This window comes from Sitophilus oryzae, unplaced genomic scaffold, assembly GCF_002938485.1.
Source record: "Sitophilus oryzae breed Bouriz unplaced genomic scaffold, Soryzae_2.0 scaffold_1058_pilon_pilon, whole genome shotgun sequence".
Lineage (NCBI taxonomy): Eukaryota > Metazoa > Arthropoda > Insecta > Coleoptera > Curculionidae > Sitophilus > Sitophilus oryzae.
The window spans coordinates 359,116-431,204 of NW_022145680.1; the positions used below are offsets into that span (position 1 = coordinate 359,116).

Here is a 72,089-nt window from a genome sequence, read left to right on the forward strand (position 1 = left end):
AACATCGTAGAAACAGAATATGGTCCACAAGAACTTGAAGAGCAAGCAGGGTTTAGAGCTGGTCGATCGTGCATAGATCATATCCATATAGTCTAATCCAACTTAATGAAAAGAACGTGGCAAGGAATAGAGAGCCTCATCTGCTTTTTGTTGACCTTTCAAAAGCATATGATACAGTGCCAATCCAAAAACTGTGGCAAGTGCTGGAGAACTCTTCAATTAACAATACAGCGATCAAAGCCATCAAACAGCTATACCACCAAGCATGACCAAGTAGCAGTGGCCCAAGATAGGGAAGATCTTGAATTCATAGCGAGGAAACTTTTTAAAGAATACGCAGAGTGGGGATTAACTGTTAACTGCAGTAAAACTAAATACAGGGTGGTCCGAACTGTATTCCGGAAACTTCGGCAGCATATTCTGCAGATAAAAATAAGTAAAAAAGTTCGTATAAATGTATGTACTAAAATGCTTAGTTTCAGAGATACAGGGTGTAGAAGTTTCATTTTTATTTCGATTTTTTCCAAATAATTTCTGAAGTAACGTCAATATTTGGATGAAAATTGGTGGATGGGTGTTTTTTGACACGACAAATTTGATTTCCATGTCAATATGACTCCTACTTGTAGAGGGCGCCACCTACATATTTTTAACTGTTTTGAAGAGTAATAACTTTTCGTACGTACCTGTATAAAACAACTGAGTAAAAAAATAAGCATTTACAACGTTTTTTACGTAAAAAATGTCTCTTAGTAAAAATGGCTACGAGTAATGGTTCTCGAGATATTTCAAATCGAAATTATCAAACCTGTCATCTTTGTCATAAATTATGCATGTTGAATAAATAGTTATTAGGCTGAAATCATAAATTTGAAATGTTTTTGTGCTAAAAGTTCTTTATCATCATTTTTTCTCAGAAAAATTTAAGTTTAATTAAAAAAAATAAAAATTTCCCAAATTTATCATTTCAGTCAAATATCTGTCTACTCAACATGCCTATTTTTTGTCAATAATGACATGTATTGACTATTTCCATTCTAAATATCTTGAGAACGGTTGTTTGTAGCGACTTTTACCAAGGGACATTTTTTACGTAAAAAATCACAGAAATTTATATTTTTTCACTCAGTAGTTTTATACAGGTAAGGACGAAAAGTTATTACTCTCCATAACAGTTAAAACACATGTAGATGGCGCCCTGTACAAATAGGAGTCATATTGACATCAAAATCAAATTTGTCATGTCAAAAAACTCCCAGACACCAATTTTCATCCAAATGCTGAGGTTGCTTCAGAAATTATTTGGAAAAAATCGAAATAAAAATGAAACTTCTACACCCTGTATCTTCGAAACTAAACATTTTAGGGCATACATTTATACGAAGTTTTTTACTTATTTTTATCTGCAGAATATGCTGCCGAAGTTTCCGGAATACAGTTCGGACCACCCTGTATATGTGTATCGGTGGAGAGGGAACGGATTTGGAAGTGGACGACAGTTGCATAGTACAATATTGTTCAGCTTATACCTACATCGGAACAAAGATTAGCCAAAGTGGACGAACTGAAGAAGAAATATTGGAGCGAATAATTAAAGGAAAAAGAGTTATAGGATGCCTAAACTCACTATTATGGTCAACAAACATCTCTATAGAAAGAAAACACCTTTTATACAATGCAATATTTAAACGTGTTGTATTGTATGGATGTGAAACGTGGCAAATAAATAAAACTTTAGAGCGTAAACTACTGGCTCTTGAAATGGATTTTTGGCGAAGATCTGCCGGAAAGTCAAGAATAGAACGAATCGGGAACTCAGTGACAATCAGTTACGACAAAAAATGTAATGATATATGGACTGAAAGATGATGAAGGTGCAGGTGATCAAACTAAACTAGGAGTTGATCTTAGCAATACAAGAGGTTTAATTCTCAAAGCTTGCCCTGAATTACCGTTGCAAAACATTAAAATCTTCCGGATTGGACAAGAATACCCCACAAAAAAAACTATCAAAGTAGTTATGGAGTTGTTATTGTTGTTCGCCGTTCTCGAGACATCTCTCATTTAGTTCTGACCGTACTCCAAAAAAATGAACGAATATAAAACACTGAAAGCAGAATGCCGGAGGACGGTGAAACAAATTTAATGATAAGATACTTTAATGGAGCACCTAAAGTTATTACCCATAATTTAAGCTAACGAGCCAGTCTTACCGTGAAGCCTGTTCATCAACATACCCATCAAAGTTAACCTGCTATTTTCAAAATATAAGAGGACTGAAAATACAAAAATGCATGACTTTTTTATAGCTAGTCAATACAGTGATTACGATATGATAAGCTTAACTGATACCTGGTTATGCGAGAGTGTAAGCAATTCAGAAATGTTCACAAATAATTATATAGTTTTTCGAAGCGCTCGACAGTTCGATAATATGGCCGTGTTACCCGGGGGCATTTTTCCGTTTCCTATAGGGCTAGCACAACCGATTGTGTTAATCACTTAGAAAACGAACTCGAGACCTGGAAATCCGTTCACTAAGTGGTTAACGCAACCAATGCACATGATATTATTATAATGTATCATAATATTATTATTATAACAGGTGGACCTACATAGGTGTTAAATTTAAATTAATAATGATGTAATTTTTTTTCGATTTGCTATATAAGTTGTTTAACATTTTATAGGCTAATATTGGCCAGGCAGTTATTGGCAACACTGCTATAAGCCATCAGGTGATTGATATGCTAATCTGTTGATTTCGCTTAAATAGAGTGTTGTGGGTAGTGTGTTGTATTTTTATTACATTTGTGTTATCAGAATGGAAGGTATTATAAAGCAGTTCGATGATAAATGTCGAATTATAAGATCTGATATGAAAGATGAAGACGAATACGACGTATTAGTTAGAACAGAGGTATCTAACTTAGACTGCCACAACTAATGCAATGTCTCGAATGGATTACAAAATTTTCTGCTATAACTAACACTTAATGGATTGTTTGCCAAAATTATAAAAATTTGCAGAGACTGGAATTTAAAGAAAAGATTTTGTTTGTCAACACAGCAGTAAAATTAAAAAAGGAAACAAGATAGTGTGCGTACCTGAAATCTAAAATGTCCCGCTAAATTTTATTGATATTTAAGGTAAAGAAATCTAACAAATACACGAAATGCAGAGACCCGCTATGGGAGAAAAATCTAAATACAATAATAGAGGTAAGTCGTCAACTAACTCAATATTTTGAGTTTTAAACTATTTGTTCAGCTGTAAAAAATATAAGGCCTGGGAGACGAACATCAATCGCCCGCCGTAAGAAAAGAGAACATGCAGGCACAAGAACAATTCAAGCGGATAGACCAGCTAAATTGGAAATATCTAAGAAGGTCAATAAGAAGAGTATATTATCTCTATGTGTATTATCTTTTTTCCTTTTTTCTCTGTACTTGAATGAAATTATTATGTTTTTCATTTTGGGGGTAATATTTTTGTAAATTTATTTATTTAATTAATTGTTAAACCGCTTCTAACCACTTGAATCGCTTTCATAAAAATATATTTTTTATTGGTGATTATTAACACAATTCGTTTACCGACACAACCGAATTTTAACACAAATAACACCTTGAATCTCAGATTACCTTGGAAAAAAAATAGAACTACCTAAATAGAAAAAGAGATTATTAGTCTTGTTCGCCAATTTTCGATGTAATACTCAACGAGAATACAAGCGTCTGCGGACAGGAATGGAGCAGCCATGAGTGGGGGAGTATTTGACATTTGCATCTAGCGGCAAATTTAATGTACACTAACACATCACAACTAACCAATGAATTAACACCCTCCAAATAACCACGCTAACCAACCCGCCAACTAACTAAACCAATCCAACCAAAAAGAGTGAAATCAATGCAATCAAATCATGCTACCTATAATCAAAAAAAAATATAAAAAAGTTTTGGTCCGGCGTGAAATTTGAACCACGGACTATTCGCTCACGAAGCGATGGCCTCAGTGACGGAGCCACAGGTGCTCTTGCGAAACTGCCTATATCTAGACGTTACTTTCCGCCGTGAAGTCTACATCTGCAATGTCGCGCGATGGGATTGTACATCTTGAAAGAAAGAAATTTTGAAAACAAATCATCGCAACCAAAACGAAACTCAAGTCAGTTCAGTAACCCATAGCCTCAAAGATTTCCCGCATACGTAACGAAATGTCAGAATAACCCCAACTCATGGTTGCTCCATTCCTGTCCGCAGACGCTTTAACCTTCATAAACCCGAGCGGGGTATTAAATAAATATAATAAAAAATAATGAATTCTTGGGGATATTTTCTAAAATATTTTTTTTACATAATTTCCTTCGAGCTATGTTTCTTAAATATATATCTAAATTGGTATACAAAATGTTGAATAAATTGCTTTTTATTGTACATAATTATAGAGTTTTATTGCTTGGGGTCCAGCTGCACCCCGCTCGGTATGTAATGACAGATATAAATTTTGTCTACGTTAAAAACCAACCGGTTGTACAAATAAACCCCAAATTGTTCAAACGACGCGCAATAGGCAAAGTAGGAAACAAACCGGAGAAAGGGCAAGGATAAAGGGTAGTGATGGACCTGGTAAACCATTTATCTTCAGGATATGGAATAACTACTGATAACTTTTTTACCAGTATTGAGTTAGCTAATAAGCTTTTAGATAAAACCCTTACCTTGTGTGGTACACTGCGTAAAAATAGACCTTATATTCCAAAAGAACTACTCCCAGCAAGATATAAGAAGGACTTTTCAAGCATGTTTGCTTTTATGGAAAATAAAACCTTAGTTTCCTACGTACCAAACAAAAATGCGGCAGTTATTCTTTTATCTACAGAAGATAACGATGACAAAATAAGTGGAGAAACAACTGATTACAAACCAAACATAATCTTTCATTACAATAAAACAAAGGGTGCAGTGGACACAACAGATAAATTAGCAAAAGAATTCACGACACAAGGAAAAACTAATCGGTGGCCGATGGCAATATTTTTTCATCTGCTGAACATTAGTGGCATCAACGCCTATAAACTTTGGATGTTGAAAAATCCAGATTGGAAAAAAATCGCTTGGATAGGAGAAGAATGTTTTTGTTGGAGTTGGGCCAAGAATTAATTAGAAAAAATATAATTCGTAGATACCAAAATGACAAGTTACATTCCAATATAAAACAATCCATGTTAACTATTTTGCCAGAATTAAACGTAAGGGACGAACAACCTGTTCCCGTTATTGGCAGAAAGCAGCGATGCAGCAGAAGTAAAGACAGAAAATTTCGAAAGTTTTGTATTCGGTGCAATCAGTTCGTGTGTGCAGAACATTCAAAAAATATAACAGTTTGCAATAAGTGTGATAATTAAATAATTATTTCAAGTCACCAAATCGCTTGTTCATTTTTTCATTATTTTTGTTTTTATTATTCCCAATCATTTCATTTACTTTTTTTTCAAAATGTACCTATTAACTCATTAATCAACACTGACAACTTTTTTGTGTAAAAATATATTTTTTTTTTAAAGTAGAATGTGTTTTATTTTTAATATAACATAAAAAAAATGATAATAAGCCAAAAAAATGTTGGGGTACATTTGGACCCCACTCGGTATTTAATGTAAGTTTTTGACCACGGGTTTATGAAGGTTAAACGAGAATCTGTTCCACTGGTACCGGAAGATTTCACCATCCAGCTCTAAGTCCCTAAGTGTAAGGACTAACATAACTAAGGACTAACATGCTGACGAGATTAGTCAGCAAAACATAAAATAAACGAGAAAAAACCTGCATATAACTAACTATCGTAAAGCAAATTCTCCACAATTATATGATTTATTATATAACTATACGTGTAAATGTCTATACCTCTATGGCGGATTCATCTCTCCAAAAAAGTCCTATGGGTATTTCGCCACTGTAAGAAAATCTAGTAAATAAAATACAGCCTTTTCAGATGGAGAGGAGAGTCCGCGACGGACCGTCCGTCGTATTTTTTCAAGATAGCCGTCGGACGAAATCATTCGGACGGAGCATATTACCGGTTGTGATTTTTCTTCTTTTTCTTCCACCAATTGGGGTAGAAAAACTGATGAAGACCATATTGCATATAAGTTGCTGATCTATTTTATGGATATATTTTATATAAAAACTTCGTTATTTCAAATGCAACACCCTGTAATTTTTTAAATAAATTGAATCAGATTCAAATGCTCTTTCAAACTATATTAGGGTTTCCTATACCTGTCTAGCTCAGATTTTGAATAAAAATCGATTTTTAAATAAAATTGCAATCAAGATGGCTGGTGTCACCATGGCAAATTTCTAGTGACAGTTAGTAACTATTTTCAGTTTCGACATTAGTTTATGGACATTACTATTTATGATTTATAACAGTTTACTTAAATTTACCTACAATAGTTTAATAAGTAAGTATTCATTATTTTGTCAAGAAAAATAGCATCTGCTGGCGGAACGAATAGATAAGTTACTAGTGATATTACTTTGTGAAGAACTTTGCTTTTTGGCCCCAAGGGCTTATGCTCAAAGATATCCAAATAGGAATCTTCCTGATAAGCGTTTCTTTGAAAAATTACTTGTCCTATTTCGCAGGGCTGGTAGTGTGGTTTATAAAAAACCTATTAGGTAGAAACCTGTCGTTGGAAGTGAATAAAATGAATTTGCCGTAATTGGCAATTTTATAGAAAATTCATATATCTACAAGTAATATTAAAATAATTCAAAGAACTACTTCTTCGTTTTTCTTGATAGAATAATATACACATATTTAATAAATATTATTTATTAAACTATTTTAGGTAAATTAAATAAAAGTAAACTGGTATAAATTTAAATCCATAAACTAATTTCGATTTTGAAAATACCTACCAACTGTCACTAGAAACTTGCCATGACAACACTAGTCATCTTGATTACAATTTTATTGAAAATTCGCTTTTTATTCAAAATTTGAGCCGGATAGGTATAGGAAACCCTAATATAGTTTGAAAGAGCATTTATATCTGCTTCGACTTATTCAAAAAAAAAAACACATAGTGTGTTGCATTTAAAATAACGAAGTTTTTATGTAAAATAAATATTTAAAATAGACCAGCAATTTTTGATAGCCCTGTATACATTTAAGGAAGTAATAACATTTTTCTGTAAAGTTTATTTCTCTACTGGAGTAGTTTTTAAACTCAGCACAAGAACTAATTCTGAAACGTAATGTACAGGGTGTTAATAATCTATTCTATTGTAGCATGTAAATGTAAATATCTTTAAATATCTCAAAAACCAAAGATTTTAAACATATTTAACCCTTATAATAAATGTCTTATTTTATTCCCAAGAATCCAAAAATGAAATAAAATACCGGGTGTTCCATAAGAAAAAATATAACTTTGGTATGAATATTAGTTCTGAAACACCCTGTACATTTCAAAATAATTATAAATTGTGCACATTACCTCCCCACATATGCCCATAAATATTTTGTTTCTACATCTTTCCGTTTTCGCATAATCAATAGAGGCGAATGAGGTGCGCCACCCTGTATATCATACTACACCATATTACATACCGTGCTGGCAACTCTTACTTTTGGGTCGGTATTTACATGTGTGGAAGTAAATCGCGTAGGGATCCTAGTAAGTCGGAGTGAGAGAAATGCGACGGTGTGCTGTTGCGGCGTTGCTGGTACGCATTTAAGCAAAATGTACCATTATTTAGTCCATAATGTGATTTTCCCTGCTCTCATTGGTCGAGACTAAACGCTAGTTGTACGGTACATTTTGCCACGTTAGCGTGAGGCATTCCAAACGCAGGTACATGTTGCTAAAATTTACTAAAACGTAGTGTATTATGCCTGAGATCGAATGGCATAAACCTTTTCAATTGCCCTGAGAATAATAAAAAAAATTGACGAGTTGATATGACAACTTCGCCAAAAACACGCCGCCGTTATACGCTTCTCTCAAGTAGTTTTCATTAGACAGACGTTGCTTTTGTGTGTTTGAATAAACTTTAGCATTTTTAATCGATATCTACCATGACATCTGAAGGTTTGACGTATATTTTACCGGATCAATTTCGATATAGTGTAAAAGAAGATTTGGTTTAAGGTAGCATTATTTATGCTAAACTAAAAACAGCAGAAGATTGCGACGTATGGATTTCAGAATTTTCGCGACTAAATTCAGTTGCCTGGATTGTACGGCGAACTTTTACTTTGTTCTTTCCGTATTGGACAGGGTGTATTGAGGTGGCTTTGGGACAAAAATCACGCAGTTTCCAAAGAAGATCGACCATTGTTATACAGGGTGGCGCACCTCATTCGCCTCGGTTGATTAAACGGAAAGATGTAGAATCAAAATTTTTTATTGGTATATGTAGAGAAACAATGTGCATAATTTAAAATTATTTTGAAATGTACAGGATGTGTTAGAACTAAGATCCATACCAAAGTTATATTTTTTCTTATGGAACACCCGGTATTTTATTTCATTTTTCGATTCTTGACCATAAAATAAGTCATTTATTATAAGGGTTTAATATGTTTAGATGCTTTGGTTTTTGAGATATTTAAAGATATTTAAATATGCATGCTCTAATAAAAAAGTTTGTCAACACCCTGTACATTACTTTTCAGAGTTTATTCTTGTGGTGACTTTGAAGCCAGAGAAATTAACTTTACTAAAACAATGTATTGCTTTCTTAAATGTATACAGGGGTATCAAAAATTGCTGGTCTATTTTAAATATTTATTTTAAATAAAAACTTCGTTATTTCTATGTATGACGCAATTTTTGATACCCCTGTATACATTTAAGGTAGCAATCAAATTTTTAGTAAGGTTTATTTCTCTGGCTTGAAAGTCAGCACAAAAATTAATTCTGAAAAGTAATGTACGTTGGTGTTGACAAACTTTTTTATCATAGCATGCATATATAAATATCTCTAAATATCTCAAAAGCCAAAGCATTTAAACATATTAAACCCTTATAATAAATGCCTTATTTTATGTTCAAAAATCCAAAAATTAAATAATAAAATACCTGGTATTCCATAAGAAAAAATATAACTTTGGTATGGATCTTAGTTCTAACACACCTTGTACATTTCAAAATAATTTTAAATTATGTACATTGCCTTCCCACATATACCTGTCTGTGTTACAGAGACGCCACGAGACACGGAAATCAAACAAACAATTTTTCAGAAGTGTCAGATTAATATTTTTATAAAATAGGCGTTTTCTTAACATTTCACGCTGGTTCTAAAAAGACGATCAAATATTAAATAGGATAATTCTGTGGTCATTCCTAAAAATCAAATATTTTAATAATGGCGTTTATAACATGTTAGTGTAATCTGCATTGTCCTTAAAACATTTGCATGATGCTGGAAAGAATATGGCAGAACGTACCACGTTTTTGTCACAGTTGGCAAAACGCACCAGCAGCGTTTAGTCTCAACCAATGAGAGCAGGGAAAATCACATTATGGACAATTTGGAATGGAACATTTTGCTTAAATACTGCCGGTACGCCTTTCCCTATCAAGTAAAGTAAAATCACGATCGCAAACCGCTTATTTTTAAAATACTTTTTTTTCGAAAAGATAACTAGATAAAATCATTAGACATGTTTCTGAGCATCTGAAATGGAATTAAAGGATATCGTTAGGGTGTCATTTTTTAGAGTGTACAAGAAAACGTCAGCAACCGCGATAATTTAAAAACTCAACTTTTTAACACATAAGACACCATAACTCAAGAACCACTTTAGATATTGAAACTTTTTTTTATTTTGAAGGTCGGATCTTTTACAATATGTTTACATATGAAAAATTCGATAAGGCTGTTTTTTTTTCATTCAAAAATTGTAAAGAACCCATCCATTTACTTTTAGAGCATAGCAATTTTCAGCAATCGTGTAATTTTAACGTACGTAAGATTTTCACATACTATCCACGAAGAAAATGGAACAGAAATATTAAACAAGCTTTTGAAAAAACTACAATCAATTATTTCTAATAGATTTCGAGATATCGATTTTCGAATTCAGAGGTCTAATAGCGCGACCACTGTCGAACACCAACTCAATTCCACTTATGTTTACCAAAAATGCAAGTGTTTCTAGCTTGCACTTAAAAATTTTCAAGCTATAGGGAAAATTACAACGACTCGTTGATAAATAAACAAATAAAATATCACGAGACTTAATTATATCGTGAAGCTGAACGCATGATTCTTTTCCCTAGAACTTTAAGTACTGACAGAGGTACTGGTTGGGTCGACCCGGTCGACCGGTCAACTGCAACAAATCTGCTATATCCCTTCCCCGTTTCTTAGCAATGTGCACAGTTTCTCGGTTTATTTCATACGTTTGGCAACGTGTTTACTGTTCTCTCTTTGTTCAGTACATTATAAAAGCATTGTACTCTTCTTACATACCGAAATCTCGACCCAAGACTAACCTTTGTCAGTCCTTAGTATATGCAAGTGACTTAAATTACTCTCTAAAAGACTAAATTTACTTACTGGATATATAAAACTCATAATAATGTATGAGAATATTCTGGTAGCGACCAAATATATCATCATGCCTACTTCAGTCCAAATTAAATGTTAAATGAACGCTAGCCGGCAAATAGATGGATATTTTAAATGGGCGTACCAGATTAGTGCACTACTATTGTCTCCTACTAAAAAGATAAAAAAGTATATTAATTATAATAGTTTATCTTAGAACCAAAACGCACTCGGCGGTTTATGGGCGGCGCACAGTGGGACCGATTGCCATTTTTGCGGCCAGAACCTTATAAAACAGAAGTTGCTTTTTCAAAAAGTTTTGATGACCATAGAATAAACAGAAAAGACCTAATATTATATTATGCACAGAAAAAAATTTTGGATTCAGATCTGTAACCAGTGAAGGGCAGTAATGTCGAAGGTTTAGTTCAGCCGTGTATAATAATTGCAATTTGTAGGGCCAGAATAATAAGTAAAATTTCTTGGTTAATTTTTAAATACAATTAATTTTTTGCGTTTTTTATACAAGTACAATACTACTTGACTATTTCTAGCTATATATTGAAAAAAAAAATTTCACCGATGCATACTAAATTAATTAATAAATTAGTATAATATAAAAAATAAAATATGCTATTTAACCTTGAGTTTTGTTGAGTGCCCAAAGTTGCCCAATTTACTGGCTGATGTTTTTTGAAAGATTGGACATTACCCCTCATGTATTTGTTACCATCTTGCGCAACTTTGCGCAACTTTAAAAAAAATATTTTTGAATGTAAGTATATCCCTGGTATTTTGAGTAATAGATACTATAGGTCTTTATGATTTATTTAGATTAAGTTCGTGTAATTTTAATAAAATCTCATACTCATGAATCGCCTGTAATCAAGCACATAGCTAGGGGGTCCAAGTATCCTAGACCCTTCAGTCCCACCCCACCTCAAATCTACAAATTTTGTGGGTTTTAACTGAATTAATGCTTAGATCGAGGCTTAGATAATATACAATGTCCCCACTCCTTTTTTATCTTTTTAATGGAACAACATGGAGATTTGAAGTAAGGCAATATGTTTAAAAATATTACGTTTTAGTCTAAATATGACAGTTTAAAATTTCAAGATGGCGGCTTAACTTATTAAAATATCCGCACGTAAATTGAAACAATGATATGTACTGAAATAATGAACCGATTTTAAAAATTTAAGCATTTAAACATATTATTTTTAAACACATTACATTACGCTAAATTTCAAATCTTTTAGTTGCTCCAATCCAAAAATAGAAGGAGAAAAAAAAATCCGGCACCCAAAACCACCCTACCCCCGAAATGGATATTAAAATTTTTGGAACCCCCTCATCATCCGAAATTAATTTTTAGATGCTTGCCTGTAATAGGTACTTGAAAAATCTAGCCCATACTTTCTTGATTACGTGCCGACTACTCATTTTAAGTAAAGTAGGCTGTGAGCGTATAATTAGTAAAACAAAGGATATTGTTATGACGGCAATTTTAGCATATTGGTCTATGTAATACTGTCAAAATGATTACAAGGCGACACAGTTTTGATCTTTTATACTCACAAACGATCAAAATTTCACAAATTGGAATAATTGATACAAATTTGTATGTATAGAAGTAGCAAAATTACTATCTTTAGCAGATGATAAAACTTAAGATGATAAAAAGTATAATAAGTCTGTCATATGAGAATGTGCAAATTTAAGAAGAAATTGGATCAAATGTCACCGAATCAGAGCAAGATTTTTCAAGGTTCACGGAAAATCTCTTAATAAAGTGGTTATTGAACCTTCTGTTGGACATCCATCAGTTAAAAAAGGTGAGTTTTGAAATCATTTTTTTAGTCAAACTGAAGATAGTTTTTGAATATTTGGTCAATTCCTAGCATTCCAAACCAAACCAACTCGAAAGAAAAATCTCTTTAGAGATGCCTGTATTAAAGGAAAGTTGAATTTTAGCCATACTTGAATTCTGTAATGTTAAAAACTAGATAACGTTGACTGACCCTTTAACAAGACTCACGTTTGAATCCTCGTGAAAGTATCGTATTTGTGAATTCTAGAATTTATCATAATTTTTTTTTAATATTATGTTGTTATAATTTTTTTATTCAATAAAATTGGGCAAACGTTCGCCCGTTCTGTAAAAAAGGACTTGTTTACATACTGTCGACCCGGGCGGGGTTATCACAATGGACAGTAGATAGTTTAGTGCGGTGGTGAAAATTTATATCTAGTGTAATTAAAAAAATCTTATACAGGTTGTTTTTAGAACACATATATACAGGGTGGGCCACTGAAAACTTACAATGGCTATAATTCTTAAACCAAAAAAGATATCAAAAATATAAAAAATACCGTTTTTAAAATATCAAGGGGGAATATATATGACGTATTTTTTGAACCACCCCGACCTACCCCTTAGGCGGCAACCCTACTCACTTGAAAATCTTAAATAGCAACACCCCATATGTGGCACCTTTTTGGAATGCACAGTAGGGAACGCAAAGTTTACCGGCAGCCAGACGGGCTGCATGCTGTTCTACAGTGCATAGTAAAAGAAAAATGAAAGAGCCAGACGTCCTAAGATACTTGTTTTTCCGACGTTGCTACCTCTCTTACTAATAGAAACGAAAATCTTTACCTAATTGATATTTTTTATCTCTAAAATCTGAGTTTCAAATCACTTACAATTGTTTAAAATATATTGTTTTTTTTCTCTTCAAAGGACTTTGGCAATTAGGTAGTTTATTCTGAATATTACACATTACATTTTCAGTTTTTATAACCCATTTCTAGGAAAGACAAATTATGAATTAGTTTATCTACATTTGCTTTGTTTTATGTCATCAAGGCCAAAATATGTTATTTAAAAAAATCCAACAATGATATTTATCAAACTGTCAAAATTAGCACGTGAGTAAAATTCAATTCTATTGTCCAATCAAAAATGCATCAACATGGCAGAAAAAATTGAAATTTAGTTTTCAAGAAAATTCCAGTTTATTGAAGAAAATTTTTCAAAATAGAAGAAAAACCAAGAAATTTTATTTTATCTATATGTTGAAAAGATATTACTCATTTTTAGCCGATATATTCATTAAATTTCATTTATTTCAATTTCTAACGTTGGTAATTATTTTACTACATAACAACCGTTATTTTTTTATTGATTCGCATATTTATATTCATGTAATAAAAGCTTTAACATATTTGTCTCGGTAGATTACAAATACCCGTGGATTGTGGCGTAAAAAAATAGTTTTTGATCATTTTGTAGCGATCGACTGAAGCTCCATACTCACTATTCGCTGATGCGGTTTGTCAGTACTTCGATTTAGTGCGCCTATGCGTCAATGCGATGATTTGTACTCCGATAAAGCGGAATGTCGGTTTTTAGGCGAACCATCAAAAGAAATATCACACAAAGACAATGGAAGAATTTCCAAAGCAACTAACGAATCGTATCAACAAACCACATCATACTCACTCACTACACGTGCATGGGCGCATCAAAGCGACACATGAGCGCATAATATGGGACTTGAAAGTGTTTTAATATCAAACATGCCTCAATACTTTATATATACTTATATACTTAATATATACTTTTATACAGGGTGTTCTAGAAATAACTGCAAGTATTTTAACTGGTAATCTATTTCGGTCTAAGAAACACGCCTATGAGGTTTTTTTGCGGAAAAAAAAATTTGAAAATTTGGAATTTTTTGAAAAAAATTTTAGAATTTTTTTTAGTTTTAAGTTAAAAAACATAAGTTCTTGATAATATGGCAGCACGGGCAGTAGATTAAATTTACATGAAAGAAAATCCAGGTAAGATCCGGTGGTTCTTAAAATTTAAGCAAAAAAGCATTTTTTTTTAATTTTCAAAGTAAAATAAGTCGGTTACTTTGGACTTATTTGAAAAATAGTAAAGATAAAAAATGTTTCTTTTGACCAGGTCTACCACCCCTTAAAATACTTGCACTTCATTCTGGGACACCCTGTATATACTTTTTACAAAATTTGCACTAAAACCTATTTTTTTAACTTACATTTGAAATGCCATATTATATTTGTAAAGGACATGTAAAAAAACCCAATCCATAACAGTATATGAAAAATTTGCCCACGTTTCAAATAATGTTTCGCTGCTGGCGTTAGATATTTTATTTGCTGACGTAATTCTTCCAACAGATGCAATATTTTCAGAAGGCGTGGTTTTATTAGCAGAAGGCATGAAGAAAGCAATCCAAACTAAAACGTTAAAATAATTAATATTAATAATAATAATAAGCTCCTGTATATAGCGTTTAACGCCTTGGGAGTAGAAAGGTACAGCTTGCCATGCTAGAGCCGTTCGGTAAACAAGGAAGGTAAAGTGGCTGGCACTACGCTTCAACCGCCTATTATTAGCTCAGGATTGTGAATCCCAAGTACTCATTTAAGGCTGAGTCGACCTAGGTACCCAAACTATTTTTATTTTATTAAAAATAGTCGGCTGATGAAATGCCGGCTGTAGGATTAGACACCACAACCATTAGATTGGGAGACGAGAGTACGTCTACGCCACACACAGATGAATTTGACCAAAAAGTTGACCAAAATGGCAACTTAAAAATTCACACACTCTAATGTCTAGTGACCTTATTTATTGACACAACATATGGCGCTATCTGTTGCAATTATTATAAACCTGGCGAAATCGCCGTTATGCGCAGGATTTAAATGTCAAGTTGAGCATTTATCTGTCAGTAGCAAATTATTATCGCATTTAGTGCTGATAAAACTGGCTCTGTTGTAATTTTTGTTAAAACTGTGTGCAATATTACAATGAATTCCAATTCTGAAGGTAAGAGCTCAATTGAGCGTCCAGATTGCACAACGACCTTAGCGCGTAGCCGCGGGCAGCCCAGGGCCTGTATTCTGTAACTTTGACATAAAACATTACGCTTTCAAAGCGGTGAGCGCCAGTATTCGATCAGCGAAACGCAAGGCAGTCGATTTTGGTATTCTCGTGTTCTGGATACGCGTTGAGCACATATTGGCAACATAACAATTTATAATGTAGGTAATAGTCGATAGCAAAAGTTGATAACTGACGGATGTAACAATGAAAAATGTCAATGTTACGTGAATTTCATAACCTATTGTTGAGTTATGTCAAGCTATTTTTCTATGGATATGTCATTATTCTTATTATACGAGGGAAGTGTTGAAGACTCTTCTCAGCATTTTCGATGTTTTGAACAATATTTATAGCTGCCAAGTCGTAAATTATCAATTACTTATTGAAGAATTTATAGAATATGAGTGAGACATCGATGCTTTGTTGCGCGCCGCTGAGAGCATATAATGCGACGAGGTTATTGTTTCTGGATATTTTTCTTCTGGCAAAAGCTTGATGACGTTTTTTAGAAGCATTCTGATCATTCCTGGTTGTGGTCTCCTTTAAATATACTAACATTAACTGTTTTATTCAAAAAAATACCTTTTTTACAAACCTATCAGGTAAATTTTTCATATTTCTACCCACTCTATAAAGAAGCATAGCTACAGGAATGGTAAAAGGATTTTGGCCTTTTTGTACATCTTCTTCTGAGCATAATGAAGTTAGATCATACAATTTAACCACCTCCTCATCTTTGCCCTTAAGAAGCCAATAAGTATGCCCAGCCTTTGTAGCATTCGATTTTAAAAAAGACAATATACTCTGAGCAACATCTCTGATGAATTTTGGAGAAAACTTTGAATTATCCAACCTAAAAATAGCCGGTTTTAAAAATAAACATAACATTACTTAATGTTTACCTTGGTAAATCTTCAGTTTTAATTAATTCATATTTTTGTACAATACCATTGATATGGTAGCACATCACAACCTCAGGAACGTTAGACATCAAGTTATCTAACCAATAATCGATTCCCGTGAGCACAGAAATTGGTTTACTCATGTCTCTCAGTCTTAAAGATATACAAGGATGCGTGCCTCCACCAAAAATAGGCATATCAGTCCCCAAAAGCATCTCAATATCCTCAAAAGTCCACACAACATCCTATTAAACTCAAATGGATGTGAGTCAGGACACTCGGTGCTTGGCGATGGGTCTGGTAAAGAGGGAGTCTGAATAGAAGTCTCACTATTCTGTGAGTGATAGGGTCTAAGAGGACTCTGGTTTTCTTCAGAATCGTTATCACCTTCTACAAGACTATAATACAAGAACTTTGACACTAAACTTTTCTCTTTTAAAGCCTTCTGCGTTCGACTCTTTATATATAAATGCTTATCTTGCTCATATGTTTCTCTATCTATGTTCTCAAAGAAGAATTTCTTTAGCCATTCCCACTCAGTTTCAGATGTTTTTAAAAGGTGTTTATAAATATCAAAATCATCCAAAAGCAATGTATTTTCTACTCTGTGTACCATCATACTTATGTGACCCTTGTGGTAAGGTATTTTTAGTAGATTTTTAATGTTTTCTGCATCGGAAACAACATCTACTTCGCCCACACAGTCAGGATACATATGTGCCATTCTAAAGGTATTAAAAATTGGTGTTAAAAACTAGGAGCTGTATTATATCAGGAATAAATACCTGGAGAATCCCTTTTGATGGTAAATAACTCGTTGTAAGCCATAAAAGTCCGCGGAACTGCTTAACCAGAGGAGGAAAAGAATTATGCAAGAGATCAGTATAAAGAAAAAAGATCTGAACTTAAAAAGGCTATAGAGAAGGCGAAAGTGCATGGATAAAAGTGCTGGAAGAAGTTGAAAACGATATATGGGGAATGGTTATAAAATAGTAGCAAAATCATTCAAACTAAGGCCACCTATGCATCTCTCTGAAAAAATCAGAATAGAGGAAGCCCATAAATTATTTCCAAAATCAGAGAAACCAAACTGGGAAAACATATCTATCCAACAACAAGACATACCAATGTTTACTAAAGAAGAACTCAAAAATGCGGCCATGAGAATCAAAACGAAAAAAGCACCTGGGCCTGATCAGATACCACCGGAGCTGACGTTATATAGCAGAAAATTTTCCAGGCGATTGCTTATTGTTAATGAACCAACAATTGCTTATCGGGGAGTTTCCTAGTGTTTGGAAAAGAGCCAGACTAGTACTCTTAGAGAAGCCGAGTAAATCAGAACAGCAAGCTCCGAGTTGTAGACCGCTTTGCCTACTTGACTGCATGGGGAAACTATTAGAGCATTTATTAAAAGATCGCATAAATGAGGAGCTAAACCAAAAAGGGGGACTAGCTAAAACCCAGTACGGGTTTACAAAAGGATCTTCGACAATTGACGCTATATCGAGTGTGTTACAAGAAGCCAAAAGAGCCAAGGCTTTTGCACCCCAAAATAGAAAACAATGTCTTCTTGTAACTCTAGATCTTAAGAATGTATTTAATTCGGCGCCATGGGAAGGCATTGTAAAAGCTCTTAAAAAAAAGAACATTTCACCGTATCTAATCCGAATGATAACTAGCTACTTCACTGAGAAGGAACTGCATATATGTCAAAATATTACAATGGATATATCGTGTGGAGTACCACAAGGCTCTGTCCTCGGACCATTGTTATGGAACATCTATTATGACGAGGTGCTTCGATTAGAGATGCCACCGAATGTATTACTTGTTGGCTATGCTGATGATTTGGCAATTGTGGTAACCGCAGACTCAGAGGCAGTTATAGTAACGACAGCAAATACTGCTATACATAGGATTGTAAAATGTATGAGGAATTTAAAACTAAAAATAGCACCAGAAAAAACAGAGGCGGTAATATTGTCTAATAAAAGAGTAATGCGTCAGATTTCCATTAACGTCCTTGAAACCGAAATATTTACAAAGCCGGAAATAAAATACCTGGGAGTGTTTATTGATCAAGGGGCTTTTATGAAGAAACACATAATCAACACATGCGTAAAAGCTGAAAAATCTGCGAAGGCTTTAAGTTGGTTAATGCCGAATCTAAATGGACCATCATCAGTGAAACGACAAATGCTAAGTGCGGTAACACATTCAATTATGTTATACGCAGCACCAATATTGCATGAAGTCCTAAAGGTAAAAAAAATACAAAAATATGTTTACGAAAATACAAAGGAAGCTGGCTATAAGAATATGTTGTGCTTTTCGTACGGTGTCTACAGAGAGTCTACTAGTGATTGCAGGCGTGGTACCCATAGATCTACAGGCAGGGGAGAGGAGTCGCACATATAAAGCTGAGCGAACAGTAAAAATATTAGAAAAACATCGCACCCTAGATTTTTGGCAAGAAAGATGGATGGAAACGAGTAGTGTTGGAACCTGGACAAGAAGACTGATCCCAGATATTCGACCTTGGGTTAATAGAAGGCACGGTAACCTGAATTTCTTCTTAACACAACTGATAAGCGGCCATGGCTGTTTCATGTCATACCACTATAGGTTTAAAATAGGAGAATCACCAAGCTGTCACTATTACGAAAACACACAAGATGATGTAGAGCATACTTTTTTCTCGTGTCCCCGTTGTATAGGAGAGCGAAGGAAACTCGAGTACGAAGTGGGACTGAAATTAGACCCGAACAATATAATAGAACAAATGTTAAAGTCAAGAGTTGTATGCATTCTGTATCCGATATGGCAAACGAGATATTAGAAACAAAAGAGGCAGACCTGAAGAGAAGACAGAAGGATTAAATAGAAGACAGCGCTGCATGCTGAAGTAATACTTACCGGTAGTTCCAACATGTAGTGAAGAAAAGGATGAGGTTTTTTAGTGGGTGGAAATCCCACACTATCTGTCATGAACATCAAAGAGAACCTGAACAAAAAGATTTTTCCTCTCCTCAAAAAAAAAAATTGAAAAAGTGCAAAAGTACTAAATCCATCAATATCAATCGGTCTATCGAGTATATTTTGAAAGCCTATATCAATAGCTTTCAAATAATTCTAGATTTGGCTGCGACCACCTGCTCTTTATTGAAATACAAAAATAAATAATAAAAAGTTATTGGTGGGAACGTAATAAGGTAGCGCGGTTGAAGAATAAAATGCTTATACTTTCAACATACCTCAATTAGGGAAATTTAGGAGAAAATTGCCATTTTTACTTTTGTATTGCTATTACGCCCCCTAGCGGCCAACTTTCGAACTTGAAAATAATTTATAGCGATTTCTCTTGGTCTATTTACCTACAAATATGTTTTTCTTTAAGTTCTGTTATTAACCGTTCCTCTATTATTGGACCACCCTATACAAGTATAAAACCCAAAAAAGTGCACAGCAAATGAGGCTTGGTTGTATTTTTTAGACAGTACGAGTACGCAGCAAAATGTACCTACTAGCCGGCGAGAAATGGCTGATTTTTACAAAAATAGACAATCTGAAAGCTGTGAGTCTCCATTTGAATACCTAGTTTTAAAAGTTAGAGAAAGGACACATTGTGAAGAAGAATTTCCAAATAATATTAAACGTAAGAGGTATCTAAATTTGTTTATGACTGTAAAAAGAAGTGTTTTAGAAATAATACAAGATTTGAAAATAAGTATAAAAAATGGCTGGATACATACAGGGTGGCCCATCGAAAACGTTCCGCAAGGCATAACGGTCAAGGTATTTTTGTTTTCAAAAAATCCAAAAACACGTCAATTTTGTTTGTGAGGGGGACAACTTTTGCCCCAAAAATGATTGCAAAATCTTCAACCCTCTAAGCAGGGCTGTCATCCCCCAACTTTTTTCAAATGGGAAGGGAGGTCAAGTGGCACTGCAATGCTTCTATTCACTGCGAGCTTTCTATTCTCTATATTTCCCCACCTCGTTTTTGAAAATCGGTGAAGTCATTGAGAAAATATGAAGGATTGAAATTTGAAAAGTTTATTTAAACATTTATCAGAGTAAATGATAAGGATAAATTCCTTCGACCAGTTTGAGGTTTTTTCTTATTATTTCTAGATGTTTGCGCATTTTTTCACTTGCCACAAGGTTGAACGATCAGGTGCGGTAGTTGCTAGATAGCTGTTCTGTGACTTGTGCGTTGAAGTTCTTCTCAATATCGTTAAACTGACCCACAATAGAATTTCCAAAAATACCAGCCAACACGTTCAATTTCTGAGGGTTTTGTGTGTGCACCTCGTGAGAAACCCTGGGGTTGTCCTCAGCCCAGTACCGACAGTTGTGCCGATTAACGACATCGTTCAAACAGAAAGTACACTCATCCGAAAAAACACACATTAAATAGGAAATTATTATCATTCGCCACTCGTTCACTCATAGTTTCACAAAATTGCAAGCGACGATCAAAATCATCTTCGTTGAGTTCTTGTGCCAACTGAATTCTGTACGGGTGGAACTTTCTTGTATTCAGCGTACTATCCATGACAACTTGGTCCAATACGAATACCTCCATAGCTTCATTTACTACAGGATATTCCCTGTCTATTTTTATTCATAACGGAACCAGTTTCTCGAAATTTTTCTACTAACTCGTGAACAATTTTGCCATAAAGTTGTTTGTCAGGATGGCGTTCATTGAATATCTGCGCAACCCGATTGCCACATTCATTATTTTTAAAATAAAGTTCGATTATTTCCACTTTTTCTGCATAATTGTTAAAAAGTTTAACGATATTGAGAAGAACTTCAACGCATAGTTGCACATCTAGCAACTATACCGCACCTGATCGTTCAACCTTGTGGCAAGTGAAAAAATGCGTAAAAACATCTAGAAATAATAAGAAAAAACAGCAAATTGGTCGAAGAATTTATCCTTATCATTTACTCTGGTAAATGTTTAAATAAACTTTTCAAATTTCAGTCCTTCATATATTCTCAATGACTCGACCGATTTTCAAAAACGAAGCGGGAATCTATGGAGAATAGAAAGTCCTTTTCACTGCGGTACCACTTGACCCCCTTCCCATTTGAAAAAAAATTGGTGGATGGCACCTCCGCTTAGAGGGTTGAAGATTTTGCAATCAATTTTGGGGCAAAAGTTGTCCCCTTTACAAATAAAATTGACGTGTTTTTGGATTTTGTGAAGAAAAAATTACCCTGGCCATTTTGCCTTGCGGAACGTTTTCGATGGGCCACCCTGTATATTCATTTTTCTGGACAAGCCAAATGTCGAAGTTCTATCTACTTCAGGAAGACCAAAAACAGACTTTAAAAATTGTAGTGATCGGTCAAAACGACGAAAAACACAAGATTTAAGAAATAATAATGGATTAATAGAGTTGACATATGCCGCCCAAATGAAGCTCAGGTCTGAAGGCAATGTTCAAGCTGCTAAAGTTTTATCTGAAATTGTTAAAAGTGGTCCGGAATCCATAAAAATTGTGTAAAACGAGACGAGCTTAACGTTGCTAAGTTTACAGAAGACAAAGCCCTTTCGTTAATTACAGATGCTAGGCTTACTAAGTTCCAATACAACATTATCAGAGGTAATGCTCTCGAAGAAAATTGTTCTCTATATCCTAATTATGAAAATGTAATTGCGGCAAAAAGCGGTGCTATCCTGACAACCTGAAAATAACTGACAGTTTGGCGGAGATTCCTCTTTAAGGTCTCGTCAATCACACAATAATACGGCTGTGTATAGTACTTCGTGATGTACTAATTAGTTTGCATGAAAGTAGCCTAACTTAAATTAATAAATAGTAAAAATGCCATTTTAAAAATGCATGATTGATAAAAAATATTTCGACTTCTGATAATTTTGGCCAACTTTTTGTTCAAATTCACCTGTGTGCGCCACCGGGCACCTCAAAATAATTAATACATACATCAATTTACGAAGGGTATACATGGTGTCCCAAAAATGGTGGATCAAATTGTAATAGGAGGTAGGGTTAAATTTTTCTGATATTAAGCTTCATTCGGAACCTGGTAATTAGTGGAATAAATTAGTGGTTTCAATTAGCCTAGAAATTTGTTCTTTAATTTCAATGTAAGCATTCAGAACGTCAAAATTAGTGGTAGACATTTTCAACTAGTAGAAATAGTTATCAAACTTAACTTTTCCACTAATTATACTTCAAAATTTGCCAGAAATGTCATTTTGGCCTTTGATTATCTTCCGTCAATAGAAATTGTGGTTAGAAATCAAAAATTGATTGTTTTATAAGCTAAATATTAGACTTTCTCTATGGATACAACTGACTAACGCAAGTTGTTGCTATGATATTCTATTAATTTTAATTGTATTTCTTAACATTGTGAATTATCGTGAACTAAAAAGTATAAAGTGTAATTGAAACCACTAATTTATTCCACTAATTGCAAGGTTCTGAATGACACTTTAATCAACATTATGTATTTATTTAAATTCACTTTTTTGACATTACAATTATGTTTAACAAATTTCAGCAATAACAATTATTTGATTATTTTTAAAAAGTACCCTATTTAAAAAAGAATACCTGACCGTAGTTTTTTATATTATGGGACACCTTTAAATTGAGTATTTTTCCTGAAAAATTACCACCAACATTAAAGTTTTTCAATTAAAATCCTAAAAATGTGCTTAAAAATGACAGAAGGCTGCGTAATCAGCACGCACAATAAAAAAATGCGCTGTACAACAAAGAAGCCTTTATAGGGATGCTATTGTGAAAAACGAGAGTGAGACGGAGGACCAGACGCGACGATTGGAACAACCATAAGCCCACGGCCACACAGAAAGCGTTTTTAGCGTTTTACGTTTTTTGCGTCTCAAGCACTTTTGCGATTTTACCGTTTTAAGCGCTTTTTTCGATTTGTGTCCATTAAAAACACGCAAAAGACGCGGCAGGTCTGCAGTTTCTATCAAGAAGTCAATTAGTAACGAGCTCGTGGATTCCCGGCCCGTCCAACAATCAATCCTGTGAGAAAGAGAAAGGCGAGATCGGCGCCGTTAGCGTTGAAGAGACGAAGATAAAAGATGCTGGGATTGAATTGTGGACGGGCCGGGGCCATATATTCGGAGACAAACACAATCTACTGCTAGTGCCAGTGGTGTGTGTAAAAGTAATAATTATTATTTGCCATTTATTTTACGAATTTTAGTTTATATGTATGTGTATATTTTTTTTATGATGTAGTGTTTTGGTTAGTACTTGTTATAATAATTATAATATAATATAATAATTATAATTATATAATAGAATTAAATAGAATAGTAATTATTAATAGTTGCTAATGCAATTTTAGGACATGATTTATGAAACATTTTGGAGTGAAACTTCTTTACGCGCGCTGGGAGTAAAAGTTCAAGGCCGTGACATACGAGCTAGTGAGACGGCCCTGACACACGAGCTCGTTGTAACGAAACGTGTTAACGGCTTAGAAATACGTAGTGACGCAACGTGTATTTGTGAGCAGTCCACGTGTTTATCAAAAATATTGATATTTTAATACACATTTTGTAAAAGTGAATCTAATTATTACGTGTAAAAAAACATTTGTTACACGTAAAAAACTAATTTTTTTATTTTACGCGAATAAAACTGTTACATGTAAAAAACTTTTTTTTACACGTATAAAACTATTTGTTACTGGTAGATAACTATTTTTTACGCGTATAAAACTATTTGTTACGTGTAAAAATCTATTTGTTACACGTAAAAAACATTTAAACAAAAACTTACTGTATCTGGTAGAAAAACTTTCTTACGCAAAAAAAATAATTTTTACGTGTAAAAAGTATTTGTTACACGTAAAAAACTAATTTTTACGCTTCAAAAACTTATTGTTTCTGGAAAAAAACTTTTGTTACGCAAATAAAAAAATATTTTTTACGTGTAAAAAATTATTTGTAACACGTAAAACTAATTTTTACGCGTCAAAAACTTATTGTTTCTGGTAAAAAGACTTTTTCACCAAAAAAAAATTTTTTTTACGTGTCAAAAATTATTTGTTACACGTAAAAAATTATTTTTTTACGCGTGAAAAAATTATTGTTTCTGGTAAAAAACTTTTGTTACGCAAAAAAAAATATTTTTTACGTGTAAAAAACTATTTGTTACACGTAAAAAATTATTTTTTATGCGTCAAAAACTAATGTTTCTGTTAAAAAAACTTTTTTACGCAGAAAGAAAACACTTTTTAAGCATTAAAAATATTTTTTACGCCTAAGAAAATATTCCTTTAATTTATTACTTTTTCAACATTTCAAACTACACTTTTTCAAACATTTCCTTCAAATTTTTGAATTTAATAGAATCTTTCTAAACAGTAGATGTTCTTTATAAAAATATTTTTAGATAATACCCTAAAATGAAAAAAAAATGCCTACTATTTAATTTATTTTTATTGTATTATTAAATACAACGTCCGCCTATGACGGGGTCTCATCGTAGAAAACGCTAAAGATGCTACAGAAAACAAACTGATTTGTTTTCATTTGCGTTTTTTGCGAGACACGCCGAACGTTACACGCTTTTGGTGTGGCCACTCCTATATAATCCTGTTATTTTGATTTAGTCGCTAAAAACGCTTCACGCTAAAAACGCAAAAAGCGCTTTCTCTGTGGCCGTGTTATGTTAGAAATTCTTTGGCATTCACGTTTGTTTTGCTTTTCGGCCGACGTTGAGATAAGCGTCCCGAAAAGCGACAGTATTGAATATACTTTCGTTCTGACTAGAGCTTGATATTTTATTTCTTTGTCTTTTTCGACGATCCCGTTTACAGTTTAGGTGTGGGGTAATTTACGTGCCGTTCTCGCTATTTATTTTATCTTAATTAACTGTATTTTATTAGTGGAATTTTGTGTTTTATTGTGTATGTAAATATTGTAAAATAATTATGGGTAAAAGAAGACGTTCTGATACCTCAAGTAGTAGTGATTGTAGTTATAATAATTCGTCGAGTTCGGAAAATAGAGATAGTGATGTCGAGCGCTATCGAAATAAGAAATCTCGAAAACAGGACTCACGAGATTTACGAAAATGTTCCAAATCACGTGATAGTCTTAAAGGCAATCAATCAAAATCGAGACGTTCTCCTTCGAAGGTGCGTGATTTAAGAAAACGTACTCGCGAATGTAGTAAAGGTACGTTAGATTCAAGGAAACGTCCAGAATCTAATTTTCATAAGAAGATACCAGAAAAGCGCCTCGAATCTCAAGTTGTTATAGTAAGGCAAGACAATGACCGATCGACAACGCCTACATGTTCTGGTAATTTTTCGCCTGTTGATACTAACAATACAGAATCTACGCAGGACAGAATTAGAAAATTAGAAAGCATGATTGAACAGCTAAATACATATAGAAAAGTCGTCTATGAAATGCAAAGAATGCTCATATTTATCGAATTTCACGAAAAATCAGCGGAAAGCTAGATATGAAACAAAATGTTTCAATTGCTGTCAACGAGGTCACATTGTGTCGAAGTGTTTAAGCCCCGACTAGAGTGTAAGAAGTGCAAGCTCTTGGGACACGATGAAAAACACTGTCAGAAAAGTAACTTCACTACACCAGGTAAGCCAAAACATATTCTAAGAGTAGATAGTAAACATGATAAAGATGACAATAATATCTGCTATTTTATTGATTGTAGTATAAATAAAAATATTTTACGAGGCTACGTTGATTCCGGTAGCAATGCTGTTACTATACGTGAGTCTGATGCAATTTCTTTGGGTTTACAGCTGCATTCTGTACAGAAACGTCTGAACGGATTTGCAGGTGGTTCTGTGATTGTAAATTTATATGTCGATTTGGTTAAAGCAAAAGTTGAAGCTTTTATTGTACCGGATCATGTACAAGAGGTTTCTATAATTGTTGGGCAACCTTTTATTAATAATCCAGATGTTATTATGGTAATACAAGGCGGCCAAGTGAGACTTTTTAACTGTAACAAAATGTCTCTTGCTGACTTTGACCATTTACCGCCACGTAAAATTACTCTGTGGGCAAGGGAAGCTACAGTGATACCACTTAATCACATTGGTCATATTTCTCTCTATTCTAATGAAAATGTTAAGGAGGTATTTATCGATTTGCAACAAAGGACATGGCCCGATAAATTTCATATTATTCCTCCCTGCATTATTGATCTTTCGAAAAATAGTGTAATACCACTTCTGAATACGTCAGATAATCCTGTCACTTATGAAAAAGGACGTGTAGTAGCACGTGGTTTGCTTTGTAGTCCAGAAAACAAGCTATCTGAAATCAATGTCTGTTCCATTAATCAAAAGCCTCTAGAACAATTTTCCTTGAAAAGCTTGAACATAGTCACCGGGTCCGCCGTTAACCCGCAAGAAAAAGATCAACTTCTGGCCTTGATTAACAAATACAGAGACTGTTTTGCTACAAAAACATCTGAGTTGGGTAGAACAAATATAGCTCAAATTACTATTGCCTTAAATGACAAAACGCCCGTCACTTATAGACCCTACCGTTTGTCCTTCTCCGAGCGAGAACAAGTCAGAAACATAGTAGACGATCTCCTCGACAATAACATAATAAGAGAATCTTCATCCCCGTACGCCAGTCCTATCTTGTTAGTCCGTAAAAAGAATGGTGAAACGCGCATGTGCGTTGACTATCGTGCCTTGAACGCCAAGAACATTAAAGACAAATACCCTTTACCAAGGATTGATGATCTTTTAGATGGACTTAAAAGTGCTCACTATTTTAGTAGTTTAGAGCTAGCGTCTGGATATCATCAAGTTCCAGTTGCCAAAGATTCTATTGAGAAAACTGCTTTCGTAACGCCAGACAGCCACTACGAGTATCTGTCTATGCCATTTGGATTAGTGAATGCAGTATTTCAAAGGGCAATCCATCGAATTTTAGGTTATTTACGTTATACTACGGAAATGGCATACCTAGATGATATCTTAATACCGTCGCGAGATATAAAAACTGGACTTCGAAATTTAGAAAACGTTCTAGAGCTTTTACGTGATGCCAATATGACGTTACGTTTTGATAAATGTCGGTTTCTTTTAACACAAATCAGTTATCTAGGACATGAAATCTCTGGTGAAGGTATAAAACCTGGATCTGAAAAGATAAAATGTGTCAGTGGTTTTCCGATACCGCCAAGTGTGCATTCACTTCGACAATTTCTAGGCCTTGCCAGTTATTTCCGTAAGTACATAAAAGAATTAAACTGATATAACAAAGAAAAATGTCTCGTTTAATTAATCACATTACAACTCGCCCTGCTCTAGCTATTTCCGATAGAAACGCCGCTACAGAGATTCACACAGACGCCAGTAAACTAGGTATTGGAGGAATATTATTACAACGACAAACAAATGGAGAATTAAAACCGTACAGTACTTCAGTCGAGCAACAACAAAACAGGAACAAGTTTACCACTCGTATGAGTTAGAAACATTGGCTTTCGTTTGCAGTATGAAAAAGTTTCGTGTATATCTCATAGGAATTGAATTTAAAATCGTAACCGATTGCAACGCACTTAGATCAACATTAACTAAACGAGATTTAATTCCTCGAATTGGACGCTGGTGGCTCATTACACAAGAGTTTAATTTTTCTATTGAATACAGGTCGGGAGCTAAAATGAATCATGTGGACGCACTTAGTAGAAACCCGGTATCAACCAATGTCGATCAAACTGTACATCGTCGATCTTCTTCACATTAATTTATCCGACTCTGATTGGGTTTTAGCAGCTCAACTAAATGACAAGCCCTGTAAAGAAATTCATCAGATTTTATCACGTGTGCCAATAGACAAAAATGATAGGCGTGTTCATAAAGAATATGAGCTTAAGGACAATAGAGTACACAAGGTTTAAGGTGGATGGTACCGAAGTCAGCTAGAAGAAGTATCCTGTTTTATTATCATGACGCTAAAGGACATTTTGCAGTAGACAAAACTCTGGAAGCAGTGTCCAAAACTTATTGGTTTTCTGCGATGCGAAATTACATTAAAAACTATATCGCAGCCTGTTTAAGTTGTATGTATAATAAGAAACCTGCAGGTAAAGTACCTGGAACTCTCCACTGTATTGAGAAGAAAGAGATACCAATGGATACACTCCATTTAGACCATCTAGGACCTTTTGTAAAAAGTAAACGTGGCAATAGTTACCTAATCGTAGCTGTTGATGCTTTTACAAAATTCACTTTTCTTAAAGCTGTACCAAACACGAAGACTGCACCAGTGATTAAATTTCTTGAGGAAATTATTGAAATTATTGGGGTACCACGAAGGTTTACTACTGACCGCGGTACTGCATTTACTAGTCAGTTTATTGTTACGTTTTGTTCAGAATTAGGTATTAAAGGAGTACTCTGTGCGACGGCGACTCCACGAGCCAACGGACAGGTGGAACGAATGAACAGAGTTATTCTTTCAGCACTTGCGGCCAGTGTAGATGACGATCAACGCTGGGATCGTGAACTGAGTAAAGTGAAATGGGGAATCAACTCTACAAAGAGTTCGGTAACTGGAAAAACGCCTTATGAGGTGTTCTTCGGTTATCAGCCGAGAGGAGTTGCTGACGCATTTCTAACGTCGGAAATTTCCGAGAATCAGCCTCTTAACCATGCGGTAATACGTACCGAGGTGGCTGAACGAATACGAGAAAAACAGTCGACTCAAAAAGAATATTATGACAGACGGCATGCAAAAGAGAAAACATTCTCTGTAGGACAACAGGTCCTCGTCCAACGAGCAAAGTGCTCAAACGATGGACAAAGTAAGAAACTTGAACCACAATATCAAGGGCCCTTCCCTGTGACGGCAGTGTTATCAAACGATAGATATGTGGTTGAAGATATCACAGGTGCAGAACGCTGCCAAAGGTCATATAAAGGGATATGTCCCTCTGATAAGCTTAAGGCTTACGAGATGATTGTGAGTTCAAATGAGTCTGAAAGCGACACATAATTAATACGTTATTTTAGCTTCTTAATTTTAATTTGTTTGTTATATGTTTCAGATTTACAAAAGGTGCTTCCCGGGGCGCGAAGGAAGTCAGGTTTGGTCGAATGTGAAAAACGAGAGTGAGACGGAGGCCCAGACGCGACGATTGGAACAACCCTAAGTGTCGGCCTTGAAGTATTTGTTTATGTTAGAAATTCTTTGGCGATTCACGTTTGTTTTACTTTTCGGCCGACGTTGAGATAAGCGTCCCGAAAAGCGAAAGTATTGAATATACTTTCGTTCTGACTAGAGCTTGATATTTTATTTCTTTGTCTTTTTCGATCCCGTTTACACTATTAAAATTTTAACAGAAAAAAATATCAACAGAACATTTTTGAAAAGAAAATTGTGAAGAGATGTGAGAATATCATAAAAATTACAAAAATAGCAATAACTCAGAAACGGTAAGGAATCGGACATATTATGTATGTCTATAGGACTTTTTTTGTTGGAAATAACCTCCATCATTTTTGGCACCTGTATAATGTAGAATATTATTAAGATTTAAGTCAAGAATTGAAAATTAAACAGTGGATACTTCATATTCAATAATAACTTAAAATTATCTAGTTAATGATATTAATGATATAGTTGGTTTGGTTAAGGGCCTTCAAAATTCCCGAGTCAACACTAGTTAGAAAAAATTGTTAGAAAACGATCCTAAACCACTTCGTTTAGGCTGCAAGCCTGTGTTTTCAGAACAAGTAGAATCCGAGTTAAGAGAATACGTTGTAACACTAGCAACGCTGTTTTATGGCCTAACACCCAGGAGTCTTAGACGAATAGCTTTTAGGTATGCTGAGCAATATAACATTGTTCATAAATTTGACAAGAATAAGGGATTGGCTGGGAAAGACTGGCTTTATGGATTTTTAAGATCACCTGAAATAAAGTTACGACAGCCTGAAGGAACTAGCTTGAATAGGATTGCATCTTTTAATAAAGACTCAATCAAATTTTTTTTTTTCAAACCTTCAAATTGTCATGGAAATGTTTAAATTTGAAGCCAAGAGTGTCCACAATATGGATGAGAGAGGCATTACCACGGTGCAAAACAAGTGTCCTAAAGTGTATGGCCGCAAAGAACCTAAAAAAATAGGGGCTGCAATTTCCGGCGAAAGAGGAAGGACAATCACAGCTGTTTTTTCAATGAATGCTGCTGGACATTACATTCCACCTATGATGATTTATCCAAGGAAAAGGATGCCCAAACTCTGGAAAAAAATGGACCAATTGGGGCATTATATAAGTGTTCTAAGAATGGTTGGATTAATTCCGAACTTTTTCTTGAGTGGCTGGGCCATTTCCAGAAGCATGCTAAGCCTACTCTTACTGATCCGGTCCTTCTGGTCCTAGACAATCATGCTAGCCATATCTCAATTGCAGCATACAATTTCTGCAAAGAAAATAACATCCACATGGTCTCGCTTCCTTCACACACATCCGATCACCTTTAACCCCTAGATCTAACATTTTGTAGTCCACTGAAAAATGCACTATTTAGGTAATATGATCTTTACTTTTCAAGCACCTGTCATCAAAAAATAACTGAATACGATATAGCAGAGCTTATAAACAAAGCCTTCATGAAGGTGGCTACAATGGAAAAAGCAGTTTCAGGGTTTCGGACATGTGGGATATTTCCATTGAATCCAGACAAATTTACAGACGCCGATTTTGAACCTAGTCACCATGTAGGGGAACTTACAGTAGATCCAATACCTGATGTTGAATCTTCATCTAGCCAAGATGTTGTAGCCTCTCCAGTAAATCGAAGAAAAAAAAATTGGTTTGGTTTGGGTAGGACCTAGACACATACAAATTGCAATCCCTTGAATAGGATTCTGATCTTGATGGGCAATCATGAGACACACGTCTCCCTAAATGCCATTTTATATGCAAGAGAGCATGGGATTGTATCGCTGTCCTTCCCTCCGTACTGCACCCATCGGATGCAGCCCCTGGATAAGGCTGTGTTTGGTCCTTTCACAGCCAAGTGTAAGGCATCTTTCAATGACTTCATACTGTCAAACCTTGGTAAACCGATTACCATTTATGATGTTGCTAAGTTGACAGCTCAGCCGTATTTGCAAACATTCACTCCTTGTAACATTATTCGTAGTTTTAAGAACACTGGGTTATGGCCTATCAACTCATTAGCATATACAGCTGACGATTTTTGTGCCTCGTTTGCTACAGATCGTCCTGATACAAGCCTTGTTGTTCAGTCCAACTTCAATAATGAAGTGCAAGACCATGATGTGAAAGAAATGGTCAGAAATATTACTGAACACATTGTAGATGAAGCTACCAAACCAAGTATTAAAATTCTATCCATGGTGACTGTAAAGCCTATTGATGTAAAACCATTACCTAAGGCTTGTCCTAGAAAAACTACCAGGAAATCTAGAGTAGGAAAGTCAAGAATATACACCAGCACTCCTGAAAAGAACAGAATTGATGAATTGGAAAGAATAAGACAGTTGAAGCTGAAAAAAACTGACGCTAAGAGAAAACTGGTGTCAGAAATTACAGAAAAGAAAACACAAAATGGCAAATCAAAGAAGAAGAAATATAGGACTAAACGGCAGGTTCTTGATGATATTTCTTCCTCTGATTCTGATATAGACATGCTATCAAATTTCATAGGCAAGAGCTTGAAAAACGATTTGTCTGATTCTGACATCGACTTAGATTTTAAAAATAACAATGGCCAGGGTAATGAACTTTTTGCATGATGAAAAAATTGTTCGCGACAAAAAAACGGGTTGTACATTATGTTGGAAAAGTACCTGAAGTACTAGGAGAGGATGAGTTCCAAGTGACATTTTTGAAAAAGTCACTGCTGGGATTTGTACTTCCACAAATTGAAGATATTTCCACTAATGAAAGAAAGGTTGTTGTGTCAAAGTTGGCTAAACCCTCAGCAACACCAGGAACATCAAAAATAATAATAATAATAGGCAGTCCTAAAAATCAAAGATAACGCAAACGCTTAATTTACAAGATACATAAATTTCGGAATACAATATGATTGTGATGTTTTTATATTAAGTTTATAATACTCGTAATAGCATAATGACATTTATAATATTTTAATCTATATTGTATGTTTAACAACAACCTTAAAACATTTGCAGTGTATAGTATTTTCATCAACGGGCGTGACTGACTTTTTACTATATTCAGTATATGGCAGAACGTATCACGTTTTAGTCACGTTTGGCAAAACGCACCAGCGTTTAGTCTCGACCACAATGTATACGACTATATGTATAATGGTACATTTTTCTTAATTGCCGCCGGTGCGGTGTACATCGCGACACCGGTGTCGAGTCCCGGTGATCCCAACATCGGTGTTTTGGTAAACGGGTTAAAAAAGAAATAAGTCTTAATAAATTCATAGTAAATCTGTTAATAATAATGTCGTATCGGTGTTTATTTTTATCGTTTAACGCTTTCAAATTTAAATATACTTTTTTGCCAGATTAATTACTAAAATAGAGTGCAAACACCAGATAAACAACTGTAAAGTAAAAAAGTGTTTAATCAAAAACAAAAAGTATTTAGCTATAACAACCTAACCCTAATTTCAGTAGATGTCGGGTAAAAACGAGTATAGAGATGAAGAGCGATGTCGTGATGAATACCGGTGTCGAGATCAAGCGGTGTCGGTGTTGACACCGATACACTGACTAAAAAACCGGTAGGGTAAAGGTGTAGTGCAGTGGTCCACGTGTTTTCAGCAATTCTGATGTAATATTTACGGTAAGTGAAATAATACTTGGAGATAATATCCTTCTACATTTTCATAAAATCTCGGTTATTAAGTAAGGATCGACTTAGATCGACTTCTTGGAAAATAAGGCAAAAGAAAGATTGCCATGGATGAGTAATGGCGGTCAAGTGGCCGGCGAATTTCGAATTCCATTTTCAACACTTCAAGAAAGGATAAAACATAAAAAGTAACAGCGCCCACAATGGGGAGAAAACCGGTGTTTTCAACAAAACAGGAACTGGAAATTGCCAATCAAATTAAACATTTGGCGTCTATTTTTTACGGTGTTAGCACAAAAGAACTAAGAAGGTTTGCTTTTGACTTTGCCGAGAAAAATCACATCAAACATAATTTTAGCGCAACACAAAGGCTGGCTGGAAAAGATTGGGTAAGAAGTTTCATCAGACGCAATCCTACCATCTCTGTGCGAAAAGCTGAGGCTACCAGTCTAAATCGTCTGACCGGTTTTAACAAGGATGAAATAGCTATGTTTTATAAACTGTTGGAAGAAGTGATGTCAAAATATAATTTTTCCCCTAGCAAAATATACAGGGTGGCGCCTCTTATACGCCGCGGAGGCTCCAAGGAGAACGACAGTTTGTAATGAAATGAAATTTTGTGAGCATATGTAGGTTAATTCAGAGCACTTTTTAAACATATATAGAGTTCTACAGGGTGTCCCTCCCCAAAAAAAGTTACATATCAAAGTTGTGTCTTTTGTAATGGAACACTCTATATATTAATTGATTTTTGGATTGTGTGAGAAGAATAAAGGTGAGTTTAATAAGAGAAGTATATGACTAAAATGTAAGGTTTTTGACATATTTAACATTTTCTAGAAATAAGGAACCATTTTTAAATTACAATAAAAGCTACCTAAATTGGAATTTACCCGGTATAGCCTAATATGTAGTTAAATCAACTATTGTACTTTAAATCAAATTAAAACTTGATCCACAAAGTTATACAGGGTGAGACAAAATTAATATTGAACATTGGGCACCTTTAAAAGCAGGTTACTCTCTTATTTTAAATGGAACACCCAGTATATTATTCCGATATTGAACGGAGAATTCATGTCTCTTCAAAATACTATTAAGGTTGCCTACCCCTCAAACAAAGATTTTCCTAGATATTTTCATTTACATGATTTGATCTGAGTAGATATTTATTATTTGATAAAATCTAGGTGGCTGTGATATGTCTGACGTTACTTCAACATAGCTGTCTAATTAGTCCAACTTTAACAACTAGTTTGGTTTGGTTTGGTTTGAAAAAAATTTCTCAGAAATTTGCCGAAAATGCAAACTTATCCTACATCAGAGAGAATTGATATGATTCTATTAGTTGGTGAATGCAGTGTGCATTCACCAATTAATAGAATACTTAAATGCTCCTGATTTTATCTAGTCTAGTTTTTTTATGGGGATTAAAGACAGTGTTTACAAAACTCGGCCAACTAGTGTCGACAACATAAGAGAAATTATTGTAGTTGATTTTCGAAGTACAACTCCACATATACCTTTTAAAATGAAAAGATCCTTTTGATAAGACAATCATTTTATGCAGTTAACAGGAAAGGAAGCATTTTGAGCCTTTGATTTCAGATAACTCATTTTTGTTGCATAATTATAGGTTTATATCTAGTTTTAATTCTGTAATAATTTAAAATGTGTTTTAAACGTGTATCTTTTTATTACTCTTGAGTATTTTACTTTACAATCTTTAATTTTTGTTAAATTAACAAACTGTATATCACACAGCCACATAGATTTTTTTCAAATAATAAAGATTTACTGACGCAAAATCATAAAAATTAAAATATCTGGAAAAATCTTTGTCTGCGGGGTAGGCAACCTTAATAATATTTTGAAGATATATAAATTCCCCATTGAACAAAGGAAAAATATACCCAATATACTGGGTGTTGCCTTTAAAATAAAGGAGTAACTTGCTTTTAAAAGTGACTAATATTCCATATTAATTTTGTCTCATCCTGTATAACTTTTCGGGTCAAACTTCAATTTGGTTTAACATAGAATGGTTACTGTAATTAAATATCAGGCTATACAAGGTCAACTAAAATTTAGGTAGCTATTATCGAAATTTAAAATTTACTCTTCCTTTTCACAAAACGTGAAATATGTTAAAATCTTTAGATTTTAGGTATATGCTTCTTTAATAAAACTCACCTTTATATTTTTCCAAACCGAAAATCAATTAATATATAGGGTGTTCCATTAGAAAAAATACAACTCTGATGTGTAACTTTTTTTGGGAACACCCTGTATAATTATACTATATATATTATATTATAATAATATATATATATAGTAATAATATATATATTATATATTATTACTATATATTTTTATAAAATGCTTTCAGTTAACCTACACATGCTGCCAAAATTTCATTCTGATATAAACTACCGTTCTCCTTGGAGCTTCCGCGGCGTATAAGAGGCGCCACCCTGTATAACGCAGATGAAACGGGGATCACAACTGTGCAGGATCCAGGAAAGATTCTGGCAACCAAAGGACAAAAAAGAGTTGGCTTGGTTACTATCGGCGAAAGAGGCCGAAATGTTACACTCATGTGTGCCATGAATGCTGGAGGGGGATTTATTCCCCCTATGTTTATCTTCCCGAGAAAGAGACGTCCTTTACTGGAAAAAGATGGACCTGCAGAAGCTGTTATAAGTTAAAATGGCTGGATTGGTGAAAATATTTTTTGTGAGTGGTTAAGGCACTTCAGAAATTACTCTAAACCTACGAAAGATGGGCCAGTTTTATTAATTGTAGACAACCACTCCAGTCACATTTCTTTGAAATCCTATGAGTTTTGCAAAGCAAATTATATAGTTATGCTTTCAATCCCACCCCAATGTGCACATAGGATACAACCACTAGATGTTGTCTGTTACGGGCCTCTTAAGTTGTTAATATAGAAATCAGTGTAATTTATTTATCAAAATGCACCTGATGAAAAGTCTCGCTCCGTACAACGTAACTTCCATATTCAATAAAGCATATTTCATATATATTAGCAAAAGCGAATCTGGATTCAGAAGTGTTGGCATCTATGCTCTTAACCCTCGTATTTTTAATAAACAAGGTTTTCCGAACAAGACCTTCCGAGTTATTGAATCAAGAGGTCATTGCCTTACAAGACAAGGAAGCTGATTTGTCATTTATCAGTAATGAACTTGAAGATGTAGGAAGCAATGAGCATCTACCTAAGGCTTCTACAAGTAAAGAGCAATTCCCTCAACTTCAACTGTCTCATTTCAGCAAATTATTCCTGTGCCTAAACCAGCAGAAAAAGTAAGAGGATAAGCAGAAAAAAAACAACACGCGAAAATACTTACAGCTACACCATTGAAAAATGAGTGAGAGGAAAGGGAAATCAAGAAGCAGGAAAAGGAAAAGAAGAAATCAAAGGCACAGACTGCTAAAACTAAGCCAAATAAAAATAACGGAACTTTAAGAATGAAGACACAAACTCATAAAAGAAAATTATTTGATGAAAGCTCATCAGATTCTGATGTTGATGTTCAATATGATGATAATGAAGATGAAGATATTAATGAAGATAGATGTTTAGTATGTAATGATCATGGAAAAATAACGAAGAGTGGTACAGGTGCACCTTATGTGGAAGATGGGTGCATTCTGAATGCAGTGGATGGGACACGGCAGTAGGATATATCTGTGATGAGTGTCAGCCTTTAACTTAAGTAGAATTGTTCTTCTTTATTCTAGCCATTTCATGTTCAAATATTTTGTTTCGTTTTTAGTTGTTAAGGTAAATATATCTTTTGTTTTTAAATAAATAAGATTTTTATCTCAACAAACGATATTTTTTTTATAAAGAAATACGTATTTCCAGTTTATTTTGATTATTCCTAAAATATTTATTTTTGTATGACCGGCATTGCACGCATAGGTGACCGGCATTCCCCCATAATACATATGGGGGAATGCCAGTCAAATGCACATTTTTGTTTTTTTGTATTGTCATAAAAGTATACAAAACGTTTTCTAATATTTTTGCATTAAAAACGTTTGTAGAAGCACTAGTGACATGCTATTTTAAAATTATTTGCCGATATGTTTAATTTTTGTGCTTAGGATAAATAATTTGTGTGACCGCCATTTGCGCCAGTGACCGCCATTTGCCCACTTTACCCTAATCATCACCACCTAAAACCAATGTTCAAATCTTTATACCGAACAGGTCAACAATAGACGATTTTTTAACTTATTTAGTCAAATTGCGCATTATATTAATAAAAGATTGAAAATTTAGTTAAATTACCTTCGTTATACCCGGATTGTCTTTACAAGAGGAAAAACTTTTTGTTAATGACATTTTGAGAAAGTCTATTAATTAGCGTCGTACAGTGTAGATGTGTGTTGAGTCATCAGTCTAGCAAGTAGGTCAAACGCAGTGATCGATTTTTAAAAATTTATTTACGAAAAGTATAAATTATACAGAGTATCATATATTACATATACATTGATGTTATAATGGCATATGATATACAGCAAGCATTGAAAGTCATTAAGCAAGAAATTGTGCAAAGCAAAATCGAAATTAGATCTACGATAGAAGCCCTAGAAACGAGGATATTGTTACAGAGGGAAACGGCAAATAACAGAATTAAATATTTGGAAAACGAAAATACAGGCCTGCAGAACCGAATAGATACTTGATCGTATTTACGAGGAAAAATAACATATTGGTTTTTGGATTAGAAAGCAGTGAAAAAAATACACCATAAGAAACTTGCCAAAAACTTGGTAAGCTCCTAGATATAGATCTACGAGTCGCGGACCTAAACAATTATTAGAATTTAAATAAATCAAAGAGTGTAGTTAAAGTAGAATTTATATCTAATTTAAAAAAAGTTGAAGTTCTTAGGCAGTGTAGAAAATTAGAAAACACTGGTGTGTCAATCTCACAAGATCTTACTGTGATACAAAGAGAAGAAAACAAGATATTAAGAAGACATTTAAAAAAGGCAAGAGAGAACCCTATCAACAAATCCTACATTAAGGGGAATAAACTGTACATTGAAAATAGATCGTATACTGTTGAGGACTTGAGACAAAATTCAAAGGAACTAGAAATAATAACTAACAACAGTGCACCCTCAACTCCAGCTCCTATAAGTGAAAGAAAACTACTAGAGAAAGAATTAGTAGGAGAAGAATACAAGAACGATAGGATCCAACAGCATAGTGAGGCACTCTCCAAGAAAACCAGCAGCGAAAACAATAGTGTAATTCTTAGTGTCACACCTATAAACAAATCTAAGACTACTCAAAAAGTTCCTGATCAGATAACAGCAAGACGTTTGAGATCAGGATCTCAGTCGAGTATTTATAAGTATTAGAAGTTTTATTGGTTTGTAACTGGATTTGTATGATGAAATGATAACATATATTTTTTTGGTATGTTGAACACATAATATGCTTTAAAAATAATTGATAAGTACAAGACCCATTTATCTCGTTTATTATTAAGTATACATATCTTTATCAAATGGATGCGTACTAAAAGATTTTGTAATGTCGGAAAAGGAATGTATTGTAATCAATGACAGTGCCGAGTATTTCTATAATGTACGAGCCTTAAATGTATTTTTTTATTAATTTTTTTATGTTTTTTTTCTATTATTCTAACACTTGTACTATAGAAAATTTTTATTTATATTTTATGTATATATGGTATAATATTAAGTTGATTATTTTGTGTTGAAAGATTATATTATTTATTACCTAATATCTCAAATTGTCATGTGATTTTGGTTGTATGCAATGCAATCGTTTTTTTATTATTTTGACTTGTAAATTTATATGTAGTTTTTAATTTGACTTATTAACTAGTATTATATTTTTTATTTATAATTCAAGCACATATATTTATTTAATTCAAACATTTAACTATTTCAAACAAAGCTACTTTGATAGACAGCCCGTACAAATTTTCGAACTTCTGGGGTCTTTCAATTTATTTATTGAGTTGGAATTTGAGTATTTTGTATTGATTTCAAATATAAATATTTTATATGATGAATATATTTCTTATTTTTTAAATGATGTAAATTAAAAAAAATTGGCGCCGGGAGGCACGTATAGCCGCCCATACTAAAATATGTTAATACCTCGAAAACTGCGACTTTGACTGATTTTGATGTTATTACAAATTTTGTTGCAAATATTATTCCTAATCTTAATTTGAAAACCGCGTTTCGCTAGCTACTGTAATTTTGGAGTTACGGTTTTTTAAAATTTTTAACCCCCTCCCATACCCCCTTACCAACCCCCCACCCCCACCAAAAACTAATAGCCAGATTCTCGGGTGCCACAGTATTTTTGTGCAAAATTTGGTTAAAATCGGTTTACCGGTTTTTGAGTTATCGTGTTACAGACGGACAGACGGACAGACAGACAGACACCATGAAAATATTTTGTATTTAGGTCATTTATGACCCAAATAACTCATTTTGAGTGAAATTAAAAAAACATTTTTTTTGTGGATCCTAATAGCCTATCATACCTATTGGTATGGTCGGCTAAAAATTGTAAAAACAAATGAAAATATACACCGTTGCTTTTTTTATTATTAATTAACTACTTTATTTATGCTGTCCTAGAATTGAAAAAATGCAGTCACTGCAGAACTGAAACGGTGTACATTTATTAAACAAATTATGTCTGGCAGTTTGTAAATATTTGTATTAATTAGGTTACTATTATATTATTTAACATAAGGAATGTAAAATTTTTTGTATGACTTGAGAAATAAAGATAAAGATTATATTATATAAATTTTTGCTTGTTTTAAAATGGTTAATCCCGTTTATACTTTTCCAAATTTCCATACCGTTTTACAGACAATTAAAAAAAAACATGAAAATATAGTTGAATTTTTTCAAGTCTTAAAAATTAAAAGGCGTTTCTATGGTAATATAATTTCGTTTTCATTCTTGGATAGAATGTTATTGATACAGTTTCAATTAACGCCATATCTTTTACTATTTTAAAATGTTAATTAAGCACAAAATTTGTTTAGTTCAATGCTACGGAAAGGGTGATAATAGTTATCGGAAAAGGTGATACTTCAACAACAAAAAATATGACGTTAATAAAAATTAATAATAACCATCAAAGAATGAAATCGAAATTATATTATCCCAAAAACGGCTTTTGATTTTTAGGACTTAGAAAAAATTCAATCATATTTTCATGTTTCTTTTTAATTTTCTCTAAAACGGTATGGACATTTGGAAAAGTGTAAATGGGATTTAAAATTACGATTTTAGAAAAAGCAAAACTTTTTATGAAGAATGCATTTTTCTCATAATATTAATAATAAAAAAGTTTTTCCTATTGTAAAGACAATCCGGAGACATATTGTAGATTAATAAATAAATAAAATTTCTTCATTTAAATAAAAACTTGCTTACCGTAAATGATATGTGAGCGGCCAACAGAAATTGAGATTCATGTTCTAATCCTAAATAACAAATTATTGTCACTTCTGAGACAAATAATAAGAATCCTAAGATAATTATGGATTTTAAGATTATTGGACTCCATTTTGAATTGACATATTCTACATAATTACTATTTCCGCACATGTTACAAACATAGATAAAGCTGCGTATAAAATATATTGGCATAAGTTAGTTCTATATCTAATTTGAATTATTTCTAAATAAAAACATTTCCCTAAACTTTCGAATTTATGCTACAAAATATGAAAACACAATACAGATAGGTTACGGCGAAATCCTTAATTATATTTACTTTATATATCAATAGATGTTACAATAATGTATAAATAATTCAGAGCATAACAAAGATCATTATATTAGAGTATAATATATTACAAGAAAAATTTAGTATTTATATTACCGTAATGTCTGTTTTGACCTTACGGTATGTATCTATAGTTTATTTGATGTATACACTCAGATGCAAAAAAAAGTGATTTTTTTTATTTTTACTTTTCGCCTTATTTTCATAAATTTTTTAGCAAATTATATATAAAACGTTTGTTAAGATTTTCTATCGCGTTATATTTTGTAGTTATAAATGGCATTGGATAGTAAAATAGAAATTCCAGGTCAGTATTTAAATTAAGAAATTTGATGATTGTGTGCCGAAACGTGGAATTGGAAAATTAGACCAGTCATTTTATAGAGAAGAGAAATCATGCCTTGAGACTGACCGATTCAAGATCGAGGTGTGTTGTTTGAAATGAAAATTTGAAAAAAAGTGACGGCCGAAAAGTGGCAAGAAATAAAAGTGAGCGAAGCAAGTGGCTATGTGTTGAGTGTAAAAAACGTTATTACGTTGAATGCTTTTTTAATGTACATTTTGCAAAAAAAGTAATGAGAAATCCTCTGTACTTGTTTGTTAGTTCATTAGATATAGGCATGTTAGTTACGCCCACGGATTCCTGCACACCTGCTAAAAAGATCACGCCATCCTGATGGGAAGATGCGGTCCTTGCAGTTTCCATGATGCTTGCACCAAGCCGAGGAGACTCTTTTCACATTGTTTAAAAACATTCCATTGTCTTTGCTCTTACAGTAAACATCTTGTACTTTATTAAATAAAATTAAAATTTATTTTTTAAAAAAGACCCTCCTGTTTTCTTGAAACGTAATTGGCGCAGTCGGTAGGATCTGTGCGGTGGAGATCCTAGAAAATCGAGTGAATATCGGGATAGTTTTCCACTTGTGGTATCTACCCTTAAGCACGGATCGAGGGAGAACAACCCCAGAAGACAGCAGCAGAGTCCACAACGACAACGACAGGGAATCAGGAAAAGAAAAAAAATCAACGTACTTCGGCATCAAATTGTAAGTGCATTTTTCCTTTTCGCCCCATTCCGCCCTCTGGTTAAGGTGTTCGGTTGGGATAATATTTGATTTTAATTATAACAATTTATTTGCTATATAAAATTAAATATATTTTATTTTCTTAGATCATAAGTGAATGACCGATTTAGACGATATTATAGGTATATTTGACAATTCATCTTTTTCCAAAAATCCAGTGAAAAGTAGTACTATTTCTACCAAAATGACCGAATTAAAAATAAATTGGGAATTGTTTAAATTTAAATTGGACAATATAAGAAATTTTGACGGATATAGTAACACTTTAAACAAATTTATAAAGAGATGTGAAAGTTTTATTGATAGTTTTTTTTTATTCTTCTATGAATAGTCCAGATTTGGAAAAACATATTTTCGAATGTATACAAGAAAAATTAATAGGTAGAGCTGAAGTGATGGTCGGTAATCGCGCTGAACTCAATGATTGGGCTAGTTTAAAAAATGCTTTAATACAATGTTTTTCTGATCGTCGCGATATCGATTGTCTGGTACAAGAACTGACCAGAACTAGACCTTTTAAAAACGAACACTTGTTAAATTTCGGGAGTAGATTACAATTGTTAAGAAGCAACGTCATACAAAGGGTTAGTAATGACACAGATTTAAATAGGGAACAAAAATTACGTCACATTAGTTACTTTGACAAAATAGCCTTAAACACTTTCATAGCTGGTTGTACGGGGACGCTTAAAAATGCCACGCCCTTTCTAATTTGAAGTTCAATAAAACACAAAGTTTACTTAATCTGAATGAGTTGCATAGAGGCCACTAGCTTTTTAATTTTAACAGCCGGGTGGTCGGGGTTCAAAGATATTAATAAAAGGGCGCCACGAGATTATACTCTATGAACTCGGCAATAATAAAGATGTAACTATTAAGTAGACTTCAACTGTAACTACCAGAAGACTTCGAGTGTAACTACCATGAACTTCAAATCTTACTATAACTATTTGTACTTAAGTGACTCTAACTTAACTATGAGACTAGACTGTAAATAATACTACTAAAAATATTTAAACAATATATTGAAATATTAAAAAGTTAAATAGGATATATAAAAAGTTATTATATAAAGAAAAGAAATGAATGAAATGTAATTGAAGGTAAATGAAAATAGATGTAAAGTGAAATGAAATTTAAATCAATAAAACTAAAAGTATGACGTCATAATCCCCCTTACTTAAACTAAGTACAAAATCCTAGGTATATTACAAATATCAAACTAAATCTAAATAGTCTTACTCTAAGTCTTGAAATTACTCAGAAGTTCCTCCGGCTGAGCTACGGTGTATAGCTACAGGTGGCTACGACGGTGTACAGCAGCTCGATGTGATGTCACTGGAGCCCACGGATGTCAACAGAGGTACAGATGCATGGCAGGTGTTTCAAATGATGAACATAAAAAACCCTAAATAACATTGGTTGTCTTAGAAAAGAGCCTCAATTATAGAACAAGGACTAGCACAACGTGTAGGAGTTAATAAAGGTAATAAAGAAGGACTAATCAAATCTGAACTTTACCTCAACGAGGGTTTATGATGTCCAACGGGTAACTCTACACACGGGCAACAGGAACGGATGGAATTCTGGACTGTCCTGTGCTGTACGGTCTGGATCGGTATTCTTGCTCTACAATTATGAACAACCAAATAAGATTTAAGAAAGATTAACTCAACTAATCTTTCTACACCACGTGGGCGTGGAAAAGTCGAAAACCAGACAACAATATGAATAAAAATCAGTTGAGCATTGACTTAGAATAGGCAGAAGAATTATAGCATACCTTGGAACTATTCGGGGACTTCTTGGGCACGTGGAATCGGGATATCGGTCGGAAAAATTTGGTTATTTAATCCCTTGACGGAAATTTGGTTGGTGGTCCATACAAATTCAACAAAATCCAACCACGTCTCTGACCAAATATGTTTCGGAAGCTTTAATCCTTCTTTACGAAGACCTGCTATTCACCAACAGGGAATGCTTCACGAAACGGCAGCCAGTTCTTCACGACGACACTCTTCAGCCGGGGAGTACACAAGAAGTGATGCAAGGATTCGATTTCCTTCACAAAATCAGATTTCAACCGGAAATCTCCCTCCAGGATATAGATAGAGAACAATATATCGTGACTAGTCCAATTCACAAAAAGGCATAAATAAAAAATGATGTTCTAGATTATTTTCACAGCCATCTTCGATATCCGGTCAATGAACGAACTAAACTCACAAATTCCCATAATTAAATGAACGAATTGCACACTGCGATCCACATCAAAAATAACCAATTTAACTACGAAATTTTATCTGATAATTATAAAATTTCAATAACCAAGACAAAGGATAAATAAATCCAAAAACATCTGATTTGATCTGACAGTGACAAGTGACGGACAAAAGTGAGGATCAAAGATATAGAGAGATGGACAAAAATTCTAATGCTGGGCGGTATCCAGTGACAATATTCTGTGGCTATATAATATCGCGGTGTATAACGGGTTGCATAATAGTAAAAATTTAAATAAAATAATATTTAACCATAAAATTATAGTAAACATGATGCAAAAACAATAGTTATTTGCGATAATTTATGAGCTAGCACACAGAGGTCGTTGCGAGGAAATTTGACTGTTACAAAAATAACATGCATATAAAAACACCAAAAAGTCTAGAAGACGCAATTGCGTACGTAACCGAATTTGAGAATTTTGAGCGACTTTATGGCCAGTGTAATAACATTTTTGATAAACCAAAAAATAATTTTCAAAATTCAAAACATAATACGAATAATTTTGGCAACCAAAACTTTAATTCGTATAATCAAAATAATCCTAATAATTCATTTAATAATCAAAACCCCCAAAATAATTTTAATAATTATCGACAAAATAATGTACCTAATTTTAACAATAATAACTAAATCACCAAAATCACCAAAATAAACCGGCATGGCCTTGTCAGCCAATAAATATTCAAACTAGACAAGTACCACAACAAAGGTTTCCAACAGAAGTTTTTGGGCCTCCCGTAAACGTATTTAAACCTAAGCCAATACCACCAGGACAATTACCAAAACCGGAGCCAATGTCAACGACCTCCAAAATACCCAGTTTGAACAGTAGTAGAGGATTTTCACAGAATTCTTATAATCGGAACAGAATGTTTGATAGAAATCCGAATTTAAATTTCCAAGAATTGTACAATAATGATTGTAGTACAGAGGAAAACTATACGGATTCTACGGAAAATTATTGTGATCAGAATACGACAGATTACAATCAAGACGAAGACACTAATCAATATATTGACAATAATCAATATAATGAGTATCAATACACTCAACCAGGTACCGAAGAAATGTCTCAAGAACAAAATTTTCAGGATACCGGGCCAACAAATCAACAGAGCTGATTGAGATAAATATATCATCGAACAACGCCTTACCTTATATAGAAACTATCAACCCGCCTTTGAAACTTTTAATCGATACAGAAAGCACAAAATCGATAATAAAATCTTCGATTATAGAAGAAAAATTTCCAAATTGTATTTACCAAACAACAAATAATATAAAAACAGCTTTAGATAGGAAACAAACGAAATTTCAAGCCACTGTACCGATTCTTCTCGATTACGGTATCAATCATGATATTGATTTTATACTTTTTGACTTTCACGATTACTTTGACGGAGTGATTGGTTTAAATGATCTTTGCCAAATGAATCTAAATATTAATCTAGTCGATCAAAAGTTGATTGGAAATAATATTCAGATACCTTTTAAATTTAGACAGCCTTATGAAGTAAATTTTTCAATTAGTGTAAATCCTTATGAAAAGTTTATTAAAAATTTACCCGTCACTGTTTTCGAGGGAGAAATTCTTACTAAACCAGGTAAAATTAACGAACTTTATTTTCCCCAAATTTTATCTTACGCTAAGGACGGTTTTGCCCCTGTAGAAATACAAAATCGCACGGATAGGACCATTTCAATAACACTACAAGAACCAATACCTGTAGATAAATTCGAGTCAAATGTTTGTGAACTATACACATTTGAAAATGTCTCCAGAGAAATGGAACAATACCATCTAAACAGGACAAACACTGAAATAGATGAACTAATAAGGACAAGTCATATGAACACCGAAGACCGAAGAGAAATATCCAAATTGTGCAGAGAATACTCCGATATATTTTATAAGCCAGGAGACAGATTAACATTCTCATCAAAAGTAAAACATAATATCAGGACAGAAGATGAAATACCTGTACATTCTAAGTCATATAGATACCCATATGTACACACGAATGAAATCCAAAAACAGATTAACGAAATGTTAGAAAAGGGTATAATAAGACCTTCATCAAGCCCTTGGTCGTCGCCCATATGGATAGTTCCAAAAAAGATGGAAGCGTCCGGGAAACAAAAATGGAGAGTAGTTGTAGACTACCGAAAAATCAACGAAAAAACGATAGACGACAGGTACCCTATACCAAACATTAATGACATCCTAGATAAATTGGGTAGGTGTAACTATTTTTCTACACTAGATCTTGCCAATGGTTTTCATCAGATCGAAATGGAAAAGAACTCCATTGAGAAGACCGCTTTTTCTGTAGACGGAGGACATTATGAGTACACACGTATGCCCTTTGGCTTAAAGAACGCGCGTCTACATTTCAACGTGTGATGGACGAGATCTTGAAGGATATTCAAAATAAAATATGTATGGTGTATATGGACGATATAATTATATTCAGCACAGGACTAGACGAACATATAAGAAACCTAAAATTAGTATTAAAAAAACTGAGAGAAGCTAGACTAAAAATACAACTAGATAAGTCGGAATTTTTGAGAAAGGAAGTGGAATTTTTAGGCCATATCATAACGGCAGAAGGAATAAAACCAAACAAGAACAAAATCGAAGCAATAAAAAAATTCCCTATACCCAAGACACCAAGAGAAATAAAATAATTTCTTGGACTAGTTGGTTATTACCGTAAATTTATAAAGAACTGCGCTAAAATTACAAAGCCTCTCACCCAATGTCTGAAGAAGACCACAAAAATAGTTCATACCAAAGAATTCATCGAAAGTATCAATTTATGCAAAAATGTTTTAACATCAGAGCCCGTACTAACGTACCCAGATTTTACGAAGACGTTTGAACTAACTACAGCCGCCTCTAACTATGCTATTGGTGCTATTTTATCACAAAATAACCATCCAATATACTACGCATCGAGAACCCTAAATTCAGCCGAAATTAATTATTCTACGATCGAAAAAGAACTGCTAGCGATTGTTTGGAGCTGCAAATATTTTCGACCATACTTATTTGGACAGAAATTTGTAATTAACACAGATCATAAACCCCTACAATGGTTATTTTCACTCAAGGAACCAAATTCAAGACTTGTACGTTGGAGATTAAAGCTCGAGGAATTTGACTACAAAATCCAGTACAAAAAGGGTAAGTTAAATCAAGCAGCTGACGCTTTGTCAAGAAACCCCATACAGGGTCTGAATGCACTCGAAACTCAATCAATTGCAAACAATTCGGGAGACGCAGATGACGTCATAGATACCTTCTTAAATGATCTACAACAATATCCACAATTAGACCCTTCGATAGTATCAGAAATATTGGGACCAGAATTAACGAAACCCAAAAATAAAATCAATATAATATCTGATATACAAATTCGACCACCTTTTAAAACTCCTAGTAGAAAATCGACAGACCTAGAGACAATACATACATCTCTAGAAAACCCTATTTTCAATTTACCAATATCTGAAAAATCAATAAATGTATTTAAACATCAAATTATTTTAACAACAGGTGATATCGAAAATATTAATTATCTTATCTTATTACCAATTCTTTGGGACACAAATATTCTCAAATACAAAGCTTATATTTGCAATACATGTCCCAATCGTACAATCGAATCTATTTAGCTTTTATCACTTATATCCTATTATCCAGAATCATAAAGTTTTTATCCCTAAATACCCCTACCTCGCACGAGCGGTCAGAAATCAATTCGAAGAAAGTATTTGCCCTAAATTAGAAGACACCTTCTACTGTATCGAAGATTTCCACCCTGATGATCGTTGTACCCTTCAACTAATCGAAGATCGATCAATTGAAAATTGCGACACCCTCAACATCAATGTCCAAGAAGCCGTAGTCCAGCAGATAACACAGAACGAAGTACTAATACTACCAAGTGGAAAAGATCGAATATTTTCCAAGTGTAAAATCGATCAATACATAGAAATACTTTTGTCTTAAGGAGGGAGGAGTTACGCCCACGGATTCTCCTGCACACCTGCTAAAAAGATCACGCCATCCTGATGGGAAGATGCGCTCCTTGCAGTTTCCACGATGCCTGCACCAAGCCGAGGAGACTCTTTTCATCGGAAATTTTTATCTTATGGATTGTTTGCAGATTACGCAAAAAAATGTTTTTTTTTTATTTTTTTACTAGTTTAGTTTTTAAATACACTTTTGTAGTATCTTTAAAAAATTGCATTTGGCTTTTGCATTATGAATAAACTGATAAAAATAAAAATGCCCCTGTTCTCCGTGTATTACTTTTCAAGTGACGAAATGTCAACATACTTATAAAATTTCTATAGACCAAGGTCACTACTTGGCTTCCCGGGCCACGTATATTCAACTTCGATATAAAAACTACAAAAGCGCGGTGCAGTGTATGAGCCACGTACGCTAATATATCCGGCTGAAGTCGGGCACAACATGTGTGCCGCGAAGTCCCAAGAACAAAATTATGTGTGGCACACGCGTTATACCACATTGCGCTTAACGTGTTAAATACTGACATGGGTATATTATTTTACCATTCAATGTCCTTCATGCAGAGTTGGAAAAAGTTATGTTCTTTTTATCTTTAAACAGTGTATTTTAAACGTGTTTTTGTCTAAAACATTTATTTTGTCTAAAACAAGCAATTCTATTTTGTTTTTGTATTAGTTGCTTTTTTATTAAATAGTCGAAAGAAAAAAAATTCTAATTTTTTATTGAAAAAAAAAACACTTACAAACCAAACATGTTTATGATAGGGCTTTAAATACGTTCTAAACAGTACTAGTATTTTAAACATGTTCAAAATACTTTTGTAAACCAGATGTTTAAAACGTGCCAATCCTGCCTTCATACCTACAAAATATATTGCAATATAATCATGCTAGCATACCGTTTGATTTTTTTTTTTCAGAAAATCAGCATTTGTAATATGATGATATAGACCACTCTGTATATAATATCAATTGCTGGTTTGTTACGTATTTAGAAATAGGAAATAAAATATTGTTATGTCGATAATACGACTCAAAAACTATCAAAGAAGGTACTGGGTATATCAATAAAAGTAATCAAAAACTAAGAGAAAAAAGAAGAAAATATCTGGGATATCGAAGACCAGCAAATCAAACCAATACCTTCCATGATATAGAGAGATGAGCGCAAATTGGGACCAACAGGTACATCGACGTTTTGTGCTAACTCCAAAAAAAGAAATTGCAATGAATTATCTGAAAATCTTAGACAAGAGATGTTTTCAAAATTTTGGGACAGCTTAACTTGGGATCAAAGAAGAACATTTGTGTGTAATAAAGTTACCAAAGAACGTCCAAAACAACGCAAAATAAAAAACACGACGTAATGGAACACTCAAATATACTTTGAAAGTTGGTAAAGAAACCATTCCCGTCTTCAAGAAAATGTTTTTATCCACACTTGGTATCCGTGAATGGCAAGTAAATAATTGGGTTGACCACAGTACATATGGGATAAATGAAGGCAAAAGGGAACATAAAAAATCAGAAGGAACCTTGAGGGCTTTTCGAGGTCCTAATGAATTCATGAACACATTTATAGACAACCTAAATAAACTGCCCTCGCACTCTTGTCGAAAAGATACTCATAAATTGTATTTAGAACAATGATTTACGAGAATTACCGAGCTTTATAAAGTGTATTTAATTAAATGCTACCAAGGAAGCAAACTAAATTCAACTGACTAAATTGCTAAAAAAGAAAAATATCTCACTTTATAAGCCAAAAAAAGATGAACGCGATATTTGTTGTCAGTACAACGAAAAAAACCTTACGGAAGAAGAGTGGCAAAGACACCAGCAGCAAAAAGATAGAGCTAGAGCGGAAAAGATACACGACAAGGAAGAAAGTTTGAGAGGAATCAAGCATGTTGTGACCATAGATGTGAAAGCCGTGAAAGTGTGTCCTTCAATAATGGCAAGTGCTATGTATTTCAAAACAAAGTTGTCTGTTCACAACTTTACGGTGTATAATCTTGCAACGAGGCAGTGTACATGTTACTGGTTTGACGAGACCCAAGGTGATTTGCAAGCTTCTACATTTGCATCATTTGTTGTGGACTACATAAGAAGACACTTAAATGATGGAAAATCCGCTATTCTTTACTCAGATGGTTGCACATACCAAAACCGCAATGGTGTCATGTCCAACGCTCTTTTAAATTTGTTAAAGGAACTTAATATTATCATTGAACAGAAATATCTCGTCAAAGGTTATACGTAGATGGAATGCGACAGCGTACATGCTGTCATAGAAAGAAAGCTACGCAATATTTTTTTTTCTTCCTAACGACTATGCCAGGATAACAGAAGAAGCAAGATCAGAACCAGGGAAATATGAAGTCAAAATGGTGAAATATGATTTTTTTACCAATTTTAATGATAATCTGATATATTCGTCCATAAGACCTGGAAGAAAAGCTGGAGATCCAACTGTGGTGGATATAAGAGTCTTAAAATATACACCGGAATGAATAATCCTTTACAAACTTAATTTTGAAGATAATTACACGCCATTACCGCAAAGAATAAAACGAAATGGGTCAATTATTCCTAAAGATGTTTTTAAGAAGCTCCATAAAGAAATTCTAAAAATTAAAAAAACTAAATTTAATCATCTTCAAGAATTAAAACCCGTAATGCCTGAAGACTCTTGGTTATTTTATAATAGCTTGCCACATTTTGAATAATTTTATTGTTTTACCACGTTGTTTTCTAAGTGTATTATAAAACCTCTAGGTATAGTTAGAAATATTGTTTAGTTGTATTACACCTAGAAAACTAGATAGTAAAATATTTTAAATGTATAAATTAACAATAAACGGTTTTGAACAATAACTCAATAACTCGTAAGTCCTATATTTTTGATTCCAATACCTCGTAAGTCTAATTGAGCAAAAAATCAACAACTTTTTCTTAACATCCTATTTTAGACCTTTGTTAGGATATTATGTATATTCACTTAGCTGTTTCGTTTGGTTAATTATCATTTTTAGTATAATTACGAAGTTTTTTGTCTTTCCTGAAAAATGTCAGTTTTTGACTTACATGGTATTGACTTGAGGCCCATCGATATGTTGCAACTATTGCACACCCAGCAGAATCTATGACCTACTGTGAACGAATTTTTATAAAACTTTTTGCATTGTATTGTTAATAAGATATATTACAAAGTTTACCTATTTAAATTCGTTGCTTTCACTTTAGTATTTAAATAAACACACACATATACAAATGCATACATACAAGATGGCTCCGTTTTCCGGAAAAGCTCTATCAGAATTCCTATTTGAGATTTTCACTCCAAACCTTTTACAAAATATATGTTTAATGGTAGTTCATATTTCAAAAATATTTTTATAGATATACAGGGTGAGTCGAGTTTAGTGAATTTGCTATAAAATTCTGGTTTCAAAAATACCTTAATACCATAAAGTATATTAAATAGTGTTTGAATTATGACCACGTTCATGAGGAAGTCAATATAGGTGTCCAGGAACCTTCGTATCGAGACGATCGACTTATTGTAAGTTTATCGCTAAGAAACCGTTTGTCAGCTTTTCAAATTGATAATGAATTGCACTTAAGAACCGTACTTATTAACTAACGGACTACATTATTACACACAGACACAACAGACAGATTAAATGAAGCAAATCTTATGTCAAGAAGGCCTGCTTCGGGACCAGAACTTACTAGATATGTTGTCTGGGCCCAAAAGCAAAGGCATGGTCTTAATGTAAAAATTACGAAAAATGTTAGTGCCTTCTTTAAAACCGAATATTTCCAACAAAAATAAAGCTAATGAGATGAACCAAAAAACAAACCATCGAGAAAGGATGTATGTAGATGATAAAATAATTTTTAAATTTCTTGCTGTTTTAACATATTTCACAGGGTGTTTCAAACTTTCATCAAAAATATCAACATTTTGTTTTCCCTCGTATAATTAACAGATGGGGAGTTTCATTTTTAATTTAGAAAAATATACTAAGAAGTCAAATAATTTGGCAACACACTGCTTAAAAATCATCAAAATCGGCCCATTAAAATAAAATATATTAACCTTTAAAAAAATACATCAAAGTTTTAAGGTGCCCATTTTTCGTGGCGGTGAATGTATTTCAAAAACTAAACATTTTAGTCATATACTTTTCTAATGAAACAAACCTTTCTTTTTTACTAGAATCCAAAAATCAATTAATATATAGGGTGTTCCATTACAAAAAAACATAACTTTGATGTGTAACTTTTTTGGGGACACCCTGTAGAACTCTAGATAATTTTAGAAAATACTTTAAATTGACTTACATAAGCTCAGAAAATTTCACTTTTATACAAACTTTTGTTCTCCTTGCAAAAACCGCGTCGTATATGACGCGCCACCCTGTATAATTCGGTTTCAATCAAAATTTCAATGATTAGAATATAACCAGAATAGGTATAGCTTATGCATGAGATTTATTTATTTCAATAAATTTAATTATAATATAACTTTCATCGTCTTTCCCGAGTGCTCTTCAATTGATTTATCCAGCACAGAGATATCAATATTTGTTTTGTAATAATTTTCTTTTCATTTTCACGCATTAGTTTTTTTTTGTCAATTTTTTCTGCTCTTGATATATTTGAAAGAACGATGAAAGGACGAACAACAAAAAAATATAATCCTCAGCTCCGTTCATTTGTCTTAACTTTGTCATTTACGCACCCAAGGCCTATTGCTTTGTGAGAAACACATTTAATAAGTCTTTACCCCATCTGAGAATCACTTAAGGCCCTTGAATGAAGATAAAAAGCCTGTTCCAAACCACTAATATGTAATATTTAGTCATGGACGAAATGTCAAAAAGGCGCCAAGTAGAATGGACAGGACAAAAGTTCACCGGATATGTCGACATCGGGACCAACATCGTCGATGATACCTTACCATAGGCTAGAGAAGCGCTAGTGTTTATGCTAGTATGCATAAATGGCTCATGGGAAGTGCCAGTTCGATAATTTTTAATAGATGGGCTTTCGTCAAGCGAAAAAGCAGGTTTGGTTAACAAATGGCTACAATTTGTTCATTTATACCAAGTGGCATTGTTGTTACTTCACTGACGTTCGATGGTGCAAACAATTTATCAATGTGTGGGAAATTAGGTGCAGATTTTACAGACCCACTTAATTTAAAATCTTCGTTTGCGCACCCTATTACGCACGATCTCATACATATAAGGTTTGATGCTTGTCACATGATAAAGCTAAATCACATGAAAAAATAATCTTGTCACATGATAAAGCTAATCAGAAACTGCCTTGCCACACAATCGGTCATAAGACATTAACAACAAAATAATCAAATGGGAATACGTAACAAAATTAGTTGAGAAGCAGAATGTGGAAGGGCTATATGCAGCAACAAAATTACGAATGAGACATCTTGAATGGTACCGTAAAAAAATGAAAGTTCGTTTGGCAACACAGACAATAAGTAAAAGCGTCATTAATGCATTAGTTTTTTTTACAAAAGGATATTAATTGTCCAGAATTCATACTAAGTCAACTTCAAATTTTTTATTGTACTTCAATAATTTGTTTGATATTCTTAATTCCCGTAACAGGTTTGCAAAATATGTACATAAAAGGTAATTTTCTGAAAAAAAAACGGCTTCGATGTGTTTTAAAATGTTTTGAACAGATGAAGACTTAGCGCAAGCCGCTTGCCGCGAACCATCTCAAGTCGGTTTTTCGACGCTCCGCTTTGTTTGTTCGTTGTTCAATTATTGGGACGACCGTTGAACACAGGCTGTTTTCCGCGCGCATTTATCTGCGACTTTATGTGTTTTCTTTTTTATAAATTATATTAAAAAAAAAGAAACTTATAGATGCCTATCGAGGGAGATCTTTGTTGTGGAATCCACGTCATAAGGATCACTTCAAAAAAACAATTAAAGCAGATACCTGGAGATCGATAGAAGAAGAGATGTAGATATCTGCAGATTATGCAAAAAAAAAAGTTTTTTGTTTGCCGTCTTCCTATCGGCGTGAGAAATATAAAGTGAAAAACAGTCAGAGTACAGGAAAAGGTAAGTTATGTTGTAGTATACAGGGTCCGGCAATAGTGCGTAGGGCATCTGTAGCTCCAAGAATAAATAAAACTTGGATTTTTTTTAAGTGTAAATCTAAAGTATGTACGAGGATGTATTTCATGAAAATATATTGACTTCTATAGGGGGGTTGAAAAAAAGTGTAAGGTGGATTTTTATTTATTAATATCTCGACTAAACGATTTTTTATGGATCGCAGAATGTTCGTTAAAATAATAAAAGTAACGTGCGGCAAACGCTCGGAGCGCGCGGTGCGCCTTCGCGGCGCAGCGCACCAATATATACGTACCATGAAGTATACTGCAGGAAGAATGTATGATATACATGCGAATAATAAAAAGCTGTTGAAGTATATTTTGATATATAAAATGTCACAAGATCATTTAGAGCTATTTTTCTGGGCGATTTGTAGCAGGGGAGGATTTAATAATAACTCTACAGGCAGTTTGAGGCATCGTATAAAAGATTACTCATACATACCGAAATGACTAGTCCGAATTCTGGAAATGCTGTGAATTTGGAAAACATTACAATATTAGCATGTGGATCCGGCAATACCCTATCAAATAAAGAGGCAGATGACTTTAAACAAAGTTAGCGTATTTAAACGTTGAGAAAAGTGTGGAACGGGAAATTGATAATAATTATTTAATTACAACAGCCTGGTACCTTACTATACAACATGTCGAAGACATAGCTATATCGCAGAATATGTTGTAAAAGGACTTAAAAAATCGATCAACTGTCTCAAATGTTTGCTTTTATTAGAAAGTGATATTTCCAAATCACGTCTTCAAGAGAGAAAAACTTATGAAAAACTAATAAAAGCAAACAATTTGGTGATAGAAATTTGTAAAGCAGCCGAGAAGTTTTTTAGTTTTTTTTTCCAGGGATCAGTAAATATTTTAACCCTCTATTGCATTTTGTTCCCGAACGGGAACAATACAATTAATTATGAATATTTTTTAAATACGACTGACGACATAATGTTTTAATGCACGGTGTCCCTTCTCGGGAATTCTAATATTTTATACCACGTCATTCTTCCAATAGATGGCAGGTATAGACAAATTATTTGTTATTTCGTATTCGCACCATTTTGACGAGACATAACATGCTTTTGTGTTATTTTTAGTGCTCGAAAATTACATTTTCAGGTAAGTACTACTTTTTGTTTTTTCATAATATTGTTTTATAGTATTTTAGTTATTATCAAGCACATTTATTTCAAAAATTTCTTAAAAATAAAATAATATAAAGCATGTTTTAGTTTTGTTCCCATTTGGGCACATTATGCGTAAAAAATCATTATTTCTTTGTTTCAAAAAAAGTTTTTCAGTAAATTATAAATTATCAATTTTTTTTCAGAATGGATTCAGATGGTTTCCAAGAAATCTCGAGCAAACTTTTCTATGGAAAAAAAGTGCAAATTGCGAAACAAACAGTATTTCACATAAGGAATGTGCCTAGTGAAAGCGAAGATTCGGAACTCTCTGACGACGAACTTCAGGAGGGTCCTAGGCCAGAAGTAGAGGGTTTGGACGATAATATCAGCAGTGACGAAGATCCAGAAGACACGATACCCTTATCAGTTCTACGACAACGTTTGAATTACACCGACCTTTCTCAAATAAAATGGAGAGAGACCCGCACCCAGCGAGATGAAGTAAATACTCAATTTTTGGGAGATGAGCTTTTGCCCGATGAAATTTTGAAACTTGATACACCTTATAAGTTGTTTTCTTTTTTTCTGTCCGAGGATTTTTTCTATGAAACTGCACGTCAAAGTTGCATTTACAGTGTTCAACAAAACCCTAATATGCCATTGACAACAGGAGTTGAGGAACTGCGACGATCTGTGGGGATTATTTATTGGTCTTCTCTCGTTCGACAGCCGACAACAAGAAGGCATTGGTCTCCAAATACTCGATTTCCACAAATTGCAGATGTGATGACTGTTAATCGCTTCGAAAGACTAAAGAAAAATATTCACTTCGCAGATAATTTAGCGAATACTAAAAGTATCGACAAAATTTTGCCTGTGCTACGTCACATAAAAACGGCCTGCAAAAAAATACCTTTGGAAGAAAATTTGTCATGTGATGAACAAATCATACCGTTCAAAGGAAGGATTAGCCTAAAAACTTATAACCCTAAAAAACCACACAAATGGGGATACAAAATGTGGGTCCTTTCTGGAGTTTCCGGAATGTCATACAACTTTGAGCTTTATGGGGACAAAGATGCAACACAGGTCACACAAGGAGAACCAAATTTAGGATCCGCAAGTAGTGTAATTGTCCGATTATGTAGAGATGTTCCTCCAAATCTGAATCATAAAATATATTATGATAACTATTTTTCCTCGCTACCTCTTATCGCTTACTTAGCGGATAAAGGAAAACCGAAAAAGAAATGAAAGCAAAAGGAAGAGGAGCTATGGAAGAAAAATCCGTAACATTGGGAAGCACGGAAATTAGAACTGTGCAGTGGTATGACAACAAAATTGTTACTTTGGCCTCGTCATATTGCGGTACTGACCCTATTCGAAAAATCAAAAGATTCTTCAAAGCTGAAAACACTAGGAAAGAAATTGATTGCCCCGATATTGTAGGAGTTTATAATAAACACATGGGAGGTGTGGACCTCCAGGATTCATTACTTGGCCTCTACCCCATAAAAATGAAGAGTCGCAAATGGTATCACAGAATATTCTATCATATGCTTGATGTAGTTGTGGTGAATGCCTGGATACTAGACAAGAAGATAAAAAAACAAACTGGGGAAGGGAACAGTATACCACTTTTGACTTTCAAAACGGAACTGGCCATGCAGTTATGCAATAGAGGCTTACCAAATAGCCACAAAAGGGGGCGGCCAAGTAATGAAACTTTGCCAGTGCCAAAACGAAGATGTCAAGAATCTGGACCATCCAGAACAGTTCAATTAGATAGTATTGGGCATTGGCCAAATTGGACGGTGGAAAGAGAACGATGTAAATTTCCGCTATGTAAAGGAAAATCAAGGGTAAAATGTTCAAAGTGTAAAGTTCATCTATGCTGTAATACAAAAAATAACTGTTTTGTTACGTTTCATACTGACTAAAATAAAACATTCAAAAACATTTCTACTTATCATTATGAAACATTAATCCACAAAGTTCCCATGCGGGAACATTTAATTTTTTCATCAAAAATCAAAAATTTTGAATAAAAAAATGCTTTTAGTGCTCATAAGTCGAAAAGTACGTAAAACATCGTAAAATGTAATTTATTTGTGATTTTTTATTTTTTTTTGGAAATTCATGCAATAGAGGGTTAATAAAAAATATGCAAATTTATTGCAACTGTAAGTGACAAAAGCGCTGACCACTTTGCCTCCCTCTGTATTTAAAGCCTTTGGTGACCACATATTTGACGATTAAGTAAATTTTGAAATCGTATTTTAGTATAAGAATTTATTATGAGACAGATAAAAAACTTGACTTATGTAAAAAGAACCGTACTCGTAGTATCAATACGAAAACAATACTATTTAGAAATGAATAATGTCAGAATAAACAGAAATTCCTATGATTTGTACCATATACCGTTCAGTACCATATGTTCGAAAAAAAAACTTTATTCCATAGCCATCGCTGACGCCGTTTTTTTTTCGATTATATTGTATATTAAAGTATTGTTTCATAAATCATATAAGTTATAATTAATTATTTGAAGTTCAGGACAAACTTAGATTAAGTAAAAATGGCCTTAGGCTAGACTTTCAAAAACTAATACTTGTTTGTGTTTTATTACATGATTTCAGTTAGAACATGCAACTGGGTCAAAAAAATAATCCGTTTGTAGATATTTTACTTAACATGAAAATTATATTGTACAATGTTCTTTTGTTTAGTAAAGATTTTTATCTACAACCGTTAGTTATAACGTTTTTACATCACTATTTTTTAGTATTTCAGTTACGTTATGAGATTCATAACACAACTAGTGGTGTTATGAATCTATAACACAAGTTACGTAGGCGTCCACCCACATTACCGCCGTGGAAGCATGACTTTACTTCGAATATAACTTACCTTCATCATCAGTTTAAATATTATAAAAGCTCTCTGTGAGAAATTATATTATTCTTTTGTCACTCTTTTGCCAACCAGAACGCTGTTAGTTGTAGTAGTTTTTGAAAATAAAATTTTTAAAAACAGTTCGTCGTTTGAGTTATTTAAGTGGCGCAGTCGGTAGGATTGTGCGGCAGTGGTTTTTTCAAAAAAACGAGAATAGTGCGACTGTTTATCGGACATTTTTGGACTCGAAAAGGTGCTGCTGGAGTTCTCCAATTCCCAAGGCACAATCCAAACGAACCAAGACGAAGAGCAACACTACAACCAAAGCAGAAAAGGGCGAAGAATCAGGGAAGGAACGGAAGACTACATAAAGGTAGGTGCCATTCCTTTTGCTCCCTCTGATCCTCTGTTCAAGGAACTCAGTTGGGAATAATTTAAGCGGTGTATTGCACACAAAATTAATATTTAGGGCAGTCTATAGTAGACATTTAGTTTAGTAACATTTTTTTTAGTAACATTAATTTAATTTTAAAAGCGCAAATAATTTCAAAATTAGTTATAATATAGCTAGTATTATGAGAACAATAAAGTTAAATATCATAATAATTATCGTACTCGAATTTGGAAGAATAATAGTGATTGAAGGAGAATACGCAGAGACTTTTTAAAATTTTAATTTAATTTTAAGCATTTATTTGACGTACTTTACTTCATGAGTGAAGTGGACGATCTCGTAAACGCATTAAATACATTATCTGTTAGTAATAAACAATCAATTAAAATGCCTAATAACGATACAATTACTATCACCATCGATTGGGATCTCTTTAAATCTCGTTTAGAAAACATTAAGCCTTTCGACGGCGATAGTAAAACCCAAAATAAGTTTATTTCAAAATGCAATAAATTAGTTAACATCTATGCAACACAAAAATGCGCGGATTTGGATTCTCACATTTTTGATTGCATTCAAGAGAAGCTTATAGGAAGAGCTGAGCTTATGGTCGGGAACAGATCAGAGCTATCTGATTGGAACTCTTTAAGGGCAGCCGTCCAACAATGTTTCGCGGATCGTAGAGATACCGATTGCCTCGTCCAAGAACTAACCCGGACACGTCCGTACAAGGGTGAACATTTAATAACTTTTGGTAATAGACTTCAGTTGCTTAGGAGCAATGTAGTTCAAAGAGTTAGTAACGATTTAACTTTATCGCAACAACAGAAAATTTGTCACATATAGTACTATGAAAAGACAGCTTTAAACACATTTATGGCTGGCTGTACAGGCACATTGAAAAATAATATGCATCTAAAACAGCCAAACTCTCTCGAAGACGCGATGGCATACGTCACAGAATTTGAAAATTTCGAAAAATTATACGGAAATTTAAATAATGCACAAAACCATAACAACCTTAACGTACAAAATAAACAAAACATTTTTGCACAAAACAATTCAAGTAATCCGTATTTTCCAAATTTTCAAAACCAAAAATCTGTAAACTCAAATTACAATTTTGGAAGTAACAATTTTAATAGAAACCCAAATTTTAACGTAAACCCCAATTTTAATAAATATAACAACCAAAATTTTAATAACCCAGGAAATTTTAACACGTCAAACTCAAATCAATTTAACACACAAAATTTTAACACTAAACCAGCATTTCCATCACAGCCAATAAATTTACCACCACCTAGACAATTACCTCCCCAACGATTTTTCACAAATAGGGAAGTTTTCGGAGCACCGAAAAATGTCTTTGCACCAAGATCCATACCCCCTAGTCAGAGAACAAAACCGACCCCCATGTCGATAAGCGTTAAAAATACAAATGGATTTTCAAAACAACAAAATCTAAATCAACCCTTCCAAGGACAATACCAACAACCCTACAGATATAATCCACCCCAACTCATTTTTGAGGAATTGCATTCGAATGAATGTACTGAAAATGAGCAGGAATATTTACAGGATTATTGTGATCAACAATACTATGAGTCATATCCGGAAGAAGAAGCAAATTATACTGGACAGGAAAATAATATCGAAGAAATACAAAACCTTGACCGAAACTGTGGAGATAACCCAAGCGGAAATTTTACCAACCCGGCCCAGGCTGAAAACCAACCTTGATCGACATAAACATATCGTCTCACAACGCGTTACCATATATTGAACTCGAACACCCTAGAATCGAATTACTAATCGATACTGGTAGCTCGCGTTCAATACTTAGACCCACGGTAGCCGAAAAACATTACCCAAATTGCATTTACAGATCTAGTAACACTATTAAAACAGCTTTAGGTAGTGAGGAAACTCAGTTCGAAGCCAACATACCCGCTTTCTCAGAGTTTTCTAAAGATAACGAAATAAATTTTATCCTTTTCGATTTCCATGATTTCTTTGACGGAGTCATAGGGCCAACCGATTTGATTAAGATGAAATTAAATATCGATCTAGTCAATCAAACTTTTGTGTCAAGAAGTGTCAAAATTTTGAAATTCCTTTTAAATATCGAAAACCAAGCGATACAAATTTTTCTATAACAATAAATCCAAATGAAAAAATTTTAAAACGTATTCCTGTATCGGTATACGAGGGCGATGTGATATTAATCCATCGAACCTAGGAAATTTAATAATACAACCTAGTCTTTCCAACGCAAAAAATCGCTTTGCTGTTGTTGAAATTCAAAATCCAACAGACAAGTCTATTTCTATTACTCTTATTGAACCTTTAGCAGTAGAATCTTTCGAAAATAATTGTTTCGAACTGTTTACTTTAGAAAACTTTAAACAAAATTTAGACCAGTCAAATTATCGCGAATTGGATAAAAATGTATCTTCTTTACTACGTATCGAACATATGAATAAAGAGGAAAAATCTGAAATTCGAAAACTCTGTAAAGAATTTTCTGATATCTTTTATCAACCAGGCGATAATCTAACATTCACATCAAAAATAAAACACGAGATTAAAACTACAGACGATATCCCTGTATATATTAAGTTTTATAGGTACCCATTTGTGCATAAGGAAGAAGTCCGCAGACAAATAAACGATATGCTGGAAAAAGGAATAATAAGACCATCATGCAGTCCCTGGTCGTCCCCTATATGGATCATCCCTAAAAAGATGGACGCATCAGAAAAACAAAAATAGCGAATCGAAGGAAAATAAACGAAACAGGAAACTAAACGAAAAAACTATCTCAGATCGTTACACAATACCCAACATCTCGGACATACTAGACAAATTAGGAAGAGCTCAATATTTCTCTACCCTAGACCTTGCCAGTGGATTCCACCAGATTGAGATGCATAAGGATTCCATTGAGAAAACGGCATTCACTGTTGAAAACGGGCATTATGAATATATGCGCATGCCTTTTGGACTGAAGAACTCCCCATCGACGTTCCAAAGAGTGATGGACGAAGTCCTAAAAGATGTCCAAAACAAAATATGTATGGTATTCATGGATGATGTCATAGTCGTAAGTACAGGTCTAACAGAGCATATACAAAATCTTAAGCTAATATTCAAGAAACTTCGAAGCTAATCTAAAAATCCAAATTGATAAATGCGAATTTCTACGAAGAGAAGTGGAATTTCTCGGATATGTTGTGACGCCAGACGGTATCAGACCCAATAAAAAGAAGATAGCTGCGATACAAAGATAACCGATTCCAAAAACACAACGTGAGATTAAATCATTTTTAGGTCTCCTAGGATACTAGGATACTACTACTATAAAAATTACGGCGGAATCACCAAACCAATGACTAGTTGTCTGAAGAAAGAGTGCAAAGTAGAACACACTAAGGAATTCATAGAATGCTTTAATACTTGCAAAAACATTTTAACTTCGGAACCCGTTTTAGCATACCCGGATTTCTCGAAACCATTTGAGTTAACTACTGATGCATCTAACTATGCCATTTCAGGAGTGCTATCACAGAACAACCACCCTATCTGTTACGCATCCAGGACGCTAAACCCCGCCGAGATAAATTATTCAACAATAGAAAAGGAATTGCTAGCTATTGTTTGGATTTGTAAGTACTACAGACCCTATCTATTCAGACAAAAATTCATTATCTACACAGATCATAAACCACTTCAATGGCTTATGTCACTGAAAGAGCCGAACTCTCGTTTAGTACGATGGCGACTTAAGCTAGAGGAATTTGATTACGAAATCAAATATAAAAAGGGTAAAAACAACCAAGTAGCTGACGCATTGTCAAGACACCCTGTAGATATACATGCACTAGACGCAGAATCAGTCCACAACAACCCAGGCGACACGAACGATGTTATTAATGAATTTCTATTTGGTAATAACGACTTACCAGACGAATTACCAACTGATTTACCATATTTAGATCAAAAAACAATCAACGAAATTTTATTACCGAAAATTAACACAATCTCCGACATACAAGTTCGACCACCAAGAACACAAAATCCAATTGAACCACCGAAAACACCGGAAGAAGAAATTAGACCACCAGAAGTACAAGAAAATGTCGAAACTGACATAGAAACTGTACACTCATCTGCCGAAGATCCTATACTAAATATACCTATCACGGAAAAAACAATAAATATCTACAAAAATCAGATAATTATAACAACTGGCGATATTATAACCGAAAATCAAATACGACGCGAAAAAATATTCGAAAACAACCGAATATACATAACAATTCCATCAAGAGACCCAACACCAAATATAGTTTCTTTTATGAAAGAATATATTAAGCCTAAACAACTTTACGCAGTATATTTTAAGAACCCTGAAATAATGCGAATAATAACTGTTACACTCCAAAATATATTTAAAAATTCGTCATACAACTTATTACACTGTACCAACTTTTTAGAAGATGTAATAATAAGAGATGACCAACTAGAAAAATTAAAAATGTATCACACGGCCAAAACCTGTCATAGAGGAATGACTGAAATGAAGGCAGCATTAGGTAGACAATATTATTGGCCGAAAATATCCGACGATATCGAAAACTATATTAATGAATGCGAAACGTGCCAGAAAAACAAATATGACAGAAATCCACCAATAATTAAGTTCAGTTTAACACCCACAGCCTCAAGACCGTTTGAACACATACATATCGATACATTTAGAATAAATGTTGATGCATTTGTGACAGTATTAGATTCATTTTCTCGTTACGGACAAGCCTATCCGATGAAAAGTATAACCGGTACGGAAGTTGTCGAAAATTTATATAATTTTATTACGCACCATGGCCTTCCTTTAAAAATAACAGCTGACCAAGGAACGGAATTCAAAAATAAAGATTTGGAAGATTTTTGTAAGCTCTATAAAATAGAACTTCATTTTACAATACCCAAAAATAGTAATTCAAATTCTCCTGTCGAACGATTTCACTCTACCATCATAGAAAGCTATTTATGCGTAAAAGAAGAACATAAAGATTTAAATATTCAGCAAATAATGAAACGTGCTGTAATGGGCTACAACAATTCGATACATAGTGTGACTAAGTTTACACCGTTCGAAATAATCACTGGACATATAAGGTCAGTAAACCCTTTCGAGTTGAACGATAACGCTATAATATCGAGTTACGTGCAGTCACATAAAGAAACATCGAACATGCTTTACGAGAAAATAAAGACCACCAACGAGCAAAAGAAAGAAAATGTTATCAATAAAAGAAACGAAAATCGAAATGATCCACCCGATTTCGAAGAACAAAAAGTCGCTTATATAAAAAATAAAACACGGGCTAAACACGGATAAGCCGAAATTTAAAAAGGTACCACTATCTGGTCAAACAGATATAAAAGTTAAAACAAATAAGGGTACTTTTTACCATAAAAGCAGCGCAAAACATCCTAAACGTAAACCTAACAAAATAAATGTTTTTCAGGATGAAACGGGCAACAATGACACCGATACTGCCGTTCCTGGTACTTCTAGCCAGAGCAACGTTTGAGACCGATGTCCAAATAACAAACATTAAGAACCCCATTCTTCCTATCCGTTTAGGAGACGCTAAATTAGTATATAATAGGCATACATTTTTGCACTACGTAGAATTTAAGGGCTTAATAAATAAGTTGCAAAAGATTGAACAATATTTTTCTATTTTAAAAACTCATTTAAATCTTATAAACGCTTCTAATAGTCTATCTTATCATGCACTTGCCGAAAATTTACTCCTAAGAACAGAATATTTAATACGCACGACTTCCGATAAGCTTGGAAACTTACAACCACACTTTAGGAATAAGAGAGGCCTGATTAATATAGTAGGGTACATAAATAAGTGGTTATTCGGTTCATTAGACTCTGAGGGCGTCATATTATCTTGAACTAAAAGAGAAAAATAAAGTCATCCCTGTTAAAGTAGTCGCACCTGTAAAGAGAAATGTATTTGGCGGCAAAAAAAAAGAAAATACCCCCATCTTGGTAAAAAAAAGAAAAGAAAAAGTTAAATGTAAGGACGATGGTTTGGATAAAACTGAAAAGACCGACAATGTTCAGTGTAATATGTGTGGCAGCTTTTATTATGACTCAAAACATCGCGAAGTTTGGATTTGCTGCTCCATCTGTAAAGAATGGTCCCACGAAGGGTGCACATCTTATGAAAGAAGAGATGAGAAGCCTTACATTTGCGATATTTGTATGTAGAATAATATTTTTAAACTGACTAGCTGATATTATTAATAAATAAACACATATTCCAATTTACCCCACCTCCCATTCCTCTTTGCCCCACTGGTGGGGTAAAACGGAATAAAAAACAATGTTTTTAAAAAAATATGTGTAGCAGTATTTTTTAATTTTGGAGTTTTGGAATTGGTATCATTTTTTTTAGAAATGTTGAACTTTACTCTGATACTAAAATTATTTGAAAATATTTAATAAATCAGGAGTTATTAAGAAAAAAATCAATTTCATTCCGATTTGCCCCACTCTCCCCTGCATGTATTCGTTAACAAACTTAACCTTAAGAGTTTTCAAAAAGTAGCGTTGCCAGTGCAAATCTATGAAAATGATGAGAGGATGAGAAAAAACATATAATCCATTTAAACAGAGACAGAAAAAGGCTGGGGCAAGGGGTACAAAAGGGATGGCACTAGTAAAACATAATTAAAGTGAAACCGAAAATATTAAGGGAAATTTCCCACTTCTCATATAAAAGTTTGAGCAGAAAGACTTTTTCTTTTACATACAATATTCGTGTGATACTCGTGAGTGCGGGTGATTCCAGTTTAAATAACAAAGTGAAAAAAACACCAAAATGTCGTGGTATCTATTATTCTTAACGGTAATCCGACGAGTGGCGGATGAGCCGTTGAAGGATTATTTATATCTCTACTCCTTATATTGTTTATGGGATGTAATGAGAGAGGTGCGGAACATTCCTGAAAACTTAAACGTTGAAGTTTTGATTTTCCAATTATTGACTGTCACGAAGGAAACTATTCATGCCGAATACCAGGCATTCCTAATAAATTGCGCAGCGATCTACAACAAAAACTACAGCCCCTGAAATTGTCGCTGTGCATTTTGCACGGGCCCCGTCATCGTCAACCCGGTCCCAGCCCATCGACGTGGGTATCAAACCCCAACTCACCCCCTACTGCCCTACTGCCCAGAAGCGTACAGGGGCGCTACTTCTCAACCCCCTCCGATGACAACGACCACCCAGTCTGCCACAAGGTCTGCAAATATTTCACCAGGAACCCCCGAAGAGACTTCTTTTCCCGTTTTGTTGATGCCATTTTAAGTACGGACACCATGGCCTCTGACCTTCCTCAGCAGGCCGACAACCCCCTATCTTCGCAGCCAGAAACCTCCACGACTCAAGAGGATCCAGTCTTAACCTCTCTACAACCGGTAGAAAATCCGCCCCTGTTGCAAGCTGAGGAAACCACCCCCTCTTCAGGCCAAGAACCAAAATATCACAAACTACCTGGAAGAGCATCCGGAAGTAGTGTCGGAAGCAGTCGCAAGAAAATTCAGGCAAGTAAAAGACATTAAATATATTTATATTTTCTCCAATTTACTGAAAATTTTAGGTTATATTTTATATAACCTAAAATTAGGGTATATATGTATATACTAAAATTAAGGTATAGATAAGATATAGATAGATACTATAGTTATAGGGTAAATACTATAGATATAAGATTTTATATTAATATAAAAAAAATTAATAAGAAATTTTGCATACTATTAGGAATCAATACACTATTATTATTCTAGTACTTGCCTTCAGCATTACTGAAACCTTTAATTTATTAAATTTAACATTTTGTTACATTTCATATTTTTTAACTCTTTAAGTATTTTGCCTTCAGCATTTCTTAAATTTTACTTGTATTTGATACGCTAAAGAACAATGGGGGCGGCTATAGCGGCTGTATCAGCAGGAGAGGCTGTTGCAAGAGCAGCTAAGACTTATAAAGTTCCATGTGCTACATTAACATATAAAATTAAGGGCATTTCACGACGGGAACGAAGAATGCGCCCTAATCCAATTTTAAGACAAGATGAACAAAAGGTAATTCTGGTAACGTGGATATTTTCAATGGCAAAAGCGGGATTTCCTATTGGAAAAGACACGTTACTTGATAGCGTTTAGCACTTAATAATAGAGTTAAAGCGTACTAACTCTTTCACCAACAACAGACCAGGTCGAAAATGGTAGGAAAGTTTTCTCAGACGACATCCAGAAGTAGTAACGAAGTTACTATTTTTTTATATATATTTAATTTTCTTTTTCTATTTTTATCGCCGATTACGAATTTTCTTTATTTAATTTATCTTTCTACTCTTCCATACATTAGAAAAATTTGATTCTTTTTCGAGAAGATAGTACTTTTTAAATATAATAATTGATTATTTGGATTTAACATCTTTTAATGTTAACCTTTTATCATGTTACAATCTTTGACCTGTAAGGGCAATCTTGGGTACCGATTTTAAACTTTTCCCTTAAATATATATCAATAAAAAGGTTCATGAATCTTCTAAACAAGCCAATTAATATTTAACTATTTATAATAATTTCGAATAAAACCAAGACCGCTAACTGAAATGTGGCCATGTATTAGTGTGTTATAAAAGATAACTGAAAATATTATGTTTAATTGTTTAATTATTGATTTCAAGATTTTGAGTTTTGAGCACTTTTTCTTTTTTGAAAGGGAGATACGGCTACTGTCAAAACATACCCTTTTTTCCAATACCTTGTTTGGTTAAGAATTGCCACGAGGACGGGACCGGAGTCGACTTGCCACAGTCTGGAAATAAATAGTTGTAAAGCAGCAGATACATTTTAGAAACAATAACTAGACCGTTGCCCCATCTATCTCAGCACTTGATGAACTAAAACAATAAAACGAGGTCAATTTGAATACAAATTTCTATAGTAAAGGAATAAAAACACGTGTAAATTTTGTAATTATGTTAAAGGGAGGTTGCTATTAGACTTGGATTAAGGCAAATATCAAGAAGATCGAAAAACAATAAAGATTTTAATCCACCCTAGCTACAATACAAAGTAGAATCGGACATTTATTGATATAAAAAATAAATCTGATTTTTACGCCAGAAATCTCTCCACGAGAGATGGCACATGTTATTTGGAACACCCTTGAAAAGTGTTGTATTTTAGGTAATTTTTGGGCATCCTTTGTAAAAATCATGTATTCTCTCGTTAGACAGACTTCACATTATATTGAATTCATATATGATATGAAGACAGAATAAAGAACTCTTCAAACTAGCAGAACACCTTTTACAGAACAACACTTACCTTTGTGGGACGTGGCGATCCAATACAAAAGGAAACCCCAAAGATGTTTCCAACAAAAGACTTAAGAAGGCTGAAGTTTATGCATTGGGGAACGGTAAAGGTGTCCGGGTTTTTAAATGGGTGGATAAGAGACCAATTATAATGCTAAGTACTGTATCTGAACACATGAATGAATTAGTAGCTATAGGAAAAAAGAACAGAAAAGGAAAAGAGATAAAGAAAGCCACGGTGCATATTAGATTATAATAATTCCAAGAAAGGTGTCGATATGTCCGACCAAATGTCATCATAAAATAATATAATATCATCTTGCCTGAGAAAGACCATAAAGTGGTACAAGAAGGTAGTTTTTGAAATAATTTTAGGCACCGCTGTTGTAAATTCTTGGGTCATTTTTCAAAATAATACCAAAAAGAAAATCGATATGCTGGCATTCAGAGACCTGCTGGTAAATTCATTATTGAACGACAATGATGACGACAAATAAATAGAGGATAATCAAGATGTACCTGCACCGGAGAAAAACCTCAGAAGGAAGAATAGGAAAAGATACGTTTCTTGTTCTGAAAAAAGGGTGCAAAAGAAGCAAGAGCTAAAACTAAGAGGGTAATGACATAATGTGATGATTGTGAACATAAATCGGTATTGTGCTTGGAATGTTTCAACAAAACACATTGATTCCTGTTTTCCTAATAGATCTAAGATTTAAAATTGTTTAAGTTGAAGCTATTTTTAGTTCTGTTTTTTTTTGTTATGAGGTTTGTTGAGTTTAGTAGCAAAATAGTATTTGTACAAACCCTACTCTCCAAAGAGTTTTAAATAGTTATAAGAGTTATAAGAATTTTTTTCTAATTTTAAAATGTTCCTTTTATTTGTAACATTTGTTTTTTTATGAAAAGTTAGGTTGAATTAGTTCTTGCTTTTTTTCTAAAACTATGGCTACACAACTACCAAACACTGTTTTAAGAATTTTCTTTTAGTTTTTCTATAATGTTTTCCATTTAGTTAGATTTTTTGTGTTTTGTTTGTAAAAAAATATGGTAATAAACTAAATTTTTAGTAACACGTACTCGTATTTCAATTATCTCTACAGGTTTCTGTTTTTTTCTTTGTTTTTTGGTAGGTATAGGTCATTAAGGTAAACAATGTCTCACTTAGAAACGAATGTACCACACGGCTTTAGAGTGCATGAGTGCATTTAAAACGGTAAATGAATTGGAAATACACATATTTGAAACATCCTTACAGTTTTGTGTTTTTCGTGAGGGAGGGGGGGGGGACAGGAACGCAAGAATCATCAAATTTAGAAACGAATGTACCACAGGTGGTGTACCGCCTTTATCTACAGCCGTAACCTGCAAGGCCTCGTTTACAGCCGTCGTATTTTTAGATTACATTTAACGTGTAAGGTACAATGAGCCACATGTGGTGCACGGCGGGTTTTAGGGTATACGGCGGTGATCCACCGGTGGTACACATCGGCGCGAACGTGTTAAATGTATGTTAAATGTATGTATCTATATATTCTGTTTATTATGTGACTTGCATTTTTAACATACTTATAGAAAAAAGATTTTAAAGTTTCCAACCGTTAAATGTTCTATGCCAGAAGCTTTTAACAAAACATATTGTTATATATTAAACTATTAAGCTACTAATTTTATATTAAAAATTAATTAACGTAGTCGAATATATTTATTTTATACGTTTATTCAATTTGTTATTGTATTTGAATATGTCAATAGTTTTCTTTTTTTGCAGGAAGAGACGAAATATACCTTACAAGATGGTTTGCGTTTCCGCGTATAGCTTTTCTGCTAGACAAGGATAAGCCAAGAAATACTATCGATTCAGAGACAATAGATGATTGCAGTTGAGGTATGTAAATGAAATACGTCAAATAAAGTCATTTTTTAAACTAATAAACTACAATTTAAAAATTAATTGTTTAACATAATATATTGAGCAAAATTATTGCGGATTTCTTTCGCTGCAGTTGCGGACTTCCGTAGTATATTTTTAAGAGAGAAAAGTGATGCTTCTGAAGATGTTTCTTGCCTCCAACTGCCAGGGATAAAATTGCCTTGATCGTCTTCTTCATCAAAACTTCCCGGAGAACTGTAAATATTTTTGGATTGGCGACTTTTCCTCAGATAATTATGTAAACAGCAAGCCGCCATTACAACTTTTTGTAATGTATAATAAAAAATATATATTATATTTGTTTAGTTTTTTACTCAGGGGCCCCCAAAAATATCTTGCACCGAGGCCCCCAGAGTCAAGTTACGCCACTGGTGTTGCCGATTCTGGACGCATAATTCGTAAGGTGGTCAATAAAAGATGTCATATAATTAGAGGTCATATAAACAATGTCAATTAATTTCTCCTTTAATGAGTAAAAATATAAGAAGTATAGTGGCAAAATATTCCCCTGGCAAATTTCACTTTGGGTCTAATTTAGGGGAGAAGATTCGCACAGCAAAATGTATTGAAACGTTGGAAAAGATAATTGAGTTTCTTAGTAGCATATATATCGCCCCATGGGGGTGTCATTTATATGGTCAAACGGGCAACGGACAATTTAAATGTACCAGGATAAACGACCAATCAATAAAGCAACATCTACCAGGCATAGGCGCTCTTTGTCACTCAAATTGCTTAACTTCATGATACCGCGGCCATTTTGCCAACTTGCAAGCTGACCGGCTGCCCTGGCAAGTGATCTAAAACAATTTTGCTTTTTTACATTATGAGATTACCATTTGGATGTATATAATGCGATTACTCAGTTAACTGGTAAGTTTGAAATTCCACACAAATACTTTATTCATAAATACAACTAAGATGTTAAGGTATTTTTGTATCTTGAGATTTCAACTTTTGCAAAGACCGGCGGATAGAACTTGCCTGGCAGCATACGTGTTTAACTAAACGTATTATTTTCGGATAATAATATCAAAACACGTAAGTACCTCTATAATTCAAGGAAAAAATGATTTTAATATTTTATATTACTTAAATGCTCTATATAACCTCAAATATTCATATGATCCTTGTTTATAATCACACTTCCCGTTCAAAACTGTATTTTCTCCAGAAAATTTGTATTACAAAACCCAACGAAAACCATACCCCCACGAAACAAAAATAATATCCTTTTATTTGATTGACTTATACCCCAGAAGGATACCAATAAAGTTCTATAAAAACTCCACTATAATATTATTTGGCCATTAATATCCAAAAACTTAAATTTTCTTTCGCTTCTCTTGACAATGTTTCCTATTTTGAGTTAATAAAGTTTTGAACGGGATGTGCAATATATAAAATACATAATATATCTAAGGGTATGATTTGTTAAAAGTATTTTTGATGCATTTATGTTTTTTTTGGTAGTTATATCATGCACGTTGGCTTGGTTTATGTTTTATTCAGCCTGTATTTATTTGGTATAATTTTTTGCCTTTGGAATTGCATGCATCGAGGCCAGATATGTTTCATTACTTCATTAAAGGATTTAAATTCGCATATATTTTTTGTGATACTAGTGTGTTATTATGATA

At 33.7% G+C, this 72,089-nt stretch overlaps 2 protein-coding genes across 2 annotated transcripts; one reads left to right on the forward strand and one right to left on the reverse strand.

Annotated features, from left to right (window-relative positions):
- Positions 1-15,865: 15,865 nt before the first annotated feature.
- LOC115875535 (erythroid differentiation-related factor 1-like) lies at positions 15,866-16,679 on the reverse strand. The gene is made up of 3 exons (XM_030891029.1): positions 16,405-16,679; positions 16,098-16,355; positions 15,866-16,042 (listed from the first exon to the last, which is right to left on the reverse strand). The coding sequence occupies exons 1-3, from the start codon at positions 16,617-16,619 to the stop codon at positions 15,874-15,876; spliced, it is 642 nt and encodes a 213-aa protein (XP_030746889.1). The 5' UTR covers positions 16,620-16,679; the 3' UTR covers positions 15,866-15,873.
- An 8,689-nt stretch (positions 16,680-25,368) lies between these two features.
- Positions 25,369-25,905, forward strand: LOC115875670 (vitellogenin-like). Its single transcript, XM_030891202.1, has one exon. It carries the CDS (start codon positions 25,369-25,371, stop codon positions 25,903-25,905), a length of 537 nt encoding a protein of 178 aa, XP_030747062.1.
- The last annotated feature ends 46,184 nt before the right edge of the window (positions 25,906-72,089 follow it).

Excerpts from the sequence above, each read along its gene's own strand:
- LOC115875670 (XM_030891202.1), top strand. The coding sequence starts at position 25,369 with ATGGGTAAAAGAAGACGTTCTGATACCTCAAGTAGTAGTGATTGTAGT.
- LOC115875535 (XM_030891029.1), bottom strand. The coding sequence starts at position 16,619 with ATGCTTTTGGGGACTGATATGCCTATTTTTGGTGGAGGCACGCATCCT. Across the intron at positions 16,356-16,404 it reads AAAACTGAAGATTTACCAAG|GTTGGATAATTCAAAGTTTT; the intron begins GTAAACATTAAG and ends GGCTATTTTTAG. Across the intron at positions 16,043-16,097 it reads ATGAAAAATTTACCTGATAG|GAGACCACAACCAGGAATGA; the intron begins GTTTGTAAAAAA and ends GTATATTTAAAG.